This window comes from Hyaena hyaena, unplaced genomic scaffold (assembly GCF_003009895.1).
Source record: "Hyaena hyaena isolate Hyena2069 unplaced genomic scaffold, ASM300989v1 scaffold_512, whole genome shotgun sequence".
NCBI classification, from domain to species: domain Eukaryota; kingdom Metazoa; phylum Chordata; class Mammalia; order Carnivora; family Hyaenidae; genus Hyaena; species Hyaena hyaena.
In genome coordinates, this window is record NW_024081143.1 from 555,165 (window position 1) to 627,253 (window position 72,089).

At 39.6% G+C, this 72,089-nt stretch overlaps 1 pseudogene; it reads left to right on the plus strand.

Moving 5' to 3' along the window:
• Positions 1-13,471: 13,471 nt before the first annotated feature.
• Positions 13,472-42,885, plus strand: LOC120247290 (annotated as a pseudogene).
• Positions 42,886-72,089: the final 29,204 nt, after the last annotated feature.

Consider the following 72,089-nt stretch of genomic DNA (forward strand, 5'->3'; position numbering starts at 1 on the left):
ACGTGGGGCACCTGGGTGGCTCAGTTGGTGAAGCATCCGATTCTTGGTTTCAGCCCAGGCATGATCTCATGGCTTTGTGGGTTTGAGCCCTGTGTCAGGTTCTGTGCTGGCAGAGTGGGGCCTACTTGGGATGGGATTCATTCTCTGTCTCTCTCCCTCTACCTCTCTCTCCCTCTCTCTTCCTTTCTCCTTCTCCCTCTCCCTCTCTTTCTCTTTCCCTCCCTCACCCACCAGTCTCCTCTCTTCTCTCTCTCCTCTCTCTGCTCCTCCCTCCCTCTTGCTATCTCTGTCTCTCTCAAAATATCCTCTAACATACAATACACTTGGAAGTCCTAAGTTCCCTTTTTTATTTAGCACATTCTTCTTGCTGGATATCCCCAGGATGACTTTCTTTGCTATTCTACAAATTCTCCTAGCATTACATAATCAACTCCCAGTATTTGATCTACTTTGGCAGATGACACCAGACTGTATGAACGCCTTCTAGATATCCGCAGGTTATCAACCAGGGGTGGCCAGCACAGGTACCCTTATGAACTATATATTTGAAAAATACAATAGAAGATCACAATATTGTATGCATGTATACCTCACTTAAATGCAATCACAATTATCTAATTTACTTCTGTGTGTGTGTGTGTGTGTGTGTGTGTGTGTGTGCGCGCGCGCGCGCGCACGTGCGTGCACCCCCACTGGACGAAAAGAAAGCGCTGAGCTTTACTTGACAGTAAGATGTTAGTCTGTCACTTGTATCCTCGATCCATCTAGAGAAGGGTAAATGGGCATGCCTTCTCAGGGATCTTACAGTGTCTGAAGTAGAGGTGTTTTTCTCACCTGCTTGGTGGTTGGTGTGGCTATCCAAGTAGTTTCTTCAGCTAAAAACATGGGAACTATTTTAGATTCCTTTCTCCTCTCTACATGCAGTTTCACTCAGACACCAAGACCTGCTGATTCTATCCCTTCAACATATACCTGAGCGCTAGGTTCTTCTCTCCATCCTCTCTGTTTTTGTCCTATTTCAGTGCTTTGAATCTTTCCAATTCGTTCTCCATATGGCCACCATCATGAACTTACTAAAAAGTCTCATATCATTACCGTGAATCAAGTTTTCTATTGAGTACAGAACAAGTTCATCTTTAACTTTGTTTCTTTTTCTTTTTAACATTTATTTTGAGAGTGAGAGAGAGTGAGTACATAAGCAGAGGAGGGGTGAGAGAGAGAGGGAGAGCAAGAATCTCTGGCAGGTCCCATGCTTTCAGTGCAGAGACTAACACAGGGCTTCAACCGATGAACCCTGAGATCAGAACTTGAGCCGAAATCAAGAGTTGGAAGCTTAACTGACTGAGCCACCCAGGCACCCTTTAACTTTGTTTTCAAAGTACATTTGAAATTCAACCTCAGTTTGCTTCAATTTGCCCTATTTTGATATGTATTTTAAGCCATCAACACTCAGATACTTAAATTGGGGTTAAAATCCTTGCTTCATATTATCAACCTGAGATACACTCTCAGTTTTGATACCAAGCCTTTTCAGTCATTGTCCTTTTGCCCAGGGTACCACTTGTTTTCCCCTGGCTACCTCCTATTCATTTGTTCATGACCCATCTTAATGTCAGCACCTCTGAGAAAACTTTCTCCACATTCCAGACTGATAAAATCACTCCCCTCCTTGTGCTCCAAATGATCTTTATTAATAATTCTACCTTAACATTTACCCAACAGAACTCCAATTATCTGATGAGGCATCTTTCTCATTGGCAGGACTGTGAACTACCTTCCCTGAGGGCAGTAACCATGGACTTTAAACTAGTACAGTGTGGGCACAAAGTGGATGCTTAATAATTACTGATGGAATGAATGAGTGAATTAATAGATCAATGTACAGTTGGATTCCAGAAGTTGCACTAGCATTTTTAAATGTCACTTTTCAAAGTCAGTTATGGCTCAAAATTTTATATGTATTTTCTTTTCCTACTGAGACCACACATAACCATGCACACACGCATCTTTGATATCAAGAAATGTGCCTTATCTTTGTATTCTGTGACAACAAACACAGTTGTATTGCTCTCTAAAGAGCGCTTAGGTTGAAAATAACAAAAATGGGGTAGAACTTTAAAAATGTCCAGGAACTGTGTCAGGAGAGCTTAAGGCCCCTCTACACATGGTGCTCTACTGGACGTAGAATTGTTGAGTGGGTATCAGACAGCTCTAAGTCCTTCTGCCATGCAAATATGAAATTCAGGCATCTTCTTGTTACACTCAGTCCCATATACCCTGACTCCCACTCCATGTAAGATTTAGCTTATATAGATTTCCTCTTAATAAACACAGTTCTGTCATATCTTTTAAATGTTGATTGATGATCAGATAGGGTTTATTGGACAAATGATGGCTTGTATTGATAACAGTATTTCTTTTAGCCCAAAATAGAGGAAGCATTTAAGGATGGTGCAGTTTACTTGAGAAATTGCCCCAAGAAATTTGCATCCCTGAAAAATGTTAGAGCCACAGAGGGATTCCAGTCAGTGCGGGGGGTAACCACCGACATTATAGTCATAATCTATCATCGAAATCACTTGTGAAAATTGACAAGTGAAATATACATCGTGATTTTCCTGGGAAGGAATGTAGTGTTCAGTATTTTCCAAGAAATATTTGCTCACAATTGGTCCCTTCCTTTATATAGCTTCTAGAGTATCTGCCATTTAACCAGGAAGAAACTTCCGTTTGGATGGGGTTATAAGAAATGTGTATTTTAAGGTTTTTTTAATGTTTTATTTATTTCTAGAAGAGAGAGAGGGAGAGAGAGAGAGCGAGAGAGAGAGAGCGAGCAGGGGAGGGTCAGAGAGAGAGAGAGAGTCACAAACTCTGAAACAGGCTCCAGGCTCTGAGCTGGCAGTCAGCACAGAGCCCGACGCGGGGCTCAAACCCACGAACCGCGAGATCATGACCTGAGAGAAAGTCGGACGCTTAACCGACTAAGCCACCCGGGCGCCCCAAGAAATGTGTATTTTAAAAATATTTTTTTGAAATTCTGCATATTCAGTTCTTCACATACATTTACAGAGTATTTTCTGTGAACCAGGAAGTGAGTATGTGCTGAGTAATTAGACATGATCATTGCCATTGAGGGACCACATTTTTAGATGTTAACATACTTTTCCATTTGTAATAAATTTATTTTCTACAGAAAATAAACATAAAGAGATTTGATGTTTATGTTCAAGACACCCAAATCCTGCTTCTGTCTTACAGATGCTACTTCTTTTCCCACTTAACCCTGGATTAGAATGATTTCACTTCCATTAAGGAAGTGATTTCCTTCTGGGTCCTGTTAATGACAACTTTTATTCTTTTTAAAGGTGACATAATTGACATGTAACATTGTATAAGTTTATGGTGTGCAACATGTTGATTTGATACACTTGTACGTGTAATATGATTGCTGTTGTAGCATTAGCTAACACATCTTTCACTTCACATAATTATTTTTTTGTGGTGGAAATAATTAAGATCTCTACAGTTTGAGTTCTATAATACAGTATTGCTGTTTATACTGAAATACTGTGCATTAGATCTCTGGGACTTATTTATCTGTGAGTTGCAAGTTTGCAGCCATAAACTACATACTTTCTGTTCCTCTCCCCTTCCCCCAGCTCCTGGGTAACCACTCTTCCACCCCTCTGCTTTTCTAAGTTTGAGTCTATTATACATGTAAGTGATATCATACAATATTTTAATGATGATTATTTAGAAATGTTTTCTTCCACTTGCAATACACATTTTTACTGATTTGATGAAATATATATCTGCACACACACACACACACACACACACACACACACATCTCCTAAATGGACCATCAAAGGACCCCAAAACTCTGTTACACTCTGGTGTTTTCCCTGAAAGTCAACTGCAGAGCCTTAACTCTGCAGTTTCACAAGAGTGATATAGCCCATGCTCTGTCATTCAGTGTGTAATTTACCTCTGACCCTGACTCAATAAGGAAAGTAGCAAGAGTATGAGATACACTGGCATGGATGCTGCAGACTTTCCATACTGCTCCCATGCACAGACTCGGCAAGGCTGGGGCAAACCTAGGCACCAAAGCTGTCTGGATCAGGAGGAACTGTTTGGAGCAGCACTCCTGGCTGGTGTCGTGAGCTGACACCAGGTGGCAGCTACTGCCCTGAGAGTAGAGGAGGCTTTCTCAAAGGAGGTGTAGGTTAAACAGGGGTCCAAGACAAGAGGAGTGCATGTCTATTGAACATTTTGCAAGAATGGGACATGAGCCGACCAACATCAAGAAGAGCCCATGAGATTTAGAGAAGTCAGACCAGTTTTTTTTTTTTTTTTTTTTTTTTTATTCTTGCATCCCTGCACTGGCATGGGTCTCCGCACACAGCTAGTCTTGCGTTTTCACTGGCCATGTGAACAAGTGAAACAGAGCCTGAATGAAAGACAAACCTCATTTTCCAAGATGAGATTGTTTTTGCAATTGTCCCAGCTTGGGATGGGTATGGCTTTGTAGATTTCTGTGGATAATGAGGAAGAATAATAAATGCAGTCAATAGCACACAGTGAGAACTTGAAGTTTATGATGAGTCAATCTGTGATTGCATTTTTCTGTCCGTCTCAGCTAAGATGGACTTGAGGGGCCCAAGAAACCCAACCCCAAGGAGCCACACCTTCAGCAAATCAAGGCCTCCTCATGCTGGTTGGCACCAAATGTGGATCTGGTCCTGAGCTCTCATTCCCAACTCGATTTAGAGTAGAACTTGCCCTACTGACTCATTTCATCTTTTAAATCACATAGTCTCTGAGTACCTTATCTGTATCAACAACTGTGTAAAGTGTAGGGATAAAAATAATAGGGTTATAGGAACTTTGGAACTGGTGGGAAGAGAGACCATGGAGGATTGCCAGAGGATGTGATAAACACTGTAGTGATTCTCTACACTAATCTCCAGGATAGTGTGCTAAAGAAGCTTCATGAAAGCCGTTTCTGGATGTGTGGTTTTCATTGTTTTTGTTGCTGGTTTTAGAGCAAAGGTTCTGTAGAAAACTTCAAGAGAGAGGATGGAAGGGCCTGTAGGCAAATAAGTTTGAGAAACACTATTACAGCCCTCTCTAGTAAATTTGCATAAGAAAGGTATTAGCACACTGCGAGTTCTCAGAAAGCCTACAGTAGAGAAACCTACTTATTTAATTACCCTCATGGATCTGTCATTGGACAATGCTGGTCTGTAGCTTCCAGATGGCTTTTCTTAGTTTTTGTGGGTATGTCACAGACATAATGAGAATAGAAGAGATATTAAATGGATTTTGTAAAGTCAGAACCTCCCCAAGATGGAACCAACCTCAGATGCCATTTTGGCCTGTCTTCTGGCCAACCAACCAGTTAAAGTCTCTGCAGAGTGTCCTTGGCAGATGGCTAACCAGTTCTCCTTGACGGGAACCTTAATTCACCATATATTAAACTCAGATTTATAGGATCTGACTTCTCTCCTGGATGTTCCCTTTTGAAGAAATCTGCCTACACTCACCTCTGGAGGAAATTTGAAAGCATTCATTGAATCTCTTGTTCAGCTCTTCTCAGAACCTTGATTTACTAGACTCTGTGAAGCTGCAGAGTTGAATTTGTCCTCTTCTTAGGTAGATTTTTTTAAAAAATTCACTTTAAATTCATGCATTGATTGGATAATTAGCATGGATTTAATTTGGTCAACACAAAATTATTTATCAAACTTTATATTGACATTTTTCTTTTGGTAAATCTTACTCAATCCAACAGAGATCACAGTGCAATGACAACCTGATCAAGTACTCACCAGGTGCCCAGGAACAGCTGAGGACTTTCTTTCTAGTCCCTCTCTTAGTTAATGTGACTTTGTGTTCTCAATATTATCCTTCAGATGGTATGAAAATTAGTATTAGGAGCCTTATCAGCCCTGTAACTGATGAGCTCTTTCCTCCTTGAACGAAAAAGAATAGCAAGATAATAACAAACAGTTCTGTACTATTTGCTGTGTACCAAACAGTGTTCTAAGTGCTATAAATGATATAGTTCATGTAAGTCTCAGGGTACTCTATTGGAAAAAGAAATTATTATGCCCATTTCATAGAAGAGAAACTGAGATTAAGAGGGTTTAAATAACTTGCCCAGAAGACTCAGATAGCAAGGATTGAAGCCCAGGTTTGAACCCAATCAGTCTTGTTCCGAAGTCCACAATCCTAACAATTATATAATATCACTTATATTAGTTGAATTAGTAAAGATTTGATCCCAGAAAGGCCCGGCACAATTTATTTGGCTATCAAATATTTAAAGAAATGAAGAATCACCTGTGAATGTGAAAAGCAGGGTGAATTCCTGTAGACAGATATTAACACTAGAAAATTTACCTGATAAATGCAAACAATTTAACAAAACCCAGGAGTGATGGCGTGGGGACCTGGGGTGTTTGTTTCCCATTTCACAAAATAGAGCAGCCAAGCTTGGATTTGTCTCAACAAGTAGTTTGTTTAGCTTCTCAGAGGAATAGCAGCAAATGTAAATAAAATCAATAACAACAACTGGATAATCTTAACGGGTGATATATATCAGCTTTTCTCTGTGTGCCTTAGCTTGTCTGTTTTACTTCAAGATACTGCATACATGATTTCTCATTTGGGTTTCTGAGCCATCTAGTGCTTCAACAATACATGCATCAACTATTTTGAAAGTCTTCCCCAAGAGGCAAGGGCCACTTGAATTATACATTGTTGTGCAAAGTAGTGACACTTTATACCTACCTGCCTGATGGTCTTTGAAAAAATTTATCCAAGACCAAAATAATAATAATAATAATAATATAATAATTATATTCTATATATAGAATAATATAATAATTATATTCTATATATAGAATATAATATATTATATTATTATTATTATTATTATTATTTAAGGAGACTTCTGTGTTTGATGATTCAGAAACAAACAAAGAAAAAAATGTTAGCCCTGTGAAATGTCATAGTGGCTGAGTAGGGACCATGCTTTTTCTATTCAGTATCCAGCATGGTCTCTCCCAGTGTTTTGCCTGCTAAACCTGTAAGCATCCCTGGATCTAAACTGTTTTGCAAAATCGGAGTTATTATCCTTGCTGATGTCTAACAATCCTATTTATGGCCCAGCCATGATGGAAGTAATTATTAGTATTCCCAGCCATGTTCTATAAACTCATAATGGTGTGTTTCATTGTTTGTGGTGTTAGCCTTGGGCTGTTAGACATAATTCTGTTTACGGCTGTGAAGTCAGGCTGTCCATCCAGAACATGACAGATTATATATTCTCTACATCTGCTGAATCAGCTGGGTTTGTGCCATGAATACCACATACTCATTTGCAGAACTCATCGGGCTTCTGAGGAAACATCTATAGGCTTTGACTTATAATGTTTAGAACACAATTTATTTCGTTTTCCTCAGTTAAATTTATCCCTTATGGTTTTGTTATCTGAAACTTGTGTTTTGCTTTACAAGCTGAAATTCTTACTTGTTTTTGCCGTGGTATAATACCTATGTGAGAATCCTATTTTTTCACCTTGGGTCAAGAAATCCAAACAACCATCTTATCCACCCACTCAGAGACTGAGATACCACATTTTTCATAATGCTGAATCAAATGTGGTCATGGTCAGCTATCCTCTTTCTTTGTTTTGTTTTGTCTTGTGTTCGGACACAATTGGAGTTCTAGACCCCTATGATAACTGCATGTACTAGTTTTGGTCGTTTCTTGATTTAAGCACAAGATCCCTTCTACCTTTGGCTCTCACACATTCTCAGTGGCTTTCATATCTCTTTGAGTATCAACATCCATTGGCAAATGAGGAGGGGAAAATAAGGAGGATTTGGGGCTAGGTTTGGAGAGGATGCCCATCCCTTCTAATCACATTCCAATGGCCAGAAGTCAGTCATGTGACCCCATTTAGATACAAGATGTTCTGAGAAATGTCCTCTTCAGCTTCGAGGATATTCCGGTAATTCTGTACGTGAAAGAGGAGTATGAATCTTTGGTAGATAGCCCTCTCTACTGTACGGTGTGATATTAGAGAGTCTCTCTGAGCCTCAGTTTCTCATCTTAAAAATGAAAGAGAGGACCTGGGTGGCTCAGTCAGTTAAGCATCTGACTTCGGCTCAGGTCATGATCTTGTGACTTGTGAATTGGAGCCTCACGTCGGGCTCTGTGCTGACAGCTCAGAGCCTGGAGCCTGCTTCGAGTCCTGTGTCTCCCTCTCTCTCTGCTCCTCCCCTGCTCATACTGTCTCTCACACAAAAATAAAATAAGGATTAAATTTTTTTAAAAAAATGAAGGAAATTTAATTACCTTGCAATTATTATCATTAGATGGAATTATATTATATACATAAAAAACATGTGAACTATAAAATGTTACATGGATTTGAAGTATTTTAGTGTTATAATAATAATTATTAATGATATTAGTGTGAAAATGATTTCATTTATCTTACCATAGGCTAGGAAATGAAAAGAGTACTGAGGAACTGGGGCTCCATGATGAGCAAGGTGTTTTTATTTTCAGAATTGTCCTTTTTCTTGCTAGCTTCTATCATGTCCATCTGAGATATGCCAGCCCTGCTTATAGGGTCTAATATTACAGGTAACAAGGAGGGTTCTGAGCAAACCAGGATGATTGGTCACCATATCTACAAACTCATTTTGATTACCTCCTAAAACAGGCTTCTGTAATCATTGCAGTAACTCAAAGGGCAAAGTTACCAAGTAGAGAAAATGCCCAAATTAAGCCTCACACAAAATTGTCTCAAATAATGATGACCCCATATGGAATGAAACCAATGGGAAACATATAAATGGCACCTGCATTCTGTACCTGGGGAATGTATGTAGGAAAGATAATGCACAGAGTAAAAGCATGAGGCTTTGAGGTCTGAAAAACCTAGCTTGAACTTAATTCAATATTAATCAGTTTTATGAAACTCAAGCAAGTTGACTGGTCCTCTGTTTTCTCATTTATTCAACAGAGAGAAGGTTATAAAATCATACAGTTTTTATGAGAGCTGAATGTGAGCATGCTTCTGAAGGGCTGGCTGCAGAGGAGATGCTCTACAGGGTTTTAGCTAGGGCTATTCACATGTCATATCCTTACTCAGCACCGTAATGCAATAGACCTGTCAAATCACACAGTGAGGCGTCAAACTGGAATTTGAACCCAGGACTCTCCGAATCCAAAGTTCTTTCTCATAAACACTACATTTTGTTGTTTTTCTGGGCTTGGAACTCTGCCAGCCCCTTGGTCACTGCTCAGTAAACTATCACAGTAATTACTATTATCTTTCACGTCTGTACCCAGGACAATTTTGCCTAGATCATAGTGTGTATTCCATTTCCCAGTGACCCAGTTTTTATGTAGAAGCAGTCCCCCCACAGTGCTGGTGGAGCCTTGACAGCTCCATACCCGGAAGTCTTGGGCCTTCTGAAACCTTCTCTTCAGTGTCACAAATTCTTAATGGGGGAAGGTCAAGGAAATCTCATTTCATTGATAAGCATAAAAAGTTATGTGCTGTGTCCTTCATCTGAATTACACATTTTCATCTATTTGTAATAGTTTTGTTTTTCTGGTTATGAAGTTTGAATTATGACTTCCCTCCCTTTATAAAACTGGTTATGAGGAAGAATAAAACAGAACAGGTAAGAATATTTTGGAAACAAAGAATGGAGAATAGTATATGCTATACAGATATTCAAAAAGCTAAAAAGTGAAAACAATGTCAAAATAATTTGCAAAAATAAGTAGGTCAAGGAAACAAAATATAAAATCTCAAGTATAAAATATAAAGTAGTATTGAGCTGGTGTTTCTAATCAATGAGGAAAGGTTCCATCACTTGATAAACACCACACATTCAGGTGAAAACCGTAAGCTCTTTTCCCCATCTCACAACATTTGGCAAACATTATTTCAGATGGATTAAACATTTAAATGAATAAAGTAAAACTACAAAAGAAGCAGAATACACAGGTGAATTTTTCTGTGACCTCAGGGAGGGAAAATGGTATTTGCAACAAAAAAGCTTGAAAGGAACTATAAGAGACAAATTGTATGTTTGGGCCCTTAAATGCTAAAAGAAATCTGTACGTCAAAAAACATATAAAGCAAAATTGACAGGCAAACACTAAACTGGGGAAAACATTTGCAACATACCCTTCATTTGCTTTCACAGTAATCCTGGGAGGTTGATATTTTCTCCAGTTATATATGAGGAAGTGGAGACCCCAGCATACTTTAATTTTGAAACTTGCTGAGTCACTCTGCTAATGAGCAGAGGGCTGGAATTTGAACCCTTGAACACTGAACGTTGGGGGCTCTTCACCTCACAGCAGACCTCCCCCAGTAAGAAAATAGCCCTAGAAAATTGCTGTCATGTTTAGTTTTGTTTTGTTTCCCCATATAAAGCAGCCATTTACTTTCAGATGAACTGATGTTTGTGCTTCTGCACAGTATTTCCTAACTAGAATAAGATGAAGTTTAATATTTAGTATAATAAAACAGAATTATGATGCTTAAACAAACAGATGAAATGAAAGTAACAACTTAAACAAACAAACAAAGTGAAAGTAACAATACGCCCTGGGAAGTGCTTTGGGATACCCCATTGCCTGCTGAGTGCCAACAGCTTCTCCTGGCACTTGGTCCTTCTCCGGCATGATGTCCCACAAGCTGACAAGGCCGTCCTCTGGAGGTCCGGTCCTCACCCACATTGGTCTCTTTGAAGCCTCCCTGTCCTTCCCACCTCTACCCCTCCTCTTATCCAGCATGGGATGTATCATTTTTTTTTCTCCCTGGAATACCTTTGGTCATTATAGGTACCTAGAAAACTCACTTTTCAAAACAGTATCAGGATATCTTCTTTGAAGTCTCCCCAAGAATGAAGTAGTCACTCCTTGTAAATGCCTTCTGTACATCTCTTAAAGCAGATCACATCAGGGTGCAATTATCTGTTCACCTATCTGATTACTTTCTTAAGCTGCTCTATTAAGCCTCTGATTCCTCTGGTAGATAACCTTTTTTTTTTTTTTTTTTTTTTTTTAAATCTCTCTGTCCCCTGAATCCAGTACCCAGTCTGGAATGTTGTAAGAGCTGCATAACTATCTAGTGAACTGAGTCAACTGCATGGTAAAACAACAGTGCTCCCTGTTCATTCTTAAATACATTCATCTGAGTCGCATACTCCATAGTCCATCACCTAGCAGCAGAATAGAAGGGGGGGAGGGAGCTTAGACAAATGCCAATCTATAGTCCCCCAGGGGACCAAATGCCAGCAGAGTCAACCTTAGGTCACCATTGTCCTGTGGAAGAGGCATTGATCATTGAAATCAAGAGTTCAGGAAAACCTTGGGAGTGAGGAACTCAAGGCTTTTCCTCTCCCTGGGCCACTTTTCCCAGCAGGGACATCCTAAGGAGGGTCCAGGACCCATTTTCTGGGTTCTCGTTTTTATACAATTAAACACAGGGTATAAAGAACATGAGTCATGGTTCTGGAGGAAAAGAACACAATGAAGAAATAACTCATGGTATAATGAGGACCTTGGAAGAAGGAGCACTCTACTCATGAGCTTCAGGCTTTAGGACAATGAATAGTCCACTGTGTGCATCCAGGACCCGTCTCGAGTCACTGCCAAGCAAGCTTTCTGCCAGGACACCTTGGTCCATCACATGGCTCCCAACTCAGTCAGGGGCATCTGTCCATGCTTGTCCTGCTCTTCTGCCTGGCATAGGAAGTGTGTGAATCTTTTGAGGAGCTAGAAGTGGGACTCTTCTAAGAAAGGACCCTCCCACCCCCACAGCTTTATACCTTCTCTGTATGATCTCACTGTGTTATCTTTATTATCAACAACGAAGTGTTTTTGAGCCCCGACTCTGTTCCAGATATTTTCCAGGTGCCAGGGTACAAAGGTGAACATCATGTACAGGGAATTCTTCACACCCATCTCCAAGGAATTCACAGCCTAACATGTGGGCCAGAAGTGCATTCACATCCACATGCACACAAAGTCATTAAGAGGTTGAATTCCCAATGAGTGACACAAGGATGACACTGGAAAATGAAGTAAGAGAAAGAGTGGAGAACTGGAGCCAGAGGCATCAGGGACCAAGTCTTGGCTGTGTCCCTTTGAAGGCCACAAAGAAAACAGATTAAAACAAACACTTTGGAGTAAGGGAGTGCTGGATTTAAATGCCTGCCCTGCTTCTTGATTCCAAAACAATGGCCACAACCTCATGTAGCATCAGTTTTCTCATCTAAAAATGGGGGGATAATATTTATCATTAGTTTGGGGTAAGAGTTAGTCTTCTCACATAAATGTCCTCCAGGCTTCAGCAGCCTGTGGGTAGAAATGAGGACTTAACCACTCTGTATGCCCAGCATTTTCAACAGCATTGCTTTCACCTTCAGTCTTCAGTCTCTGCATTGTCTGTCCATTTACCTACAGTATCTCGTAGATTGATACAGTCTGCTTGTCTCACTGTAGCCAGGGCTTTATTGCCCCCCCCACAGCCATGGCCAGGGCTGCCACCAAAATGCCCTCCTGGCCCATAGTCCCCTACCATACCCAGAGATTTCTGGGGTCACTGAAGAATCCCAGTCTTCTGCTTTTCTCCTGCCATGACTTTTTCACTTGCTACTGTCCTTAGCTATATCTACCACTACCATGATCAGTCACTTTGGCTTGACTATGAGCCTTTATCATGCAGTGCTCTGGGCCGGAGCCCTGCTGCTCCAGCTGCATGGGTCTCTAATTGCTGCTCTTGCTGCTGCTACTACTTACTACTACTACTACTACTACTACTACTACTACTACCACCACCACCACCACCACCAACAACAACAACAACATTATTGTCACTGTTATCAGACTCTACAGACTGGTAGGATTGGATTGTAAGGAAGGGCAAGTGTATGCATTCAGTCATTTAAAACACCTGTGAAGTGACACTTATGTGCACTGAGCACTGCTTCAGACAGTAAGGATATAATAGTGAGCAAAGCTAACCCAATCCTGTCCTCATCCACAAGATTACAGTCTAGAAATCTCTCTTCTCTCCCACTTCAGGTCTGGAGGAGAGAACACCACAATCTCCCTCTGTCCCATGGTGAGCTCTTTCTCAACACTGCAGCACCCATGACTTTGCTCCTGCCACTGGCACCTCCAACAGCGTCCACTTGATTCTAGGGGGTGGGAGTAACATTCACTTCAAAATAACAAATGTATCCACTCCAGCTCCTGCCAGTCACGACTCTCTGGGGGTGCCATTTTCTTTGGGTCCTTGATCATAGCAAACATTAGTAAAAATTGCTCCCAATTCTCAGAACTCTGTGGTCCCAACCAGATAATTTTTTCAAAGGAGGATAATCTTATTTTCATTGGCTCACTTTCATGGTTGTCAAGATGTGTAATACTGGACAGAAAAGACAAAGGATGGTTTTGGAATGTGATGGAGAAATTACAAAATGGCAAGGTCATTTTTCCCTCACGTTAATGAGGATTTGCTTCTTTTTTCTCTCCAACTAAGTTTAAGGCATCTTCGTCTCCTTTGTGATGCATATTCATTCTAACCTTGCTTCTAGGCGCTCTCCCAATACTTTCCCATTCCCTGGTACCCATACCAGTTTTCTCCCCTTTAAAGCAGGAGTTATAGGCATATCAACCTCACAGTATACATTAAGTACTGAATTTGAAGGAGTATGTTCAGAGTAGGGATCATAGAAACCTATAGAACACAGCCATGGAACACAGTAGAGCGGTTAAAGGCACCAGCTTTGGAGGTTAGGATCCTGGCCCCTCTATTTTCTGTTAGTGACCTTGGGCAGATCAATTAACCTCTCTATGGCTTGTTTTCTATTCAAAAAAAAAGGAATACAATAGCTACTTTAAACGTTATTCTAATAACTTATAAATCATGTCTGTAAAACAGGTGGCACAGAATCTTTTACATAATACATATCACAAATACATGCTAGTGTTTGATTGTATGGTGAATTTTACTAAATCTTCTTCCTTTTGCCTCGGCAGTGCTCGTTATTTGCTGTCTTGATCTTCTTTTTTCTCCTCATGCAGTTCTTTTTTTTTTTCTTGTGTTTTGTTTTTGTTTGCTTTTGTTTTTGTTTTGTTTGTTCAGGGTACGGCTGAGCTCTGAGTATGACACAAAATTAGGAGATAGCACGTGTTTCCTGGATCCATATGTTGAAGGATCATGGCTGAGCACGGGCTATGCTGTGGAGCAGACAGTTCCACAGGAGCACAGAGGCTACACTACCGTGGGCCTGGCAACACTCTGCGGTGTCTGCGTAACCGTGGTGGAGCCCGGCAATGGGAACTGCAGTATGTAGGGCCATTGTTTGCACTGTCTTCATCTTTGAGGACATGGCCATGCTTTGAGCTGCCCTCATCTGTCCTCAGTATCTGAGTCGCCCCCTTCTTCACTTGTCATATGAATTCTTGACTATAGAACTGTCCTATTTTTCATATTACTCTAAGTGTTCCTAAGTTAGGCTTCTGTGTGTGCTCTTGGATTGCTGCCATACATCATTCACCTTCACCACTTCTGTGGCTCATGTATTCTTCCCCCGTAGGATATTTTCCCATTCCCCTGCTCAAATCCCCTCCTCTGTTCTCCTTTAGGTCCCATATTTTCAGCATGGCACCTGTCATACCCAGTAACAGTGATTATGGATTAAACCCTATAGAATTAGGTCGTATAGATTGAACCGTATGAAATTGCTCATATTTGACCATCTGATTATTTCACATGATTCAAACTAGTATTAATCTACCCACTTATTAAAATATTAGTTACATGAGAAAGAACTTCTTTTTCTCTACTTTGACAACACTGGGCGCAATGCTTGGTGCATGGTTGATACATGAATAGTATGTATTGAATAACTGAGTTTGGTATACAAAAGTGCTTTATAGACTCTGAATTCCTATTAAAATGTAAGAGATTGCTGCTATAAAACAGTTGAGCATATTATAGTATATTTGCTTAAAAATACGACTTGTCTTTAGAGCCTGATTTGGAGATGAAGAAACAAGTCGATGTGAGACTTTGCACCATGTTAAGTTAAAATATTTTCCTGAGTCAATTCACGGGCAGCCATGAGGATGAGCAAATAACACTTTGGAGAGTTCCTTTTCCATATATATGTGCATATATGTTCTGTGTGTGTGTGTGTGTGTTAGTGTGTGTGTATATTTCTGCTGCTTATAAGTAATTTGCAAATTGCTGCAATAGAAGTTGTAGAGCCATTGAAAGATTTCAGTCAGGGGAACGTTTGTTGAGACCTGTAGTTTGTGGGAAGTACCCTAGCAGCAAGCATGCATGATAGGATGGAGAGGTTGAGAGTGGAAGCTGAGAGAACAAAGAGGAGAAGATACCCAGTCCTAAACTTAGGCCACAGAGGTGGGAGCTGAGAAGAGGAAATGGACAGGAAAACTGAAAGTGAAATGGAGGGAAAACTGAAAGTGAAATGAAAAGTCTGCACTGATCCCCAGATTGGGGTGATAGAGGACCATGTAGAGAGACAGTAATGGCATTCTCTGGTGCTTTAGGAAGGAAGACTTTGGGCAGAAAGATAATGATACTGACTTTGAGCATATTGAGTGGGAGGTATCACTGTCCAAGTCTAGAATTGACCTTGCAAAGTGAATAGGCTGGCACTGTCTCTTGTTTTGATCTGATTCTGTTTTCCTATTTGGTTGATGTAGAGACAATGGATCAGGGAAGTGGCTTGAATGGCCAGAATAATGGGGGAAACAAAGCAAGAAGAAATAGGGCTGGTCCTGAACTCAGGACTAAGGCATTCTGTAATCTCTTCATTATCTGTCCACCTAGTAGAAAGTTCTGCTGGAATTAATGGATGTCAGCTATTCAGTATGCTTGGCCTCCTTAGGATTAGATGTACTCAGAAATTGACTAGTGAGCACTACTTTTAGGATTTTAATTAATCATTAACTGGTTTGCCCTCCGAGCACTTTTTGCTCCTGCTTTGAATTTTTAGACAGATGGCAGGCAGTAATGTTCTCAGCCTTGTCATCTATTCACATGGCAGCTGAAATATCAAGCACGGACTTGGAGAAGGATCATAATTCATTATAATTAGTCTTCTTTGATCGCTTGTCCTTTGTCCTAAGTACAGTAGCAGCATTTAATTGTGGCTGAAGTATTTGTCAAGAACAACATCCAAACTGCTCACTCTCTCTCCATAAATGCCCAAGGACATGACTGATAGGGAGAAGCCACATTCCCACATCTTTTTGGAAATAGCTCTCAAGTAGTAGAAGGACTGGATTTAGAAACACAGACCTGCATATGGGCATGATCCTGCATTCTGGATCATGCCAGTTGATATTGTTAATTAAGCAATACTGCGAGAATTTAGAGAGAACACAGCTAATAGCAAATGAGGGCCTACTATGTGCTTGAAAATTCATTGACATGACCTCAATTGATCTCCATTCCATTCCATTCCTCCATTCCAAGGCTGGATACATGGGCAAAATCATTTAGCTGCCACATGGCAGAGCCAGGAGGCAAAACCCCTCATCTGCCTGAATCAGAACTCCTACTTGTGTCCTGGTTTCTTTGGCTGTACCCTGTTGGAGTGGATTTTGGGGCAAACCAAGTTAGATGGTAAAATAAAATAGATAGCACCATATCACTGTCTGAATCTTGAAAAGGTTGTCCTGGGGGTGACACTGAGAGGGGAAGTTGCAGGGCAATATATTGCTACAAATTCATTTCCTGTTTGGTTAAGGAAGACTATTGTTATCAAGTAAAGGGATAATGGTTTCTTCTGTCTGTAGTGTGATTTAGACTTTAATATTAAAAAATTACGGTAAAACCTTGAATTGCCGTAGCTCGTTCTGCGAATGTTCTGCAAGACGAGCCGACATTTCTAGTAAATTTTAACTTGATAAAATGAGCGATGTCTTATCATAGGAGTAGTGAGTGGTGCCGAATGTCACCTGATCACAACTAAGCCAGTGTTTCTTCTCTCTTGCTCTCGCTCTCCCTCACTGCAGGATTGTGGGTGATCATTTCCCATGTTTGGCATAAATCAGTGATTTTTCAGAATGTTGGAAGGTGCCCACAACTGGCATTAATGTATTTTTTGTCACTTCAAAGCACCTATGGGCAGTCCTTTGCTTTTCCATACATGAGTAAGCTTAGGAATGCTTTACTTCATTCTAGGTCATTGGATAGGTTCCTGTTAAAGTTTCACTAAAAGAAAAAGATTCTGTTGAGCCAATAGATAGCAGTGATTCCATAAGTGATAGTGCAAGTCATCCTATACAATAACCCCCCTCTCTCTTGTCTCCCTCACATTAGCCAAGAAGATTTTCAAAGGAAAGCACAGGTTACTTAATTTATATTATTTTTACATTTTGTATTTTCTTTATTATTTTGTGTTATATCACAGCATTTTAGTCATTTTTATATGAATATTTTGGGGTTGTGAAATGAATCATCTGAGTTTCCATTATTTCTTATGGGAAAATTCACTTTCATATACAAGTGCTTTGGATTACAAGCATGTTTCTGGAATAAATTGTGCTTGTAAACCAAGGTTTTACCGTAATTATCTGACTTAGTTGTCAAACTTTATCCTCATTCACCTGAGTCTTAAGGGTTAGATGAGAAAAGGGATATTAATAATAAAATATGAGGAAATTGAGGCTTACAGGACGCCACAGCCATTAAGGGTCAGGTAGTGTTCAAATCATCAGACTGTAGAAAAATAAATTCATTTGCTCTCTCCAAAATAAGATCCCAAGCAGAAGCAAACATATATGAAGAATTAGACTCAGAAAAAATTTTCTTAGTGGCTGACATCCACCTCGAAGTCATATGGTTAGGGTTTGCTTCTTTCTACTTTTCAATTTTTGACACTAAGTGATAATTATAGAGCCTGAGAAGCACCCAGTGCATTTGCAAGAGCTAATTGACTCGAAGGAGGGAAGGCTGATTGTGCAGCAGAATCCAAACTACCAATTAAAAGAGAAGGGATCCACATGCACATGATATCCAGGATATTTATATCACAGAGAAGTAGAAGAGCCAGTCTTCCCTGCCACTGTGGAGATAGCCAGTAAGTCAAAGGGCCTGGCCCCAGGGTGGTTAGATTGAGGCCAAGACCATAGTGAGGGCTGAGAAGCCCACTCTTTCGGCAGGCTCCCAGACTTTAATGAGTGTTTCAGAGGCTCCACTCCCAAAGGCTAAAATGGAATCTTGGCAAATGAAAAGATTGGATTCAATGTACAGTGAGAGAGGAAATCAGGCAAACAGGAGCTGTATCAATCAAATAATTGTCAAAGAATCAGCCTCAGAATAGACTAATAATTGGAGTTTATAGTGTTTATGGCCCTTACAACAGCAACCACTTAAGAAGCAAGAGTATTTTTTTTTCTTACAAATAGTTTGTCAAGTTGGTTTCTATATAACACCCAGTGCTCATCCCCACAAGTGCCCTCCTCCATGCCCATCTCCCCCCTCCCCTCCCACACCCATCAGTCCTCAGTTTGTTTCTCAGCATTCAAGAGTCTCTCATGGTTTGCCTCTCTCCCTTTCCCCCACCATTTTCCCCTTCTTCTCCCCCATGGTCCTCAGTTAAGTTCCTCGTAATCCTCCTATATGTGCAAACATGATATTTGTCCTTCTCTGCCTGACTTATTTCGCTCAGCATAACACCCTCAAGGTCCATCCATGTTGCTACACACGGACATTAAAAATATTTTTAAAAATAAATATTTTGTTTGTTGTTTTTGTATTTGTTTATTCTTTTTACTTTCCTTCCTTAGAGTATTATCCCCATTTACAGAGGGAAATGCCTGGTCCTACTGTCCCCTGTCTTTTTTTTTAATATTTTAAAAAATATTTTTATTTATTTCTAGGAGAGAGAGAGAGAGAGAGAGAGAGAGAGAGAGAGCGTGAGCAGGGGAGGGTCAGAGAGAGAGGGAGATACAGACTCTGAAATAGGCTCCAGCTGGCAGTCAGCACAGAGCCCGACGCGGGGCTCGAACCCACGAACCGCGAGATCATGACCTAAGCAAAAGTCAGACGCTTAACCGACTAAGCCACCCAGGCACCCCTATTGTCCCCTGTCTTGGGGCTAGAAGAACCAGGGCATGAATCTAGGTTTTTGACTTCTGTTTGCAGCCCCAGGGGACTGTCCACACTTAATGGGAGCTGGGACTGGTAGGGAGTGTCCTAAGGTTTGGTTTGTGGCTGATTCCCCAGGAAACCTTTAAAAAAAAAAAAAAATCTGTCTTACTGAACTGTTTCTGTACAGTGGCACACAGGCGTGGCTGCAAGGCTAACGATAATGGAGTTGTTAATTGAATAACAGTGCTGGCACAAAGTTATAGCCATGGTGGGGTCTTAATTAGGTTCTGGCTGAAGCAGAGAAGGAACACATTTGTGGGAGGTTCTGGTTGGTTAAATTGGTATCAAGTTAAGAGGTTTCCCTCTAGGATGTCTCAAGTCAGTCACCACGTGGCTCAAAAAATTGTCCAACCTTGGGGTTCTAAGGAGGCCAGTTTCTCAGAAGAAAGGGCTCGCTTCCCCATTGGCTAGCTCCATTGAGTAGATTAGCCTGGAAATTCTTTATATTCCCTGACTGACAGTTTAACTTCAGAGGCTTCTCAACTGTGAGTCCAAATTTTCTGTCCCACTGGCAAGTGCTAAAGGCTGACTGTATATCTGAGTGCCCAGGGCTGAAAAGCAGTTAGCAGTCCCCACTGGGTAGTTTTGCAAAAGAAGTTAAATGTTTCTGGTAAAGAAATTAAGATCAGGGAGGAACCTGAGACTCTGGCCCAGGACCTGGGAGCTGAGGGGCTAGAATACCAGTCTGGAGTAGTGGGGACAGCAGTGAAGTCCCTTGGACTTTATATTAAATGCAACCTCTACTTTCCACTGCTTATGGAGACAGGACCCTCATATTAATATTGCTGAGCCCTTTACAATACCTTTAAAATGTGCATAATCATTTCTACATCTAAGAGCAGTCATGGAGATTAGATGAGGTAGAGTATGTGACACACATAACCATGCACACGGTAAGTGGTCAGGGAACTTGAATTGATTCTGGATCTATCCGGCCTGGGAAGCTTCTTTAAGAGCCGATTCTGTCTATCAGGATGTATCTCACTTGCATAGAGTGATTGCCTAAGCCCACGTGTCCCTGCTTAGACTCCGGTCCCAACCTGCGAGACTTCATTGCTTCTGCCCCATGTGCCACATGCCATTCCCTTGACCTTATCTTTTTTTGCCTTTACTGCCAAGCACCTGCCTCTGGCCTTTCTATTTTATACATGATCAAAGCCCTCTCATTCTCTGACTATTCCTCCAGTGTCTCTCTCTTTCTTAGTTGGTGCAGCATCTCTTACTGCTTCTGGAATAATACCCTTCTACACTCAACTACCATCCTTTGGGATCATGGACTCCAGAAAAAGAGCCTACTAGCCCTTCATCCCTGAAGAGAATATGTGTCATAAGAGGCACTTGGGACGTGCCTGGGTGGCTCAGTCAGTTGAGCATCCGACTCTTGATTTTGGCTCAGGTTGTGATCCCAGGGTCCTGGGATAGAGCCCCACATCAGTCTCCTTGCTGAGTGCGGTGGAGCCTCCTTGAGATTCTCTCTCTCTCTCTCTCTCTCTCTCTCTCTCTCTCTCTGCCCCATTCCCCTACTCCTGCTCTCTCTTGCTCCACCCTCCACCATAAAAAATTAAATTAAAACAGGCACATATTTGGAGATCCCTAAAGCAGTGTCCTGGCCCCTTTCTTTGGCTCCTTGATAGATTCTGTTGGGAAGGAATTACCTCAATATCCACTTTTTATGGGAAGTAGACTCATGAGACTGACCATCTAGACAAGGGCCGAATGAAGCAGAGAACAAGGTCAGCCAGGGCCTAGATTATGGACTTCTTCTAGGTGGAAACAGGTAGGCAGTGGGGGCCAAGAAGCCAGAAGAAGACAGGTAAGTAAGCAGGATTCTGCCTATAGAAAGGTGATGAATGATAAGCCTGTAGGAAGGGAGAGTCAGCAGACCCCAGGCCTGGGGTTCAGTACTGGGCTCTGAAAACAAGGAAACAGCATTAAGGAGCAGGCATGTTCTCTAGAAGTCATAGCAGAGTACTTCTAGGAAGACAGTCAGAGTCTCCTAGACTCGAGTTTCTCAAGGAGGCCTAGGGAGGAACATAGTGTGGCCTCCATCTCAGAAGGAGTTGATATGATCAGGGCATTGATTCCCTGGCTTAGGCACAAGACCCAGAGCCAATTATTAGAGCAACACACAGTATGGAGGTAGAAGCAGGGAAGGGGAAAGGGGTGTCATGCTGGGCTGTAGGACTCTGGGCTTGAGCCCCCTGATTGGGGCAGTTGAACAATGAATGAAGGCAGAGTAAGCCCAGATGGAGAGGCCTGCAAAGAGCTGAAGGGACAGGCAAGCTGGCAAGTTCACAGACTGACTGCAGAACCCCGGTGAACTTATCAAAAAAGTGGCCATTATCACATATTTGCCTACTCTGCAGGAGATAGGGTCACCTGTGATAACACGTGAAAGAGCTCTACAAACAGTAAAGCTCTGCACTTGATTTACAAGTTTATTCTTTGATTATAGAACTGCTGGTATTTTTTGAGCTCATCATAATGTTAACTAAATGTTAGCTGTTCAAATATTTGTAATTATTATTATAGCAGGAGAAACTCTGAGATATTAATTTATATGTATGCATTGTCTCTTTTCCCCATTCAAGAAGGTCATAGGCTCTAGGCTTCCTGACCTACAAGATGCTTTAGTTCCTAATTTTATCTTCTGCAAGCTGCCAAATTCATAATGAAGATTTAAGAGACCGTGTACCTCCGTGGGCAACAAGGAAAAATAGAAGATGTTTCCCTTGATGAAAAAGCAATCTGCAGTTGAGGATGGAAGAAAAAGGATTATGGGTCCCCTAGAAGAGAGAATAGGTGTCCTGTTTTCTGGACATATTCTGGGAAGGTGTCCTGCCTTCAGAGAGGGAAATCTGTGCATCTAGAACAAAGGGTTCCAGGGCCCCAGCTGCTGGTTCTAAAGGAAACAGGAGGGCATGGACAGTAGAACACTAATTAGTAACCCATGGGGATTGGTGCCCTGTGATTGAGCCAGAGCATCAAGGTACCAGGGCGTTCTGGACCTGATACCATTATGAGGTTTGCTGGAGGCTGGAATTTAATCTCAGTCATGAGTATGTTTGATCTTATTTCCTCCTTGGCAAAGAAGGCTATTTGGAGTTAAATTTAAGTTGTTTTCAAGAAAACAAACAGTATGACCTTTCTGCACACATACGCATGTGTGTCTTAAAGGTTCACACATTGTGTATCATTGTTCTGTGACCACATGCCTCCTGTGGGAAATGGAGAACATTTCCCCATCACCTGTTAGATGCTGCCCCTGTTGCCAGCATGTCACTAAGGCCAACATGTTTCATCCTCAGAATAACTTATGAAGTATTAGTGTACCATTTGTGTAGATAAGAAAATTGAATTAATAATGGTGAAATGACATTGCACTGAGATCTGTGGTTCATATCAGAACTGGGCTTTGAACCCAGATTGTGTGATTCCAAGGCCCAGGTTCCCTCTACCACCCTGCACACCGGTCACCCAAGTAGAAGGAGATTCGAGGTAGCAGTGTTCATGCCTCGTGAGGGAAAGACATAATGAAGTGTGATATAAAATAGTTCTCTTGAGTGTATATGGGTGTCAGGTCTTGATAGAGAGCACAGCTGAGGGGCTGGATCTTCGAGGAGGGTGAGGTCACATTTTAAAGACCTTCAATATGACCTAGACCTGTTTCATTTTGGAAAAACAGTTGTCATCCCTCCCCTGCCCCCATAGCATTGAGGAGAGAACTTCTGTGGAGATTTCCTGGCATTGTCCAGGAGACAAGTGATACAAAATCACCTGACAGGTTTCTCCTAGGCAAAGAATTATGTGAGGATGCTACTGAATTACAGCCGGGAATAGAATGGACCGCAGGTGCTGCAGGTACTGGGACATGCCTCACTGAATATCAGCTGGTGCTTTAGATCTATTGCATGTAATTGAATCTTCAGCATGGCTAGCAGAAGTAGCTATTCTGATCACCATATTCCGACGGAACTTCAAGGACATGAGGGAGGGTAAGGGAGAAATTGATGGCAGCGGAAAGAGACAAAGAGAAAATACCTATGTACTTAAATCAATGACAATGGGATGGTGAGAGAAAAAACAAGCAAGTTTCCTGACTTCTTGCTATAGCAGAGCAAAGTTTCCTATAGTTGAGGAAGACAAGCTCCAAGTCAATCAGTCCTCAGTTTCTTTGTGAAATGAGTGAGCATACCTTCAACTTATCATTTCCAACTGTAACTAAGTTTGTAGTTAATAAATAAATAGCTGTATTTATTGCCCTGTGGAGTTCTTTTTCATTTGCTTTTCAAAACTGGTACTTTTGGGGGAAGGAGACGTGTTTCTTCCCTCCCTTCCTTCTTTCCTTCTTTGTGTTTTTTTCCTCCTATTTTCTTCTTCTTTTTCTGCTGCACACATTTATTGAGCACCTGTGTGTAACCAGGCACTGAGATAAGTGCAAACGAGACAGGGGCCATCAGACACAAAGAGCTCATGGTCTAGGCTATAAAGAAACCCAGATCCAACTGAATATGTCAAAGAAAGATCCACAGAGTCAGAAGCATTTAAAACAGATCTTGAAAGATGGGTAGCATTTCCATAGGCATAGGCTGCCGTTTTGGGGGAGGAAGATAGGACACTCTCTGTGAGGAACCTCAGTGACTGCACTGGTAAAGCCCTCAACTTGAGGGCGTGACCATTTCTAGGCCATGGTAGTTAGAATAGGTGTAAGTCAGCGAGACATGTTCCAGGCCCTTGCAAAGGTAGAGGGTGTGGTCTCTGAATGCCCAAGAGTCTGGCTTTCTCCTCTGGGCACCAGATCTTTTTGAAGCTTCCTGAATGGTGAGATGCATGGTCAGCATGGGGACATGTGCTCATGTGTGTCTGAATGAGCATTTGTTCAAGATGTTTACTTACTAGATATTGAAGCTCAAATTAGAAGATGAGAAAAGGCCGTATATCATCATTATTGTTTCCCTCCTAATCACTTTCTTGATATGGTCAAAACAGAGCCAGGAGTGATCATTTTAACTTGTATCTTGAGGTGTGCATACTAAGAAGTTTAGCGTAATGGCAAACTATTGCCTTCATTCCATCCCACCTTGTCAATTGTGTAAAACTGGGTCCTGGTTCTGCCCTTTCAGACTGTCTATGAAGAGGTTCCTGGGGGGCTGTGCGTATTCTCACATTAGGTGATGGCCTAACCTCTGGCTTCTTCAGTAACCCTGCTTCGGAGCTACAGGCCTTAAACTCCATGCTATTAGACATGGCATAAAAGTAGGCCCATTGGTTTCTGACTTCCCTTTAAGCTTTTTCTCCTTAAATATGTCAGGTGACATAGATTATTAATATTTTCAGTAAAGATATTTTCCAACGACACCCAGGTAGCTTGGTGAAAATCATTCAAGCCTTGAAGACAAACAAGAGCTGGTAAAAGTTCTAATTTCACTACTCAGGCCTGGGTAACTGGGTCAGTGGCTGAACCACTCTAGTCTTCCATTTTCTTCTCTCGTGGGAATGCGTTAAAAGGATAATGTGAGATACAGTGTGTTAAAACGTATAATATGTAGTCAATAAAAGAGAAGAGAACTACAGACCCAGAAATAATGGAGAGTTCAGCAGTACTTTGATAAGACTGGAGGTATTTTGCATCCTCAGAGGCCAATGAGCACTGAATAAGTACTGTCCAAAGAAAGCTCATAACCTTAAGGCAGGTACAGACCATGTAGAAGATAGAGCCACAGCCACAGCTGGATAGAGCCACAGCCCCGGGTCACAGTCCCAGGGCTCAGGGCCCTCTAGCCATGGTTACATTCTACCCTTGCCCCAGCCCCATCGGCCACCACTGCTTAGCCTCAGATTCTGCAACTCTCCTTTGCACCACACTTATGTTCCCTGAAATTAAATATCAGCTTTAGTTCCTGGAAACAGTCTTTAGTTGAAGTGAGAGATTTCAGACTCCCTCTTGGGATCCTCCTCTCCTGCTCAGTCCATTAGGGGCATCTCTGTGGATAGCTGGGTTGCATCCCATTCCCAAGACTGATGTCTATACACTCCCAGTCTCCTAATGCCTTGGTTCTGCAGCTTCCTCTCTTCTGTCACGTCCCCAAGCTTCTCTGTGTACGAGCTGGCAAGGACTCTCGGCTCCTTCATGGACCGGAACCCTAAATTTCTCCTTTCTGACCCTTTCTGTTCAGCCCCACTAAAACTCTTCTCCGGTAACCAATTGCTTGTTGGCCACCAAGCCACCTAAACTGTTGAGAGAGCATGAGGCATTCTGAAGATACTTGTAAATGCTATTCTTCTAGCACAATTGAATGACATCTTCTCTACAGGCTACATTATGCACGTGTGCACACGCACACACACACAGACAACATATGTATATATTTGTTACTGATAGGTCTAATCTTTTCCAAAGAAAAGGTGCTAACATAACTTCAGGAGAAATTAAAGGACTTTATTAATAATTGAGGTTTTCATGTTTCTTAAAGTTTGGAGCCAAATTATAATTGACTTTTTCAGGAAATAATCCCTCAGCATCTGGTATGTGAAGGGTTATGTATGTGCCAAGAAGGGTAAATTACTAAGTAAGAGTGGATGGTAGAGATAAAAGTCATAATTGAAACTAAAACTATATTTCCTAGAGCAAACACCATCTCTCACTTCCATGTTACTGTAATCTTTTATATCTTCAAATTACCCTTGATCATATTGTTAATGTGTTTTTGCCACTTATAAAAAAAGAATGGCTAGGTATTTGAAAAACCAAACAGATAATTGGGAGCTGAAACCTGAGGCTTTGAAAACATTTTACTCAAAATATATTTATTATGGATATGTATCTGTCACATATAGATGTATATGTAGCAAGATGGATATAGGACACTGAATGCTCTTAAGATACATTAGTTCAATGATCGGAGATTCACAGTCTGCCAAAAATAGATCCAAAGTATGTAAATGACAATTAGCACTCCAGTTATTTGTTATTTTGAGAGAGAAAGAGATTTTTCTTGCTGACTTGCAGTAAGTATTCTCCCTTAAAAATATCAACTTATGACAGAGGCTATTTAATATAATATTTTCTAATGGGTTATCAAACATCTGCATTTAATGGCAAATCCCCATTGGGTATCCCTATCCAAATAATGTGCAGTTCTTCTTGACTAATTCATTTAAGAGGACAACAGACACCTCAGGGGAGACATTTAACGTCTTTCTTCAGAAGGACTCCTGTGCGTGGTAATGAAACCCAAGTGTGTGTTCCTCTTCTTCTCCTTCTTTTTCCATTATTTCAGATAACAGGAATTAATTAGCATCCTGCAGTCTTTCACTGTAAGCTCTACTTTGAGAGACTCATATGCTTAGTGATTTTTTTTGTTGTTTTTTGTTTTGTTTTTGATTTTTTTCCTTATTCTTGAAAATGCCAGAGCTGCTTCTCAAATCTCTTGAATAAGCTTCAAGTAACAATAGGAACAATGCTTCCCTCTCTTTCTGAGTAAACACCCTCTTTTCACTGAGAGAAGGGGTGGGGTGCAGGCATTGTAGAGAAGTGGTGCTCATTTTCCCTCAGCCTATTCACAGTGCCTGCTGCAATTTCTAAAAACAGTCTGCTAGCACAACAATGTACCCACTACAGGATTTCCAACAAAATCAGAGTAGGCTTTCTGTGAACACACCCAACTGTTGATACACATTCTGAAGTAATGCTGTGATTGTACAGCCAGGGAAAATAGTGATGATATTCACGGTTCTTGATGATGTGATGTCTATACACATAGGCTTGCTTTCCTATAGTGTTCAATTTATAATGAGTGCCTATTCTGAGTCAGGCACTGAACTTTGTGCTGTATAAAGAGAGGACATTTACTGTGTCCTTGAGTTTAAAGGGTGACAGGAGTAATAACATAAGTAGAAGATAAATGTTAGATGACAACATGTAAAAAAAAAAAAAGGCAACATGTAGTCATCATCATAGAGAGACCCATCAAATGTATTAGGGTTGAAAAACTTATTTTTCAATATACAACAGTCAAGAGATAGCATGACATCAGTACTATTTCCCCATGGAGTTAAAAATATATATATATACTGGAAACAGACTAAAATAATTGTATAGGAGCTTTGGAAATCAGTCAAAGATCTACAGTGGCCACATGAACACACAGTCAGGAAAAAACCACATTCAAAACAGTTGGCATTGCTGTGGCATTTTCACTCTCCCTCGCCCTTCCCCCCTTTCAGTGTGGCACAGCGTGGTTTGGAGGAAACCAAATACCCTTTATGAACCATAGAGAACAGAGAAGACTTAATATGCAACATGCTAACCTGTCTATGGACTGCCTGATATTTTGGTCTCTGGGTCACCTACAATGGAGTTCAGACAGCCAGAAGGAGCTAGGATTCCAGGCTTGGGAAGCCATGGGAAGTAGTGGGAATGGCTCATGAAAATTAAAATGAGCTACAGACCTACAGACACCTGAGACTAGAATACTGATTGAAAAATACAATAGAAAGAGAAAGCCCCAAGAAGAAGCAAAAATGAGACTCTTGGAGAAAGCATGACATTTAAATATAGTTGCATATATGGGGGAATTGTAAAGAAGCACATGCACAAGGCACAGGGCTCGGGGATATGTATATCCAGAAAAGTCCAGAAAACCTTACGACTTCATAACCAGGCTGATGTATGAATGTCATCCCCTGGATGGAACCAGTCTGCAAAGATTGGGAAAGGTAACTATTTTTTCAAGTGCCCAATTTTTAATAAAGTATTACAAGGCATACAAAGAAACAAGAATGTATGGCATTTTAAAAGGAAGAAAATAATTGCCAGAAACAGTTCCTGAAGAAACAATAGCTTTGGACTTACTAGATGAAGACCTTAAAACAACTAATTTAAATATGCACCAGGAGCTAAAGGAAAACATGGACAAAAACTAGAAAAAATCAAGGAAATAATATATAAATAGAATGAAAATATCAACAGAAAGACATAAATTATATATTAAAAAACACCAAACAGTATGATGGAGATAAAAACACAGTCACTGAATTGAAAAATTCACTATAGAAGTTCAGTAGCAGAACTGCATAGGCAGAAGCAAGCATCAGCAAACTTGAAGAAAAGTCATTTTAAATGATCAAATATGAGGAGCAGAAAGAGAAAACAATGAAGAAAAGTGAACAGAATCTAAGTAATGTATATGACTCCACCTAAAAGATGAATATATTCCCTATGGAAGCTCCAGAAAAAAAGAGAAAGGGGCAGAGAGCTTATATAAAAAATAATAGCTGGAAACTTCCCATATTTGAGTACATAATTAGATATACAAATACAAGAGGCTCAAAAAGCTTCAAACGGAATCCAAAGAGACCCAAACTGGGATGCATTGCAGTCAAACTGAGAGGTCAAAGACCAAGAGAATCTTGAAAGCAGCAAGAAAAAAGCAACATGTTATATACAAGAGAACCTCTATAAGATTATAAGCTAATTTCCCAGGAGACACATTGCAGACCAAGAGATGGTGGGATCATATATTTGACACACTGAAAAAAAAAAAAAAAACCAAAAAAAACAGAAAACCCATCAACCAAGATTTCAAAAAACAAGCTAACTTTACACGATAAGGAGCTAGATAGTCTTCCTCTGATGGCAAAGATGGATAATAGGTCTAGTGGTATCCCTGAGACAGCATGGGCAGGAGAGCATGAACATGGGTAGTCCTGGAGAATTATATGTTCAGCAAGTTCCACAGAAATAAAGGAGACTGTGTATGGGGCTTTTATATGGATGCCTCAGAGTGCACCTGCAGTGTTGGAGGGAGACCACAAACCCTGGTTGTGGCTTGAGGCCTTGGAACTCCAGATCCATAAAAGGAATTATGGGTGGAAATGTTAAGTAACTTTTTTTTTATTTATTTCTAGGAGAGAGAGAGAGACAGCGTGAGCAGGGGAGGGTCAGAGAGAGAGGGAGTCACAGACTGAAACAGGCTCCAGGCTCTGAGCTGGCAGTCAGCACAGAGCCCGACGCGGGGCTCAAACCCACGAACCGCGAGATCATGACCTAAGCGAAAGTCGGACGCTTAACCGACTAAGCCACCCAGGCGCCCCTTAAGTAACTTCTTAAGCACAGAGATGGGGCATAGTGATCTCCGGGAAAAGAAAACAAAACAAACATGATCAAGGCATTGAGATAAGAAACATTTTTATTGAGCTGCATAATAATAGCAGTAACATCACTATGTGGCACTGTAAGTTGAACATATATTATCATAGGGCCCCATTAACTGAATTTTATTACTTTCTCTTTTTCCTGGGGTAATTTGCCTACTACATGTCAGAGCAAGTATTTGACTCCAACAACTTGAGTCCTTGTCCTTGACCACTTATTCTCTATAAATAGAATTAGCTCAGTATAATACTGAGTATGAAGTTATATAGGTCACATTTTAAAGGGCTGACCTTCAGATGGTGGTGTTTATAGGGCATGGTAGAACCTTGAACATTTTTAGCAGGCAAGAGTTGAGAATAGAAATTGCTCTGGGAAGACAATTTGCAACACAAATATGAAATAAGTTGGTGAAAGGCAAGGCTGAAAAGAGAGAGATGCATTAGGGTGCCAAAAGGAACAAGGTCTAAACTAAGATGGGGGGCAGGAATGAATTATGTGCATGCATTGATTGGAAAAGCTTTGAGAAAGTTGAATCAATTGAATTTCGCTGCAGTTAGCTGAAGGGGTCCAAAGATGCTGGTAGAGTTCACAGTGACTCTGGGACATCTCCAATAACTTGTGGCATAAGGAAGCGTAAGGAAGGGAACTTTTGAATTGGTTCGAATTAATTGCAGAAATACCCATTCACATCTTCTTTGGGATTTAAAGAATACATGTTGAAGATGCATAATTAATCTGAAAGTAATAGCATGAATCCTAAATATTTAGGAACCTCAGTACTACCATGGACTAAGCTCTTTAGGGAATCGTGACCTCTGTTGACTGGGTGAGATTTTAGATGTTTGGCAATCACATGGCTGCTCCAGCCATTTGAGATCAGACCAAGTGCTAGCTTGTATCTCTCCTGAAAATTAAGTTTGATGTTCTTTAGACTTACCCTATTATGCCCTTTTATATGCCATACTAGTGTAAACTTGGAAATAATTAAAAACAATAGACAAGGACCTTCTTATCTTTTTTAGTATTCCTTTATGTAGGGAATAATTGATTGGGCAAAGTGGATTACATTTCAATATTCAGGCAGGCTCCTTTTGTTATTACTTTCGACTTTTTATCTGCTTTTTAAATTGCCTTGCCTATTTCGAAAGCACAGTGCAGTTCTCTTGTGTTTCTTTTTTCTGGTGCAAGACAATGTAGAAAGGCTGAAGGCATAAAGTTGAGGGATATCCACTATCCAATTTAATATCCTTAGGTAATTGACATTTTTAGAGAAATAGTCCTTTGAAATTAATATGAGGTAATGCAATAGCATGGAAGAAAGCATGGATGCTGGAGTCAAACTGACTTGATTTTCACTACTGGTGTGGGCACTTGAAAGCTATGCAACTTTGGGAGTTGGATTAGATCTCTGACCCTCAGTTTCTTTGTCTGAAATCCAAGAATAATAATACGTCTGGCTCAAAGTATATACCCTCATGATAGATACATACTTGACAGATGGTAAAAAATAGCCTGCCATTCAGAAAAAAAAAATGTGTTTCTGTCCTGACCTAAAAAGGAAAGCCTAATGGTTTTTTTTTTAATAGTTTATTGTCAAGTGGTTTCTGAACGCCTAATGTTTTTAAGATTCATCTACTATGGTTAATGAAAGAAACCAGACACAAAACATCACATATTATATGACTCCATTTATATGAAAGGCCAAGAATACACAAATGAACAGTCAAAAGGTAGATTAGGGTCACATAGGAAGAGGAGGTAGGATGCCAAGTGGCTCTTTATGTGTACAATGTTTCTTTTCGGGATGATAAACACATTCTAAGAGTAGATAATGGTGATTTTTTTTCCACCACTCTGTCAGTATAGTAAAATCCATTGAATTATACACTTTCAATGGGTGAATTTTATGATATGTTAAATTGACCTCAATAAAGCCGTTTAAAACTAAAAGTCATTTCTATACGCTGACCTGAATATCCTAAAACAATAATCTGTGCCTGTGGAAAATAGTAAACACTTTTTGTATCAGGGGAGTGGGGACCGGGGAGGAACCTCTTGTGTTTATTTTTCTCTAAATACCTGTCTTTATTTCTGTATTGGTCAAATTTGCTTGGTAATAAATAATCCCCCAGATCACAATGTCTTTTACTGTTTTTCCTACTTGTATTGCATGTGGACATCTGTTCAGATATTTGTTTCATGTCTGCAGTACTCAATTCTGCCAAGCTCTGGTGCATGAGTCTCCTCATTTTCGAAGCAGCTGTGATAATGGTGCATACCGATTCTCATGTCATGGGGAGAGAGAAGACTGAGTCAAGCTATTAGCTTTTTTTAAATGTTTGTTTATTTTTTGAGAGAGAGAGAGAGAGAGAAAGAGAGAGAGAAAGGGAGGGAGAGGGGCAGAGAGAAGAAGGAGAGAGAAATCCCAAACAGACTCTGTGCTGTCAGTGAAGAGCCCAGTGCAGGGCTCAAACTCACAAATCTTGAGATCATGACCTGAGTCAAAACCAAGACATGAGTGCTTAAAAGACTGAGGCACTCAGATGCCCCAAACCTATTAGCTTTTAACTTCTGCTCAGGTATGATATATTACACAACTGTTCACATATCATTGGCCAAAGGAACCCACATGGTCAAACCCAGTGCCGATGGAAGTAAACATGCACTCCTTCCATGGAATGATGTATTATGAATATTTTGAAATAATACTACAATAAGATAATCTACCAGTGCTGGTGGAAGACCTGTCTAGCATCCTTACTAGAGCCGAACCTTCCATCAATGCCTATGATCCCTCCTATCATCTTACCATGTTTGTATTCCCTTTTCCCTTTCCCCACTGGGATCTTTTCTGTGATTTAAATCCAGGGTAAATCTATAAATTTGTAAATTTGTTTCTCCCCTACTATGAAAAAACCTGCTGATATGCCTAGTTACCAACCTGTGCCTTCCATTCTTTGTATTTCTAGACTTCAAAATTCCTACCGATTAAGTGTCACTGCTGTTTTTCTGTCAGAGTTTAACTATTTAGATTCTGGCTTGATCTCTCTGAATCCATTGAAATTTCTCTTTCTTAAGCCTTTGGTGGCCTTCATTGACAAATCTAATGACACTTTCTTCAGCCAGTAATTGTTTTGATGGTGGTAGGATTTGTACTGTAAACTCCTAAAAAGCAGAATTTCTGACCAACTGCCCATACCCCACTGCCTACCAAATTTCACATTCTTCTTCCTTACATTCACTTCCTGTGTGATCTCAGTTAGTCCCAGATCTTTAGTTTTTACTTCTGAGACTGTGACTCCTATATTAACATGTTTGTTTCAGTGTTTTTGAATAAGAACACTCAGGGTCAAAAATGTTTGCTATTTAGGGATACCTGGGTGGCTCATTTGGTTAAGCATCAAACTCTTGATTTTAGTTCAGGTCATGATCTCACAGTCAAGAGATCAGCCCCACATCAAGCTCCACAGTGGGCATGTAGCCTTCCTAAGAGTCATCTCCCTCTGCCTCTCTCTCCCTCTGTCTCTCTTAAGAAACATAATTGCTATTTTAATTAATCACATCCATTTTGCATGTTATTCTTAATGATATTTGCTTAAAGAAAATGGGAATAAAAGCATCTTTTCCTGAAAAAAATTAAAAACAATCTTAGGTTTAGTGTTTCTACTCATAAGTAACCTGCAAGTAGTTTGCAAATTGCACAGTTTAACTCTAGAGTAGAAATGTAACATTTTATTTAGAAGTATAGCTTTGCCATTTGACAAAATACAGCATCCCTTCTTAATAAAGACTCTAGAGAAAGTTGGGATAGAAGGAACCTACTTAAACATCATCAAAGCCATCTATGAGAAGCCTTCAGCTAACATCATCCTCAACGGGGAAAAACTGAGAGCTTTCCCCCTGAGATCAGGAACACGACAGTTTTGTCCACTGTCACCACTGTTGTTTAACACAGTGCTGGAAGTCCTAGCATCAGCCATCAGACAACAAAAGGAAATCAAAGGCATCCGAATTGGCAAAGAGGAAGTCAAACTTTCACTCTTCGCAGATGACATGATACTCTACATAGAAAACCCGACAGACTCCACCAGAAGCCTACTAGAACTGATCCAAGAATTCAGCCAAGTTGCAGGGTACAAAATCAACGTACAGAAATCGGTTGCATTTTTATACACCAATGATGAAGCAACAGAAAGAGAAATCAAGAAACTGATCCCCTTCACAATTGCACAAAAAACCATAAAATACCTCGGAATAAACCTAACCAAGGATACAAGAGATCTGTATGATGAAAACTATAGAAAACTTATGAAGGAAATTGAAGAAGACACAAAGAAATGGAAAAACATTCCATGCTCATGGATAGGAAGAATAAATATAGTTAAGATGTCATTACTACCTAAAGCACTCTACACATTCAATGCAATTCCAATCAAAATTGCACCAGCATACTTCTCAAAACTAGAACAAACTATCCAAAAATTTGTATGGAACCACAAAAGACCCCGAATAGCCAAAGTAATACTGAAAAATAAAACCAAAACGGGAGGTATCACCATCCCAGACTTCAGCCTCTACTACAAAGCTGTCATCCTCAAGACAGTATGGTATTGGCACAAAAACAGACACATAGACCAATGGAACAGAATTGAGAACTCAGAAGTGGACCCAAAAGTATACAGCCAACTGATCTTTGACAAAGCAGGAAAGAATATCCAATGGAAAAAAGACAGCCTTTTTAACAGATGGTGTTGGGAGAACTGGACAGCAACATGCAGAAGAATGAAACTAGATCATTTTCTCACACCATGCACAAAAATCAACTCAAAATGGATAAAGGACCTGAACGTGAGACAGGAAACTATCAACACCCTAGAGGAGAAAGCAGGAAACAACCTCCTTGACCTCCACCGCAGCAACTTCTTACTTGACACATCCCCAAAAGCAAGGGAATCAAGAGCAAAAATAAACTGTTGGGACCTCATCAAGATTAAAAGCTTCTGCACAGCCAAGGAAACAACCCAGAAAATTAATAGGCAACCAACGGAATGGGAAAAGATAGTTGCAAATGACATATCAGATAAAGGGTTAATATCCAGAATCTATAAGGAACTCACCAAACTACACGCCCGAAAAACAAACAACCCAGTGAAGAAATGGGCAGAAGACATGAACAGACACTTCTCCAAAGAGGACATCCAGATGGCCAACAGACACATGAAACGATGCTCAGCATCCCTCCTCATCAGGGAAATACAAATCAAAACCACACTGAGATACCACCTCACGCCAGTCAGAGTGGCTAAAATGAGCAAATCAGAGAACTCTAGATGCTGGCGAGGATGTGGAGAAACGGGCACCCTCCTACACTGTTGGTGGGAATGTAAACTGGTACAGCCCCTCTGGAAAACAGTGTGGAGGTTCCTCAGGAAACTAACAATAGAACTCCCTTATGACCCAGCAATAGCACTGCTAGGAATTTACCCAAGGGATACAGAAATGCTGAGGCATAGGAGCACATGTACCCCAATGTTCATAGCAGCACTCTCCACAATAGCTAAAACATGGAAAGAGCCTAAGTGTCCATCAACAGATGAATGGATCAAGAAGATGTGGTTTATCTATACCATGGAATACTACATGGCAATGAGAAACAATGAAATCTGGCCATGTGTAGCAACATGGATGGACCTTGAGGGTGTTATGCTGAGCGAAATAAGTCAGGCAGAGAAGGACAAATATCATATGTTTGCACGTATAGGAGGATTAGGAGGAACTTGACGGAGGAACAAGGGGGAGAAGAAGGGCGGAAATGGTGGGGGAAAGGGAGAGAGGCAAACCATGAGAGACTCTTGAATGCTGACAAAAACTGAGGACTGATGGATGTGGGGGGGAGGGGGGATGGGCATGGAGGAGGGCACTTGTGGGGATGAGCACTGAGTGTTATGTGGAAACTAATTTGACAATAAACTATTTGTAAAAAAAAAAAAAAAAAAAAAAAAGAAGTATAGCTCTGCTTTATGCCTGTGGATAAGCATTCATGAACCTGGTTTTAAGTTTATAAACAATCAGTGTTTCTGGACACATTTTGAGACATTCACGTATTAATCAAGGGAAGAAGGGAAGAAAATAGGACAGTATTGCTGGGTATTCTTTATTTCACTGCCTGGCCCTGTATAAAACCTTTGTATTTATTCCTTTTAAAAATGCCATGAAGTTACTAGTGTGACCTCCATTTTCTATAAGGAAATAGAGCATTTGAGAACTTAAACAATCGATTTAAAAAAAGTTAAACCAATGTAATTGTCCAAGCTTGTATCTTACCAGGGCTGTGCAACTTACTGCACTATGGTTGGGGGGGGGTGATGGGCGTGCGTTTCTGTCACTGTAGCTGTCTCATTAGCAAGTAGACTTCACATGTAAGAAAAATCCAGTATATATGGAAAATTGCAAAATAACAGCCAATTTGAGCAAATAGGAAAAATCTGTTGGTTGAAATAGGAGTTGGGTGACAAATCATGCAGGTTGGCTAAGAGGAGCACTTGGCATTGGGGTGCCTGTGTGGGTGAATCAGTTAAGTGTCTGACTCTTGATTTCAGCTCAGGTCATGATCTCTCAGTTCATGAGCTCAAACCCTGCATCTGCTCTGTGCTGACAGAGTTGAACCTGCTGGGGATTCTCTGTCCCCCTCTCTCTCCATCCCTTCCCTGCTTGTGCTTCTTCTCTTTCTCTCTCTTCCTCTTTCTCTCTCTCTCTCTCTATCAAAATAAATAAATAAACTTAAAAATTTTTAAACAGATGAGCACTTGGCCTTAGGAACTTGTGGAGCTGAGATGGGGCTCCTTAAATACACTCTGCATGCTTTCTAATAGTAGCCCCTCAACTACCAGGCAGAAGCTGCCAAGATGCACCATTTATATGACCAAGCCAAGAGTGCAGTGATTGGTTAAGGCTTAAGGCAAGGCTTCGACAAGACTGGACACTAACACTGTGTTCTGAGCAATCTGCAGTGGTGATCCCATTTCAGATGAGCAAGGCTTGACAGGTCTGCCCTGCTGTCCCCTCAGTGCCCACTGCCAGTTTCAGCATTGTAGCCTGGCTGCTTCTGGAGGTGGCCTCACCATATAGCAGAGACTTTGTGGTTGTCAGGAGCATGATACAGCCTTCTTATACTATCTTTCTGTCTGTAGGTCTGCCTCTTGAACCCAAGATTCCAGTGAGTGGAGGCAGAGGGTCCTCTTTACTCTTCACTTTCTCAAAGACTCTTTCATGACTTACTTGAGCCCATGTCCCTCCTCCCTGCTTATGTGTTTTTAACCAATGCAATACATTGCTTACTTTTACTATGCCTTATATTTGGAATTGGTGGGGTTTGGTAGTAATGAACTTGGAGTCTGTTGTCAGACAGACTGGGATTAATCCTCTGTTTCACCACTATGAGTTTACCTTTCTTACTGGAAAATAATACTCTTTATCTCATTAGGCTGTTGTAAATACTCAATTCTTTCTGGAAGTATTAGTGCAAAGAATGATTATACTGTTTAACACAAAATGAGTTGTCAACAAATGTTAACTGTTATTATATTTATTATTATTAGGATACCATGCAAGTCCATGTCCCTTCCCCCCTCCCCCAAAGAAAGCTCCTCTTCCTGTGTTTACTCCCATCAATTACATTTTTGCTTAAGGCAGCCTCCTGATTTGGCTTTAAAGTAGATATTTCCCTCTTTTTACCTATCACATCCAATTTTATCAATATTACTCTTAAATATTTTACTTCTGAATGCTTCTTCTGCTCACTGTCACTCTATCTTTTGACGAGTAATTCAACGGTGCTTTTAACCAGGACATACTGTGGCCTCCATGGGATGCGGGGAAGAACAAAATGCATCACAGATTGGAAATGCACTTTGTGAACTTCTAAGTGCTGTTTGGTTAAATGAATGATAACTTTATTTTATAAGATAATATAGACTTAAATGATTGAAAACATTCACTTCCAGAAATACTGTGCACTAATCTTCATTTTCATTTTCCTTTGGCCTATATTGCCAAAACTATTTCTTTCTCCATAGAACCAAAAAAAGAAAAAAAAAAAAAAAAAAAAAACAACAACAAAACCCCTAATCATAATAAGTACATGCAAGCACTCTGGGAAGATTAGTTGTTCAGTATTGATTATTGCTACGACTCCTGGTTGGTTGCTGTGTTCTGTTGCTTACTGAGGTGGGCATCAGAATTTACGCTCTTGGCAGTAATTTTACTGTGGTGTTTCTACTTTTTTTTTTTTTTTATCCCTGAAAACTTTGATGTGAAGATTCCCAGGAGAAGAGCTCAAAAACACAGCAAAGGAAACAATCCATAAAACTAATAGGCAACCAATGGAATGGGAAAAGATTGTTGCAAATGACATATCAGATAAAGGGTTAAATCCAAAATCTATAAGGAACTCACCAAACTCCACACCCAAAAAACAAACAACCCAGGGAAGAAATGGGCAGAAGATATGAACAGAACTTCTCCAAAGAGGACATCTAGGTGGCCAACAGACACATGAAACGATGCTCAGCATCCCTCCTCATCATGGAAATACAAATCAAAACCACACTGAGATACCACCTCACGCCAGTCAGAGTGGCTAAAATGAGCACATCAGAGAACTCTAGATGCTGGCGAGGATGTGGAGAAATGGGCACCCTCCTACACTGTTGGTGGGAGTGTAAACTGGTGCAGCCCCTCTGGAAAACAGTGTGGAGGTTCCTCAAAAAGTTAACAATAGAACTCCCCTATGACCCAGCCATAGCACTGCTGGGAATTTACCCAAGGGATACAGAAATGCTGATGCATAGGGGCACATGGACCCCAATGTTCATAGCAGCACTCTCAACAATAGCCAAAACATGGAAAGAGCCTAAGTGTCCATCAACAGACAAATGGATCAAGAAGATGTGGTTTATCTCTACCATGGAATACTACATGGCAATGAGAAAGAATGAAATCTGGCCATGTGTAGCAACATGGATGGACCTTGAGGGTCTTACGCTGAGTGAAATAAGTCAGGCAGAGAAGGACAAATACCATATGATTGCACATATAGGAGGATTAGGAGGAACTTAACTGAGGATCATGGGGGAGAAGAATGGGGGAAATAGTGGGGGAGAGGGAGAGAGGCAAACCATGAAAGACTCTTGAATGCTGAGAAACAAACTGAGGACTGATGGGTGTGGGAGGGGAGGGGGGAGATGGGCATGGAGGAGGGCACTTGTTGGGATGAGCACCGGGTATTATATGGAAACCAAGTTGACAATAAACTATTTGTAAATAAAAAATAAAATAAAATACAAAAAAAATAGCAAAAGATGAGTAAATGAAATCTGAGTATCTCTTCAATGCAGTGGTTTCTTCTCCATGTTTAAAGTCCAAAACCTATGCATAGAGAATGTTTAAAGGTTGTATGCAAAGAATTAGAAGTACTGTATTAACAAAGAATCCACATATAGAATTCTGCAAAAAGATTGGGAAGATATAAATATATAATACAGTTTTTCTTGAATTACTATTTTCACTTATCATTGAGGCTTTTATGAGCGTAGAGTGTGCTTAATGGAAGACAGCTTCCTCGTGTCCAAACTTCACCTTGAGCCAAGGTGCTTATTCCTGAATAGTCTGATGCTAGGACTTTTCCTGTAGCAGCTCTGAATTTCCTGTGTATGATCAGAAGCTCAGCTGTGTTCTGGTATGGAAAGAAGATGCTCTCCCTCTTTTCCCATTTACATTTAGCTGAAACTGGGAAGAAATCTTGTCTTAAAGTGACAAAAATTTGGAGGCCTGAATTTCTAATCCTGGCACTGGCTTTCAAGCAGGGGGACTTGGGAGAACTGAGATGCTCAGTCAGTCATACAAAGTCTGGTTCTCAGACAGGCAATGTCAATGGCACCAGAGAACGTGGTGGCAAATGCACACTCCTGAGCCCTACCCAGATCTCCTGAATCAGAGTTTCTGAAGGCAGGGTCCAGCTATCTGTGTTTTCATCAATCCTCTTGGTCTTTCATGTGCTTGCTAAAGTTTCAGGAGCACAAGGCTAGTCACTTCTTTATGGGCAGTGAGGTTTGTTTATTTTCCTCAAGTTGTAGTCACAGCAGGGGAATGTGGATATAGAGTGGAAAATGGGACATAACAAAGCACCCAGAGTATTAGGATGTGAGGGCAAATATGAGGGATTCATAAATCCTAGGTCTAGGTTAGCCAGAATAAACCCTGAAGGGAGCAGACCTCACTATAAACAAGAACCTGCTTCACCAGCCAGCCTGGGTCCTAACAGCCACAGATGTACAGGGTCTATTTTTTTTTCTTAAATCAATTAACAAGTAACCTCAATTCAGATCAATTCCAAAATTGAAAATTTCTGCCCAGGAAGAACAGGGAAGAAGAGCTCTGACACATGAAAAGAAAGATGTTGTGGGGGTTTTCTAGGAATCTATTCACTTCTGTGTGAGTGTGCAGGACGTGGGGCAGACAACAGCATGGCCTTTGCTTGAGACCTGGGCTTCAAAGTCGAAAGAAGCTAACAGGAAGACATGCTTGCTGTGAAACACACATGATGAGCTTACAGAGTTGGGTCATAGCAGGCAGTGCAGTGGTGACTAGGTCTCCCAGACATAGGGCAGCCCCTTGTTCTGTTTGTAAAAGATTCAGCAAATTCTGACTTTAAGCTCTCAAGGCTTATGAGTTGGTTGTCTTAGACATCATAAGCCTTCCTAAAAAGGAGCAAATAATTTCTGAAGTCCCTCAGATGAGACTCTTTCTAAGTATTCATGAAGAATATAGCAATGATGACAATGATGCTGATGGTGTAAAGCAGGCATCACCAGACGTAGGTAGGTAGTTCCTGCTTTTTAATGTACAGGAATATCTCGTTTTATTATACTTTATTTTGCTTTGAAAATACCGCGGTTTTATTTGTGGCAATCCTGTGTCAGGTAAATCTGTTGACACCATTTTTCCAACAGCATTTGCTTACTTTGTGTCTCTGTATCACATTTTGGTAATTCTTACAAAATTTTAAATATCTTCACTATTATGATATTTGTTAGTGTGGACTGTAATCAGTGACCTTTGGTGTCACTATTGTAATTGTTTTGTGGAAGCACCAACCGTGCCCACACAGGAGGGCAAGTTTAATTGGTAAATGTTTTGTATGTTCTGACAGTGCCACCAGCTGGTGATTCCCCCATCTCTCTCCCTCTCTTTGGGCCTCCCTATTCCCTGAGACACGACAATATTGAAATGAGGCCAGTTAATAACTCTGCAGTGGCCTCTACATGTCCAAGTGCAAGGAAAAGTCACGGGTCTCTCACTTTAAATCAAAAGCTAGAAGTGATTCAATTAGTGAGAAAGGCATGTTGAAAGCGTAGGTAGACTGAAAGCTAGCCCTCTTGCTAGCTTTTATTCACAAACAGCTAGCCAGGTTGTGAATACAAAGGAAAAGTTCTTGAAGGAAATGAAAAGTGCTACTCTATTAAGACACACGTGATTAAAAAAAAAAAAAAAAAAGTAAAACAGCCGTATTGTTGAACATGTGGAAGAAGTTTTACTGGTCTGGATAGATCAAACCAGCAACGAAGCCCTTAAGCCAAAGCCTAATCCAGAGCAAGGCCCCGACTCTCTTCAATTCTATGAAGACTGGGAGAGATGAGGAAGCTACAGAAGAAATGTTTGAAGCCAACAGAGGTGGGTTCATAAGGTTTAATAGAATAAGTCCTCTCTATAACTAAAAGTGCTGGCGTAGAACTTGGAAGTGCTAGTGTAGATGCTGCAGCAAGTTATCCAGAGGATCTAGCTAAGATAATTAATGAATGTGGCAATACTAAATAACAAATCTCAATGTTGATGAAACATCCTGATATTGAAGGAGACCCCATTTGGGACTTGGATTCCTAGAGAGCAGAAGTCAGTGCCTGGCTTCAAAACTTCAGAGGACAGGCTGACTCTATCGGTGGTACTAATGCAGCTGGTGACTTTAAGTTAAAGCCAATGCTCATTGTTCATTCAGAAAATCCTAGGGCCCTTAAGAATTATGTTAAGTCCACTCTGCCTGTGCTGTATAAGTTGAACAACAAAGCCTGAATGACAACACATCAGTTTACAACATGCCTTACTGAATATTTTAAGCCCACTGTTGAGACTTACTGCTCAGGAAAAACAATTCTTTTCAAAATATTACTGCTCATTGACAAAGCACCTGGTTACCCAAGAGCTCTGATGGAGTTATACAAGATTAATGTCGTTTTCATGTCGCTATCACAACATCCATTCTGCAGCCAATGGATCAAGAAGTCATTGTGAGGGGCACCTGGGTCACTAAGTCGGTTAAGTATCCAGCTCTTGATTTTGACTTATGTCATGATCTCACAGTTTGTGGGTTTGAGCCCCATATTGGACTCTTCCCTGACAGTGTGGAGTCTGCTTGGGATTCTCTGTCTCCCTCTTCCCCTCCTCCCCCTCAAAAATAAATAAATTACCATTAAAAAAGAACTCATTTTGACTTTCAAGTCTTATTATTTAAGAAATAATTTTTGGGATACCTATGGCTCAGTAAGTTGAGCATCTGATTTCGGTTCAGGTCATGATCTCATGGCTTATGAGTTCAAGCCCCACATCAGGCTCTCTGCTGTCAGCACTGAGCCTGTTTTGTATCTGCCCCCGCGTCTTTCTGTCCCTCCCCTTCTGGCTCTCTCTCTCTCTCCGTCTCTCTGTCTCTCTGTCTCTCTCTCTGTCTCTCTCTCTCTCAAAATAAAAAAGAAACAAGAAATACATTTTATAAGGCCATAGCTGCTGTAAATATTGATTCTTCTGATGGATCTGGGCAAATTCAATTGAAAACCTTCTGGAATGGATTCCCCATTCTAGATGCCACTAGGAACATTTGTGATTCATAGGAAGAGGTCAAAATATCAACATTAGTAGAAATATGAAAAATTAATTCCAACCCATTTATGGATGACTTCGAGGAATTAAACTCAGTGGAATTGATAACAACAGATGTGGTGGGAACAGTTAGAGAACTAGAGTTAGAAGTGGATCCTGAAGATGGAACTAAACTGCTGCAACCTTATAATGAGACTTGAACAGATGAGGAGTCGCTTCTCATGGATGAGCAAAGAAGGCGGTTTCTTGTGATGGAATCTATTCCTTGTGAAGATGCTGTAAAGATTGTTGAAATGGCAACAAAGGATTTAGAATAATCCATAGACATAGTTGACAGAGGAGTAGAAGATTCTGAGAAGATTGAGTCTAATTTTGAAAGAAGTTCTACTCTGAGTAAAATGCTATCAAATAGGATCCTTTGATACAGAGAATTTGTTCATGAAAAGAAGATCAGTCAATGCAGCAACTTCATTGTTGTCTTATTTTAAGAAATTGCCTCAATTGCCTTAACCTTGAGCAACCACCACCTTGGTTAGTCAGCAGCCATTAGAATGAAGATAAGACCTTCTACCCACAAAAAGATTGTTTCCCTGAAAGCCCAGATGATGGTTAGCATTTTTTTTTATCAATAAGGTACTTTTTAATTAAGGTGTGGACATTTTTTAAAACATGCTTTGCACACTAAATAGACTACAGTATAATGTAAACATAACTTTTATATGTACTAGGATTCCATAAAATTCATTTGACTTGCTTTATTGCAGTATTTGCTTTATTGCAATGCTCTGGAACTAAGCCTGCAGTATCCTGTCTATGCCTATAGATAGCTTCCCAGAAAATTACAGTGAAGTTGCATTCTACAAAAAATCAGACCCCATTCTCTTCTTTGAATAGGTTTTCTTCCCTCTTACTGATGGAGAGTTTTTATAATAATATCTTGAGTTGAAAAGTATGGACAGAGCCAATTTTTCAAGGCCAGTTTATGGCAAATAATCTCTGGTTACCCCCAGCACCTTGACAGCCTAGTAGGTTTGATTATTGTGTGCACTGCACCCGATGTACCTGTTAGCGTTTAGGCCTAAGCAGTGTTTAGGAATTTAGAGACAGGAGCAAATTCTGCCTTTTAACCACCATGAGCACTTTGAAGAAAATAAAAGAAAATACTGTATGTGTTAGAGTTTAGTTTGCTTTTCATATGTAAAGAATATCTAGAAATGTAATTATACTTTAAACTTTTAATTCCAACATCTAGTAATTTTTACTGTATTTGAATCTGTGAGTATGCATGTTTTTTATAATGGCTTTATGGTTCATGGAAAGCAATGTAGTGATTTGAAACAAGATCACATACTTGCCCATTTACACCTGGATTGACATCTCTGAACTTGGGTACAGTTTAGTGAATGATTTACTTGCCTGTTTTTCCTTCCTGAGTTCCAAGAGCAAGCCATGTAATATTGTGGGTAAGAAGTAGAGCTTCAGAGTCAATCTAAGATGTTTCTGAATCTAGGCACTACCCTCGGGCTTTATGCCCATAGACAAATTGCTTACCCTCATTGAGTATTAGTTTTGTTGTATAGAAATGAGAATTATGATGGCTCTATCCCAGGGTTGTTTTGAATATTAAAAGAGGTGATGCATATTACGAATGTAGCCCAGCATCTGGCTATTATTTTTGTTGTAATTGTAATTATTTTTAAATGCAGCTATTTTACTATAATAATATTTGACTATATAATAATATACTCTACTATAATATACTATTTTATTATATATTTACTATAATATATTTTACTGTAATAATAATTATTATATTTACATAATATATTAATACAATATAATTATACTTATATAATACCTATAATAATAATTAGGTATTGTCATTATTTTTAATTTCATGCACTTTTATTCCTTAAATAAGTCCCCCTTGGTGGTACCATCATTAACCTGTTTCCCAGTTTTCACTTGATCTGATTTTCCTTGCTTCCAATCATTGCAGCCCCTGCTCTGGAAAAGCCAGAACCTTATATGTCAGTGGATTTCTTATGAAATTTCCTTATGCTAAGCCAGAATTTAATATGGAGATCTTCTCATAAGAGCTGCATTGTTAGTGGAACCACGTGTTGGCCAGGGATAGGGCTGGATTAGAAGGCTTTCCAGGTACTTCCAGATTTGGGATTTCCAGAGTCTATAAGCTCTCTGAAGAGAGTGGCAATGTCTTTTCCCGGATTTTGTAACCAGGTATACTATACGTGACTCAGACAGCTTTTCCCAGAGTACTTTCTATTAGTAACTTCAATTTATTTTGGCTTTAATCATCTAAAAATAGAGATAATGTTTACATAATTATAAAATGGAATGATACCTCTGAAAAATTGTTGTATAATAGAAACTAGATAATGTGATTATAGTATCTTTTACAATTCACCTTGGATCTAACAAGCATAGTTAGGTTGTGTTTTAAATGCTTTTGGGGTGATCATGCTTCATGACCCCAGTATAGGGTAGAAGAACTCAATCCATACTTGGGTCCCCACTATATCTCTGCTCCTTCCATATGGCTTTACAAGACTCCGATACTTTAAATTATTTATTTATTTATTTATTTATTTATTTATTTATTTATTTATTTCTGAGAGAGAGAGCAAGCGAGCAGGGAAGGGTCAGAGAGATAGGGAGACACAGAATCTGAAACAGGCTCCAGGCTCTGAGCTGGCTGTCAGCACAGAGCCCGATGCAGGGCTCAAACCCAGGAACCGTGAGATCATGACCTGAGCCAAAGTTGGCGCATAACCGCCTGAGCCACCCAGGCACCCCCAAGCCTCTGATACTTTAAATGAATCCAAAGATGGGCTATTTTTTAGATAAACCTGAAAAAGAGTGTATCTTTAAATGAAATGCCTGTTTATAATTTATAAAACACCCTTATACAAATTGATAACGAGGTATGTTTGAATAATTCAAGAAACAGGATGTCAATAGCTTTTAGCATCAGGTACCAAGAGAGCTTCTGCTTTTGAATATTAATTTGACTAATTTGGGATATTAGGGCATTTAGTATGGTAAGCACATACACAGACTGGTAAGATTCTTGAAGGGTAATCTAATCAGGAACAGGAGCATCTAGCATTTCTTTAAAATGTAACAATTATCTGAAAGTCTCATCAGGAATATTCTTCTACTGATGAAGATCAAGATACCCCAAGTCAAATGTAAATAAACATAAAATGATTTATTAGGAATGATTTTGGAAAGAGTAAGTACCAGTCTACTTTGTTTGTTTTATTTTGTATTTTCCTCCCACTTAATCATATAGCCTTTTTAAAAAAAAAAATACTTTTGTAAGTTCATATAAATGGCAAGAGTTTAATCTTCCTATAAATATGCAAATACACTTAAGGTGAACGTCACCTTACCTCACAAGATGGAGTTGTTAATCCAAAGTTTTCAGTGACTAATTTATGACCATATTGGATGGAGTGTTTGAGTCTTCTATGTGCTTTCCATCATTTGTTTATTTTAATTTTCAAAATTAGTATGGATGATGCTCTCAATATTTCCTTTTTATGGGTAAATAAATGGAGGATCAGAGACAGTAAGTAACTTTCCCAAAGTTGTACAGTGCGTGGAGCTGTTGTGTAAAGCCTGGCCTCTCACACAGTCAATGTTCCGTGTATCACCAGCTGGACAAGCTTTGCAACCTTGAGGAGAAAGATTCATACAGGTTAAAAATAGTTATATGATGAATGCATTCCAAACTCTAGAGTCCAGGTTAGCCATGTCAAGAGGACATGATAATTTGGTTGTTCATGTAAATCCTTGTTTAGAATATGGAGATGTGACTATTTGAGAATGGCCAAGACAGCAATTATTATATCCCGTTAATTACAAAAGTAAAAGGCTTTTGCCTTTATCTTAGTGATTTATCTACCTGTGCTAATTGTAAGAGAGAACACATAAAATATAGAGCAAAGCAATGGCATTTTCTTTCACATTCCTCTGGGTGTCTCTTGAAAATTTTGTACACTGAATCTTAGAGTCTAATTTGTGGAGCCCAAAATGACATTTCAGTATATTATAGGTTGTGATCAATATATTGATTGCAGCCTCCTTATGCTCACAATAATTAAGGACTATCACATGGATACAGTGTTTGTTTAGCAGATAATTCTCAAGACTTTGTGTACGATTATAAAGCCCTAACTATTATATGTGGATCAAATCTGTTTGAGTCTACTGAAAATAATGAAACTTAATTAAAATAGTGTTAATTTATTTAAATTTATATGAGGAGAATCAGTGACATAATTATCAGGCCTCTCTCTCTCTCTCTCTTTCTCTCTCTCTCTCTTCCCCTCTCTCGTTTTGTTTTGTTTTGTTTTTACACAATGATGCTAGCCATTTGATAATTGCAAACCCAAGGTAGATAAGGGTTAGTTAGAAGTTATCAAAGTGTGAGAAAGCATAAATCATACTGGATAAAGAGAGCTTCCAATGCTTGAACATAAGCCTGATGTATTGTACATACAATTTCATTTCATTTTTATAACCATCCTCTAACAGAAATATCATTATTTCCAAATGTGGGAACCAAGACCTGTAGAGGACATGTAACTTGCTAAAGGCTATACAGATAGTAGCAGGAATGAGCTTAGAATGAAGCCTCCCAAACTCCAAATAAAAATTAAATAAGGACAAAATAAATTACTTTGATTGGATATGAAAAATATTAGGGAAATCCTTATTCTTTTTTATCATAGAGGTCACATAAAATTATTTTTTTCTTTTGCTTTAAATTATATTATGTATAATATGGTAGTTCTAACTTCAGTTTGAATAGACACAGAGATTTCTTTTCAAAAACAGTGTCTCATGAAAGCAGGGATGAATTGCATGATTATAGGTAGAAGTGACCTGCAAAGGAAAGCCTCCCACCTAGGGTGAGATTTTCACTCTAACTCTAGGGCTATAAAACCATCACCAGGGACAGCATGACCAGCTGTATCTTGAGTGGATAATTACATAAAACCTCATGAATTGATGACTTTTTGCCATATTCTGTCTCAATTTAGTTGTTTCTTTTATTAAATGCTTCATACTACAAGATATCCAACATTTGGAAACATGATTGGATTGTTACCTCTTGAGCCATTACTCTTATCTTAAATTGTGTATTTTTCAACAAGATTTTAGTGTGTAACTTCTCTTTATCCAGGTACCTAATATGTAAGTAGGGCTAAGCAATAATAAATGTGACTATTATTTATTCATATCAGGTGCTTTCCTAAGAGGTGTTGCTTAAATTATCTCATTTTACACTCACAGAGATCATGAGATAAGTTTTGTAAACTCCATTTACAGATGATATAGCCGATATTTAGAAAAGTTCATTCACCTGCCCAAGTTCATCTAACTAGTGTGATTCAAATTGGATTTGAAGTCAGATGTAGTTGACTCAGAAACTGGTGTTTTAGCTGCTCTGTTTAGCCATTACACTTTTCCACGTGATGTAATTTTTATGTTTTTAGAGATTTGAAAATCTATTTAAGAAAATGGTCTAAAAAAATTATACCAGAAGATGTTTGGTGTCTCTCTGAGTTAGTTCTACTTGATATTTTTGTAGGTAGTTTTCTAAAATAATCTTCCCTTTGCTTGGCCTTGCTTTAGCAGCAGACTCAACTGTTTGGTTGGAGCTCAAGGAAGTCAGAGCATGGGTAAAGTGTAGGTGGGCAGAGGTTAGGGGACTAAAATTATTGTTAGGAGTGAAGCAATAATATAAGTCAAATAAATAGTTACAGGAGAGCCACAAGCCAAGGTATCATTACGAATGGACAGTAGACCATCTTCTTCAATCAAAGAGTAAGGATGAAGTTAATCGTGCAGAAGATGCTTATTAAAATAATTTGAATCTTGATGTGAGACATGATAGAGCATAAAGCAAACAAGAAAAGCAAATCACACTTATTGTATCTGATATATACCAGATACTATTCTGGCCAATTTATTTGCACAAAGTTTACCAAATCCCAGTGGAACAGACATTATTATCTCATTTCAAGATGAAGATGCTAAGGACCCAAAACGTTTCTTGCCCAAGGTCAAATAGCTTCTAAGAAATCTAAAATATAAATCTTAATCTCTCTGAATCATTCCACGATCCAGTGCTTTCTCTTTAGAAAGCCAATTTGAACCTCATATGTCGTAAGATATAGTAACTGAAATTCAAGAAGTTGAATAACTTGTTTGAAGAGGTCAAAAAAATTAAGGCTGCCATGTCCTCCTGTTGAGTGAACTTTCTTCATTTGGCTCCTACCATCATACACACTCTTTATTTTACTCATACCTGACTCTTTACCTATTTTCACCTAAGCCTTTATTGATGTGGGAACATCTCAATCCTTGATGTTCTTATCGCTCTATCTCTCCTCATGACTTGGCAAATGTAATGCAGTACCATGGCTTTATATACCACTTGCATTTTGACAACGTCCAAAATTATAGCTTCAGCCCAGTCCATTCCAAACTCAAGACTTGAATTTCCAAATTTCTACTTTATATTTCTACTTGAATGTCTAAGAGGTATATCAAACTCAACATTTCCAATATTTAATTTCTGTTCTCCTTGGGGTGCCTTGGTGGCTGAGTCTCTGACTTCGGCTCAGGTCATGATCTCATGGTTTGTGGGTTTGAGCCCCATGTCAAGATCTGTGCTGTCAGCTCAGAGCCTGGAGCCTGCTTTGAATTCTGTGTCTCCCTCTCTTTCTCTCTGCCCCTCCCCTGTTCATGCGCTCACTCGCTCTTGCTCTCTCTCTCTCAAAAAGAAATAAACATTAAAAAATTTAAAAAAAATTCCTCTTCTCCGCAAAACCTAATTCACTATCTTTCCTGTTTCAATATCTGCCTATTTCCCATTAATGTCACTGCTGTTACACTGATCAAAATCAGTAGTATTTCTTGCCTGGATAATTTATAGGAAATAATAAAATGAAGATTTAAACAAGGTTCCCTACTTCAGACTTTGTTTATCTATAGTCTGTTTTCAACACAGCAATCAAAGTGACCAAAACATAAGTCTGATCATGTCATTACTCTGCAGGAAATCCAGCTCACCATTTCACTCAGAGAAAAAGTTGAAGCATTTCCAGTTGTCTACCTCTGGTCCCCTTTCTCCTCTTCCTGTGCTTTTCCTACTATAGTCTCATGACCACAGTCCAGCTATAAGTTCTAGATGTTCCCTCTGACCCATTGCTCTTTCCCCAGATATCAGCTTTACTAACTACCTCATCCCTTTTAAGTCATTGCTCATATTTTGCACTCTCAGTGATCCCTACTCTGAACAGTCCATTTAACTCTGTAAGCAACCTGCCGCCTTACTTATTCGTCCTGATCCTGCTGTCCTATTTTATATTCTTAAAAAAAATATGTCACAGGATGTATTATCGTCTAACACACTGGAAAATGTATTTATTTTAGCAGGGTTGTTGTTTATTGTCTGACCTTTTCCTCTGGCATGTCAGTTCCACAAGGACATACGTTTGGGCCTTTCCCACTGGTATATTCTAAGCACCTAGAACAGTGTCTGAGATTTAGTACATCCTCAGAAAATGCTTTTTGAATGAGGGAATGAAAGAAAGTATATAGTACAACGTTTTAAGCTGATTACCTTTGCAGAAACTTACTATTCTCTAAAGTATCTAAGGTGCAATCATTTTTCCCTATTGTTTACAGGTGGATGTAATCTTGCTTTCTAGCATCTTATTTCCTCGTTACTAGTCATACATGTATGCAGATATATTTCAGCCTGCATGTAAATCACCAGTGGTATTGATCTTTGTTGCCATTTAATGGGGCTGGTCAAGCATCAGCTCCAGGCAAGGCCCTGAATGAATCTGCTCTAGCTTGTGTGCCTTCTGTCTTATAAATAAATGGAAGAATTCCCCATGACTTTGCTTCTGCAAGCTCAAGAACCTTCTTCCTCCTCTTAAATGTCGTCAGATGTCTATCTATGCTCTCTTTGCTTTGGTTAAGAAAGTAAAGGAAATTTAAAATCACGGGATATCAGGAAGAATCAGAGTCATTCAGTATTTTCTTCAAATTTACTCTCGTTCCCATGAGATTAATCTTATTATGAAAGCAAAGCCTAGCCCTTCCAAGATTTTTGGAACACCACGTGTCGATGATTCGATCTTCATGGGCAGTGAATCTGTCTGTCACAGTCAGTTGTACTTTCACTCTTTGAAATGACTGGCATTTACCCGTATCAAACTCCATTTGTCCGTCACTTCTAAAAGTCCTGATAATTTCCAGTTGCTCATGAAGCGGAGTTTTAAGGTTGACATGGATCATCCATTCTTTCCAGAATGACAAATAGCTTTACATGGCGATCCTCACATTTTATCTTAATTTCTTGGCAAACGTTAACTTAATTTTCTGCTAAATGGTTTCAATCTCATGCAGAACCAAAGTGAACTAAGTAAGTATCTCAGGAATATTCTCTGTCTTGTCAGGATAATTCTTTCTTCCCATTTAAGTGAAAATGTAGTAACATTCAATGGTGATTTTAAGAAATCATCAACATAGTGGGGCGCCTGGGTGGCTTAGTCGGTTAAGCGTCCAACTTTCGCTTAGGTCATGATCTCGCGGTCCGTGGGTTCGAGCCCCGCGTCGGGCTCTGTGCTGACTGCCAGCTCAGAGCCTGGAGCCTGTTTCAGTCTGTGACTCCCTCTCTCTCTGCCTCCCCTGTTCACGCTGTCTCTCTCTCTCTCCTAGAAATAAAAATATTAAAAAAAAAAAAGAAATCATCAACATAGTTACTAATGTCATTGTGAACCTCTGAGAAACTTTAAGTTTGAATTTCCCACTGGGCTAAGAGTAGTTATTTAAATTTATTTCTTCAGTACAGACTGGATATAAAGCTCATAGAAACTAAGAACATCTTGGAGCTAGAAATCATCTTATACATTATCAAACTTCATCATGACAGAGTTTGCAAATAGAGGAATTGAGGCTGAGAGAGAGAAGATGAATATGTAAATTCACATTCTGTCACATTGGACAGAGGAACTATAAACCTTGGTGTTTTGATTTAGTCCAGTAAATCTCTTAAATTACATGAAAAGTATTGATGATCATTTATAGAAGGACATTTGTTTGAGGACAGTGTCTATTGCAGTCTTTTTTAAAAGTCAGTAATCTCCCAAAAGTTAAATATCAAATTCTATCTTGCTATTTCACAGATATAATTGGTCCCTTTTCACATTTGATACCAGGACCAGGTGAAAGCTATATTGAAATTTGTATTCAGTTTCAGACAATAGTAACTTCTTCTCCCACCAAAAAGCATTTGAGGGTTAGTTAGATGTCAACCCAGAGCATTGATTTACTATGACTTCAGCATCCTCTGAACTCTATTGCAGGCCTTGGAATAAAATGCTAAATGTATTTCCAGGTGACTGTGTGGGGATCAGAGAAAGCATCTGAAATTTGTAGTTCTTGTAGAAAGGAGAATTAGTTTTATGTCTTCTATCAACTTTAACCTCCTTTGCACAAGTTGCAGGTAGTGAAATGAGAAGAAAGATGCACATGAGTAAGAAAGTACAAATTCAGTATCTTTTCAAAACTTTTATCATGGGGTTTTGAAATAATAGGAGATGTGATAAAGTAAGTTTTCTTCCACTGCAATGTGTGCATATGTATGCACACGTATGGCAAAGTCAGATACCATTAAAATACTTATTTTCTCCTTAACATACCAGAAAACTAATTTTTCCTTAAATAAGGTACCATCCAATATGCGAAGATGTGCATGTATGGAAATATATAAAAAGCATTGATATCCTTGCTTTGCCACTAAGTTCATCATCCAAGACATGGCAGTTCTTTCTGAGCTCCATTTTCCATGTGTAAATGAAGGAATTGAACTAGCTTGTTAAGGCCCTTTGTTAATAATCAGTGTCTCTGTGATAATTTGCTATTAAAGCCAAACTGCAAGTTCCCTTCACCATTTTCTGAAATGGAAATTTTATGAGTTGTTTTTTGTATGATCCAAAATAACACACTCATCTAAGATCTTGGCAATGAAGAATTGGCGATTGTAAGCATATCAGACACAAAAAAGGGCCAACATCCTTACTTAAGCTGAGTTTTGAACAATGATAATCCCAAAGCCATTCCTCCTATGGTCCCAAAAGTCACCCTCTTGGAGTCATAATAAATCACAAGGGTTCAGATTTTCTGTTGGGAAAAGACTAAAACTTGATTTTAATCTCAGTTCTTTAGGGTCAACAAAGAGCATTTTGTCATACTTGACCCCTTTCTGTCTCACTTCCCTTTCCCTCCATTTCTTGTCTGTTCTTCTCTCCCCTATATTCTCCACTTCCATGTGCCCAACTAAGTCTTACATCTCAAAAGCAAGTGTCAGAAGAAACAGAGATCAGGGTTGTTCTCCAAGTGCCACTAAGAACAATATGGGAAAGTTGTCCCTGTCCAATCGTCAATCTAAATTTTACAGGAGGTGCATCTTCTGTCACTTAAGGGGTCTCTACAAAATTACAAACTCAAAACATATAAAGGGTCTTCAGTGGAACCCCAAGTAAGTAGGGGGTCCCATGGTGAAGTTTCATCAACTTGCTGGTCAATCTATGTAGAGCCACCTCTGGCTAACTGTATCTACCCTTGTCTGTTTCTCTGTATCAGCCCAGAAGAGACGATGCAAAGTGCTGGGGTTCTGGCATTTCCTCTTAGAGAGATATGAGAATAAAAACATTCTTCAGTGGGTCCTTGCCAAAAGAAAGCAAGACTATTTTGAAGGTTCCAGAAGATAATTAATGAGACTTTACTTCCCTTGCTCATTAGAATTGGCCTTAATTTAATTTCATAAAGGAGTTGAGAGCTGCCTAGAATACAGACTCAGATGTGGTCTTTCTGATAAGATGCCCTCATGGGCAAAATATCGGCATTAGCATTATCTGTACAATTCTTGTAATATATTCAGAACTACTCTAAGACAAAAGAAGAAAATGTTACTTTAAGAAGGAGACACATTTGATCAAATAATTTTAGGCTTACAAAGTGAGAGTAAGGGATAAAACTTGGAGAAGAATTAAACGTGAGAGAAAAAGTAATTGGCCTCCAGTAAACACAACTCAATGTCAGTACAGGCGAAGAGACAAGGTCAGCATTCATATTTCATAAACCTGGTAATAACACCACTGCACAGCTGCTTTGGATGTGAGATGATATTCTATTTCAGAAGGAGTCACCTTTTTTTTTTTTTATTTTAATATAAGATATCCTTCCCTTCTCATTTAAAAGTATTTCTATTTATTTTGAAAACGAAGAAAGAAAAAAAGAATTACAAAACAATTGTCCATTTCCCAGCATTCTCTATTGGTGTGATTGCTTATTTTCTCTCAGTCTTTATCTTTAGAGCTACTTATTTAACATATTTGAGAGTGTGCTGTCCATATATTTTCCTCATGTTTTATTTTCTTCACATATCCCCATGCTACCATCACCTCATTGTAAATAACATTTTTTGCAGATGTTTACATTCTGCAAAATACCAAATGACAAAGTTTACTTAGCCTTCCCTCCAATTATTGGATATTTAGATTAATTCCAAATTTTTCCCATGAAACATACACTGCAATGAGTATTTTGTGTATAAGCTGTTTTTCTATTTCAGATTATGTTCTTAGGATAAATTCCCAAAAGCAGAATTAGAGACTCCTACAGTTTGAATCTTTTTGTTGTTCCTTTTTGTTTTTAAACCTTTTTCGTATGTGGTGCCAAATCGCATACCAAATGGGATACATTGATTTTCCCATTTAAAATCTAAACTTATGAAAGATTCTGCTAAATTTAACTTTGTAATTTTTTTTTCTCAGACTCTAGCTAAAGATTGCTGTCTCTCTGTTACAAGACTAGCTATCTGATTGAATTAACTACCAGTCACCCCAAACCACTAGTATTTTTTTTTCTATTTCTGTTGAATGATTATAATATATATTATATTGCCTGGGACAGTTAATAAATGTAAAATGCTGGCTGGAGGTCCCCTTCCTGCTCTCAGATTTTGTATGTCATTTTGAGGTTATCTTGTTTTTTGTTCCCAAATCTTTAAAGGCAAAATAAATACATAAATAAAAACAAAAGCCAAGATAATGACATTTTATTGGAGCTTACTCTTTCACTACAATTGCCATTTTGATGTGGTGCACACACTTGAACAGAATACATTTTAAATATCCTATTATTAATGTAAAATAAATAAGAGTGATTCTTTTTCTCACTTTGTGTTGATTTTCCTCTTAGTACCAGAATCTTTGTGCAGCACTAATGAGACTTGAGAAAAAAAGACAGAAAACATCTTTCACTACACTTTTGGTGTGAACCATCAGCAGGAATAGTATGTGAAAGTTAAAAAGGCATGTTTTAGCTCAAAATAAAGAAATACCATCTTGTAACCATCACTGTGTGTCTTCATCAGAAGCCAAATGGCCACTTGGGAGGGATATTGTAGTGAGGATTTACCATTGATGGGTGGATAGCTTCTTTGACTTTAAAGGTGTCCTTCTTTGCAATTTAGTGATTCTCTCATAGCTGGAAGGCTGACTTATCTGGATTGACAAATAGCTAAGACAAAAATGGTGTAGGGGTTAAGAGGAGAGCAGAGTCACACATACAGGTTTGGCTCAGAACCAAGTTTTTATTCTCACTGAAGCGTAATCATTTAGAGAATTGCTTGCTGCCTGTCACTCAGAGTCGTGTCAGCCCAGGTATCCATGAGGCACTGTGTGGACTCTTCAGAAAGGATGTAAGCAAAAGCTTAAAGAACAATGTTCAGTTAAACCTTTTAAGACATTAAGGTGCAAGAGATTCATGGTACGTTATACCTACCAAAACATGGAGGTAGTCCATTCCATAGACCACAGCTCAGTTTGGACGTAAGGACTCCAGAAGAGGCCCTAAGACATGAACAAGAATGCATGATGGAAGCACTTCATTAACCAACAGAGATGGGAACATGGTGGTCAGCAGGAACAAAGGCCCACTTGAAATGGAAGAGGCAGTAGATATTAGTGATTCTCCTCGAGGAAACAAAGATATTCTGAGAAGACGGACCTGACCCAATGATGATTAAGTGAAATAACAGATTAATATGTTCCTCACACAGTAGTCCTGCAGCAAGAGTATCAAATTCAACTGGAAAAATAATTCTTTTCTTGGGCAAATCCCATACCACTTGAGGCAAAGAGCCAACATTATGAACACCCTACCATGCTGAGCCATAACTCAGTTTGATTTTGTTTTTACAAACAGTTAAAAAGAGGCTTGGCTGCTACTTTCAAAGGGGAAATTGAGACAATGAACAATTCTAGAGAAGGAATATTGCATTTTTCAGGTTCATTTGCTCTGACTGCCTACTAAAGCAATTACAGACAAACCTTCCTTTCTTTCCTAGAAGATAATAAAAATGATAATTAGCAATCTGCTCCTTCATTTCTTCACATGTTCTTGACCTTGCCTTGCTATTTAAGGCTTAACATTTTACAGATGATTTTTAGAAAGAATAAGATTTGATTTCTTTGTAATAGCATCATTTTCTAAAATATAAATGTTTTCTCCAATGTTCTTTAAACACAAAATAGGAGAATTGAGAAAATCCCTATTCCTTCCTTTCCCTTACATTCCAGAGTTTGTTAATTGAATACTTGAAATATTTCTTGGACAGTTACAAGTAATAAATGCATCCATGAGAGTTTAATTAAATTTATTTTACCTTTAAGATTATGTACAGGGCAAAAACACAGGTTTTGGCTGTCCTACAAATCTGTAAGTAAAGTCTTACTCAATGATGTACCCATAGAGACTCAGCTTTCCTAGCTGGGAATGTATGCTACTCTAACGAAGAGTTCTTGTGAGGATTAAATAGTATGAAGGATAGAAAACATCTTGCAGGAAGCTCTCAGATCTCAAGAAGTATACATGATGTGTATAAGGCTGAAACAAATAGCCTTGAAAATGATGTGTAAGTAAGGACCCAAGTCTCAGTACAGGTTCTAAGTGCTGGAGAATGATAAGAGAATGGCAACTTCTAGAGCAGTGGGGGAAGGTTAGAGAAAGAGGGGAACAAACTGGAGGAGAGGGTTGTGTGGTAGGTTATCTCTTACCCCAAACTTAAGACCTGAAGTCTCTACCTAATGCTTTAGAATGACCACCACTCTGAAGTCTTGCAAATAAACTCCCACTTTCCTCCTAGGGTACATTTTATGGTCTCTGGCCCCAGTAAGAACTGGAATAATCTGAGAATTCAGTGAGCCATACTAAGCATATAAACCTAAAAACCAAAAATCACCTTTAAGTCTCTTTCTCAACATCCCCATTTCATCCCCTTCTCCAATCCACCTGAACCTATTTCTTTAATACTCATTGAATCTATCCATTTCTCTCCATGTTAGCTTTCCCTGCTTGTATTTAATTCTAGCTTTTTTTTTTTTTGAGCTTGAATTATTTCAGCATTTTCAGTTGTTGCCCTTGATCCACTATAGTGCATTATTCATACAGACAGAAGATAACACCTTCTAATTTGCATCTATTCTGCTAAAATCCTTTCAGTGGGTCTTTAGAACACATGTCCCTTGACAATAAGGAAGAAAGAGTAGAGCAAGCATGTGTCTGTTCCAAATGATGACTATGGTAGGAATAATTGGATCTTTGATGGGCCTAGGCTGAACTTTTGTATCTGTATGTCTAAGTGAATCCATCCTACCTATGAATAGTTGTTAATGATCCTATGTATGTACCTCTGGAGAAACAAGAGGATGTCCTGAACTGAGGCAACAGCAATAGAATAGAATATTAGGATGGTAACAGGTTTGAGGTGTAGGCAAGTGGCTATTTGTTGAGGAGTAAGAATAGAGTATGATTTAGATTCATTAACTGAGATGAGAAATAAAGACTTCTCAACTTAACTAAGGTGAGAAGTTAATGAGTTTAATGTCAACATACTGCGGTTTGGAGGTAGCTATAGGGCATCCAGAAAGAGGGACTTGGTTCTAGGCCATTGTCAAATATATGGAGCTAATGAGAGGGGTCCAAGTTAGGGACAGATTTGGAAGTGATCAGGATACTGATGACGTGCAAAGGAACAAATCAGAATGGGTGGGACCATTCAAGCACAGCCAATGGAGAGAAAGAAGCAGAGCAGGGATAAAGCCATCATCTCTTCTCTGGACTGTGCATGTACCCCCTGCCATGGCCTTGGCTACCTCTCCCTTTGCTTTGTTTAACATATTATTGGGGTACCTGCATGGCTCAGTTGGTTAAGCGTCCAACTCTTGATTTCGGCTGAGGTCATGATCTTGTCGTTCATGAGTTCAAGTCCAGATTTGGACTCTGCACTGATAGTGCAGAGCCTTCTTGGGATTTCTCTCTCCTTCTCTCTGTCTCTCTCAAAATAAATAAATGAACTAAAAACTTTAAAAAAAGAGTCTCATGAACAAAAAGAAACCTCCAGGGACTCCCCATGTTACTGAAGTTAAAAGCCAATGTCTTTTCAAGGAATCCATCAAGCCCTTGAGACCTACTGTGCTCTCCCTCTCACCCCCCTCCATGTGCTTTCTCTCCTCATATATTCACCCTGTTTCACTCCATTCCAGAACTTTGACTGCCTTACTCTCCCTTCAGCATGCCAGGGATGCTCTTGCCCAAGAGTCTTTACAGAGGCTATGTCTTCTACTTAGAGTATTGTTTTCCTGGAGAGGAGCACCTCTTCCTCTATTTCCTCTTTCATATCCATTCTCAAATGTTGACCTTCGACAAAAAATTTCTTGACCACGTTTTAAGAAGTATCAATTCCCCAACAACGAAAATGGGACTCCCTAGTTCTATTTCCTGCTTTATTGCCATTATTCCTTTTTATCCTGTGCACTTAATCATTATTGGTGTATTGTGTGTGTTTTCCCATCAGACTGTACACTGATGAGGTCAGGGATTGTATCTCTTTTCTTCACTGCTATATGCCTAACATCCCAAAGAGCACCTGGTACATAATAGAGAATCACTAAATGATTGCTGAAGAACTGAATAAAGAAATGAATGTATAAAATCTGAAGAGATCCAGTGTCTTAAATGACAGGCAGAGGAGAGATATTCCATTTGAATGATGGCGGGGGGGACAATATATGTCAAAAAATACCTTAGCAGAAGTTGACATAGATTTGATTGCTTTTCTCCATTTTATTTTTCCCCTTCTGTCAGTAATCTCAGAGTCTTGGTTGTGAGCTTACTGTGTTCTGGAATCCTGTTTCTTATGGACTGAGTGTTGGTGCCTGGCTGACAGGCTTGCATGAACCTGTTTGAGCCAATAGCATCCTTCACTTGCTCTGATAATTCCAGATTCATGAAAAAATCAAGTTAGTGACACAACTTTCCAGGTTCTCTTGGTGTTTGTGTTATTTTTAGCCAAATTGTTAAAGAATTAGTGGCATACACAAAATACTTTCCCTCTTTTTGTACCCTCCGGTGCTAGACACATTAATAAAGAAAGAATGGCTAACATGCATTGGTTTAAATAATAAATGTTTCTAAGAAGATGTGGTTTATCTATACCATGGAATACTACATGGCAATGAGAAAGAATGAAATCTGGCCATGTGTAGCAACATGGATGGACCTTGAGGGTGTTATGCTGAGCGAAATAAGTCAGGCAGAGAAGGACAAATATCATATGTTTCCACGTATAGGAGGATTAGGAGGAACTTGACGGAGGAACAAGGGGGAGAAGAAGGGTGGAAATGGTGGGGGAAAGGGAGAGAGGCAAACCATGAGAGACTCTTGAATGCTGACAAAAACTGAGGACTGATGGATGTGGGGGGGAGGGGGGATGGGCATGGAGGAGGGCACTTGTGGGGATGAGCACTGAGTGTCATGTGGAAACTAATTTGACAATAAACTATTTGTAAAAATAAATAAATAAAGTATTAAAGAGCAAAAAGAAATAATAAATGTTTCTTGTGATATTTCAAGGAAAACTTTGTAATGAAAGGTAATTATATATATGTTTTGTCAAGAACACTAGAGTCAAAATCAGAAACCTGACTGCTAGGAATTTACCCAAGGGATACAGGAGTGCTGATGCATAGGAGCACATGTACCCCAATGTTCATAGCAGCACTCTCAACAATAACCAAAACATGGAAAGAGCCTAAGTGTCCATCAACAGACGAATGGATCAAGAAGATGTGCTTTATCTATATGATGGAATACTACATGGCAATGAGAAAAAATGAAATCTGGCCATGTGTAGCAACATGGATGGACCTTGAGGGTGTTATCCTGAGCAAAATAAGTCAGGCAGAGAAAGACAAATACCATACGATTGCACGTGTAGGAGAATTAGGAGGAACTTAATGGAGGACCAAGGGGGAGAAGAATGGGGGAAATAGTGGGGGACAGGGAGAGAGGCAAACCATGAAAGACACTTGAATGCTGAGAAAAAACTGAGGACTGATGGGTGTGGGGGGGAGGGAGGAGATGTGCATGGAGGAGGGCACTTGTGGGGATGAGCACTGGGTGTTATATGGAAACCAAGCTGACAATAAACTATTTGTAAAAAATTAAAATAAATAAATTAATTAATTAAAAAAAAAACGACTTTAAATCTCCAGTCAGCTACCTTTTAAGAGTGTGAACATGTTTCTTTGTGCCTCAGTTTCCTCACGTATTCAATGTGACAATTATATCAGTCCTGTCTTACTTCACATAAATAAATAGTGTGACATTTAATGAGGCAATTTTAGAGTGACTTCGTAATGTGTAAAACTTCATGAATTGCATTTATTGTATAACTGTCTACAAAGACACAGCTTTCCTCTGGGATTTCTTTTTGGATCCCTCTCAATCTGACAGTTCTCAGCTTAGTCTGTGAAATAGACATATTTTAAATATCCAAGCTATCTAAAATGTAATTCTGTTCCTGGATTTACTTTGTCTTGTCTTCCAATTCGATTTTCCTGATATGTTGTGAAGAATATCTGTTGTGAAGAATATGTTGTGAAGGGTATATCTGGAGTCATTAAAAAGTGCTACTTATCTCAATGGAAATAATCATTTTATTTTGTAACTTATCCATTTCTACTAGAAGAAAGCCTAGGAATGAAGTGGGGTGTATCTGTATTCTGTACCTCCTGATAGATTTTGAAAATGATGTTCTTCGTTCTACCCAAGTGAAACAGAAGAGATTATTTAAATGTGTGAACTGTGTAAATGGTCCTTCGTGTAAAGAGAGTTGTGAACTTACACACAAGATGAGCAGAAGTGCATTTCAGAGTCATGACCAACAGGGCTAATGAAGGAGTAAGGCCTTCAGACCCACATGAGCTCAGTCTTTAGCTTGGAGCACTTAGGAAAGTCTAGTCAATAGACTCTTTTGAGAAGAGGGAGTTTGTAGTGTAAGGGAGTATGCTTTTGAGAGAGAGTTGATTAATCTACTGATCTTAAGAAGATCTATGAGTATTTTAATAAAGAAGCCTAGAGATGAGACTAAGCGTTCCGACTGCTATTATTGTCTGTATTTTCTCACACAACCATCAACTACTTCTCTTTCCCTGAAGGTTCTATAAAATTTCTAGTAAGTTTTGCTTCTTACTTCCTGGATACATTCCATTTCTTCTCAGAATGAGCCAAATTCTGCTTATAGATTCTGTCACAGTAAAGCCATTATAGGAACACTGTTGATCTCTCAAAATATGATATCATAGTGGGTCACTACATTTCTGGGTCTGGGTCTTTGCCTTAGAGGTCCACTGGTTTCCTCATGTGACTCCACTCTAATTCTAGGGAACTAGCCTTGCAGTCTTTAAATGCAGAAGGGGCAAGTGAATGTCTAAGATGGCAGTGCTGATCTTTGGTTGAGAAATGAAATTGCCAAGGAGAGAAGACGTTTATGGCAGCTGATATACACACTTTGCCTCTGCGGAAAACCTAGATTGGCCATCTAAAAATAACAAAGTGCTTCTTTGGGCAACTTGGATTAAGAACCAAACAATTAAGAAGGAGAAGCCAGTTCTAGGAAGCAAGCCTCCACCTGCACTGTTGGAGATGCATTCATTTGCCGAAGGTATTCATATCAGCATGTCAGTTTCCCTTTGCCATAGGCTGAGTTGGGGATTGACTATTCATTCAATATATATATTTGTTGAGTGCCATATGCTGAATAAAGGATTTCATGAGGACTTCAGTCAACTCAGAAAGGCAATTTCTAGACAAATACTTTTAATAGTGTTGAGTACATAGCAGAAGACTATGGGATTAGTCATAGGATTGGCCATTAAGGGTACCTAACTCTGGTTTGAGGGCTCAGGAAAGATGCTGTACCCAAACCCAGTACTTAAAACTCAAGATTTAAATTTCCAGGATTGGTGCAATCTCACTCTGTGTACCCCAGATACAGCAGTACTACTTATGAGAACAGTGCTTTCATTAGCATGTGGCCAGGCTTTAGTATGTTATCAGATACTTCTTGCTTTTGAGCTAATGTAGTGAGACATAGAGGAGCAAGATAGCATGGCTGACAGCTGTGTATAATGTAATCTCTGAATGTCCTCCATTCAGTGGTGAAAATGTCATACTACTCCCCAATTTGCTGTAAGTATGGCCTGAAATACCATTTATAAAACACGGGGCTGTCACTTATTAATGATCATTCTGATGTCCTGAGCCCTTTACTGAGACACTGTTGTAAGTTCTTGTCTGTGGATTTCCTGGGTTCACTTTTCCTGGAAGGTTAATCTCCACCCCTCTGTGCCCTTCATAAATGACTGGTGAGATGACTTCTAATGAGGCTCTTACTGTTCTGTTTTGCGTTCTCAGACTGAATGCTCTTGTCTTGCAAAGAGCCATTCCATAGCCTTCTAGATAGAGCAATGGATGCATTGTGATGTATCACACTGATATCAGCACATCTGTCAATGGTACTTTCCCCCAGCATGACACTTTTTCCTGGGTTTATGGATGAGTTCCTCCTGCTGTGGTGTGGCCAAAGCTGTCCTATTAATGAGAGGGACAGCCCTTAGGATGGCAAGACATGATAGTGCAATTCTGAACAGGATTCTTAATGTATGAAAGATAAAAAAGGTGACCCTGAGGGCAAATTGATAATTGTGGCAAGCTTAGTTCTTCCCACTAATGTAACAGAGATAGGTTAATTTATATTTCCCCACAGGTGTTTGTCTGATAGACTGATGATGTTAAGCAGAATAACAAAATCTGCATTTAAATGATTGTATTATAACATAGAAAAGTAGAGCTGGAATACAAAGTAAGTACCATCATGTTTGGGAAGATAACAAAGTACAGTATCTCAGAATCCTCTGAGAAAACTCTTGCCTATGATTTATGGTCTTCTTGGTGAGTGGTTCTTAGACACTTTCCTGGAGCCTGGCTAATGAGTAAAAGAGAATTCTGCCCCACCATACATCACATTTCTTTTTCGTCATCTTCTTCTTCTCTTGTTTTCTTCTTAACTATAGCATAAACACACATTCCCAGTAGATTAATGTTTCTAATAAATTGGGAATAATGCTAAGTAAAAAAGGACACCAAAATGGAAAATTCAGTAGGGCACAGACTTTGTGGGCCAAGAGGTAAATTACTTTTATTAGTGTTTTTTTTTCCTTTAAGACTATCGTGAAATTATGACCTAGCTACTTTTATTTCAAATATTGCACAACTTTGGCATCTAAAGTGGACCCCATTATTTAAAGGCCTTGCTATCTTCTTTCCTAAGACTTAAACAGAAACAGTGGTGAAATTCAAAATATTTTGGTATGAAACTGATTGCAACTGATCAGACAGGATGCCAGCCATCATTCAGTGGCAGAATCCTAGTTCCCTGTAATACCAGGCAATACCTATAAATAGGCAAATATTGCAGGCAATACCTACAAATCTTTTGTACTTGAATCATGGGGAGGTCTGAGGACTTAAGGAGAGTGTCAGATGGCCAGAGTGGTGCTTATGTGGCATCCAGAGAGCCTTTGTCAACTGATTGGGCAGCATTTCAGTATTTTGAGAACTGGTATTACTGTAATGTGCACATCCCCTGAACATCAACCCTGGATAGAAAAATCATTGAGTCTTATTTTCCTCTCAAATTGGAGAACAGGAAGTTTCAGGCAAGTGATCATATTAAATAGCTTAACATAAGTCCTGCCAAGATCCAGTCTGTGCTCTGCTACTGACTAGATGTTAATTTTGTGTAAGTCCATTATTCTCCCTGGCTCTCTATTTCCTTAGCAATGACATTAGGATACTACTACTAATTAGTAAGGCTGATGGAATGGTAAGATCAGGTAGTTGCATGGGTCACTACAATGTAAAGCCTGAACCATGGTGCAGTGCTGGTCCAAAGCATGGTGATTGTGAAGGGCACTGCCTGGTTTTGCTGTCTCTCGGATTCTTTACCCACTCTCACTTTGGAGCACCGCTGGGAGCACTGAGTGTCTTTTAGGTTCTACAGTCTGTGACTACGTTGTGGGTAGGAAACCCAAGATGGGACAAACTCCTTTCAGATTTATTCTTTTTGTTTTTTAATTCTTTTTTTTTAATGTTTTTTATTTATTTCTGAGAGAGAGAGAGAGAAAGAGCAAGCAGGGAAGGGTCAGGGAGAAAGGGAGACACAGAATCTGAAGCAGGCTCCAGGATCTGAGCTAGCTGTCAGCACAGAGCACGACACGGGGCTGGAACCCACACACAAGCCGTGAGATCATGACCTGAGCCAAAGTCGGACGCTTAACTGACTGAGCCACCCAGGCACCCCTCAGATTTATTCTGAAGAATACCACAGAGGCCCTTGGGCGTCTCAGTCATTTAAATGTCTGACTCTGGACTTTGACTCAGGTCACAATCTCATGGTTCACAGGTTCAAGCCCTGCTGATAGTACAGAGCCTACTTGGAATTCTCTCCCCCCTTTCTGTCTCTGCTTCTCCCCTGCTCGCGCTTGCTCTCGCTCTCTTTCTCTCTCTCTCTCTCTCTCTCTCTCTCTCCTTCTCTCTTTCTCTCCCTCAAAATAAATAAATAAAACTGAAAAAAAAAGAATAGTGCAAGGGTATTCAGTGCTTGAAGTTCATGTATCTGGTAGACAGGAGAACCACTGAGATACTGTGTGAGAAATTTTACAACCAATATCTCAGTGCTGCCTTGATGTCTCTTTTCGGAGATAAGAGACTCCAGTATTTTCTATCCCTCTTTCCAAGCAGTTCTTTCCAACAAGTTCCCTTTTTGCTTAGATTTACCAGAACAGGTTTTGTTGCCTACAATCACAGAACCTTAACTGACACTTTAATTGATTGCTGTTTTTTTCAAAGAAGTGACCCTTTGGTTTTCCGAGAAGTACAAATGTTTCTACATAGGATTTTCCTGTGTCTGATTAAAATTTATTTTCTTTCATTGCCTTCCTCCCTCCTTCCCTTCTCTTGTCTCCTATCTTTCTGTTTTATACCATGATGCCAGTCAATTTTGCATCTTCTAAACACATCAACTCTGGAGTACCACACCCTCTCTCCACCCGTTTCATGGAATTTACATGTTTTGGGGGACAGATTTGAGGAAGAAGTGATCTGTAATGATTTTGTATATGTTACTCTCTAAACCAGGAAATGTACCCAGAATAAACAAGTTACTCACATCAATAAACTCAGGTAAAGCTCACATTCTATGTGATAATTTACCTGACTGAATAATGTCTGCTCTCAGTGAGGTGATTTTCTTGATTCAAGCTGCGATCCTGTCCCAGGGCTTTCACCCAGCATCTCAGGTGGTGCCGTCTCTTGACCAATTTTAGTGCCTTTGTGGGATTATCAGTAAAGTTACACACAGCAGTACAGGTAAGATATGCCGTTAGGACTGCTGTTCGTGTCAAAATGTAATCGTGAGGTAGAAATTGTGTGCTGAACAATGCTGTCTCAATCCTATTAAGGAGAAAAGAGAATAAAAGGGAACAATATGCTGTCATAAAACCTTGTATAATGATTTCAAGGCATGCTGGGCCCTGACAGTTGATGGGAGAACAGGGATTAAGTTGGTCCCACCCTTCCTAGACTTGTATGGCTAATTCCAGTAATAAGGATATTACTTCTCCTGTGATGGGGTTAATAGAACAAAATGGCAGGTCTGAGGGAGTTGGTACAATCTGGTCATGGGTTAATTTAGAGCAGAACAAAACAGGAGAGAAGGGGTGTGGGGAAAGGAGACTGTGGCCACATTTGGCCTTGAACAGCAGGTTTTAGAAATCGAAATGTCCTTCTGAGAAGGAGGAAAGGAGTATCATATCCTGGTCAGACAAATTAGTGCAGGTTCAGCCTCCAGTTCTGGAGGGAACGTGTGTGGGATGCCAGTACATTAGCTACAAAGCCACCTGTAAACATGAGTTGCAAAACCTGTAGCTGGCAATGGTCTGTGAATGTTGCATCTTACTCTGCTAAGCCATCAGATACTTTGGTAAGCCAGAGATTGGGGAACCACTGGCTTTTGTAGCTAGGTCCTTTCCCTGGGAAGCTCTGTGCCTGCAGATTACCACTGGGCTAGGCTAGCACATGTAGTGACCTCAGGTGCAATATTTGGGACAAGGCTTCTTAATGTTCCTCTGTGTTCTTCTCTGTGCAGAAAAAAACTCCCTGATGAATGGAAGGAAGGCACATACAGCAGTGGTGATTTTTTTGAGAGCACTTCTCTGCCCATCTGCTGATGGAAAGAAAAATAAAATATAAGGTCTGATAAGGGCAACTCAGATTGTGATAAAGGAATTTACAAGAGAAAACATTGGGAAGTTGTAGTACTTTGCCTATCCACTAACATTGCTCTAATGGAATATTTCCTCAACAAGGTTATTTTGCAAACCAGTTAAACAGAAGGCTTTGTAATTAAGTGTTCTATGGTTTAAATTGGGTTCCTATGGGGTTTCTTGTACATTTAGTAGTTTGAGTATTTTCCCACAAGAAATCAATATTTCTCTAAAACCTATGGGAATGTACTATTCATTCAAACAGAGTCAATTAAAATGTTAACATGGTACCAACTGCAAACTCAGTATGGGATACATTATTTTCATACATATCATGAAGATGAAAATCTCAGATTGGCTGTTAGTTATAAATCTGTCGTATCTGATCTACTTTACATCCCCATAACTCTGCCCTGATGAACTTAATATTAACTGTTGACACCAGAACCATCAGGGACCTCAACTTAAAAGGGAAGGGTAATAAAGAAACATAATGATGGAGGCTAACACAGCAGTACCCCAGAAGAGCTGTAGTAAAATCAAAACACTGAAAATACACATCACAAATGAAGCACCAACCATCCAAATAGTCTTGATGACCACAAAAAGTTAATTGGTATCTAAGATAATTAAAGCCTACTGAAAATGAGTCCCAAGGAAAGTGTTTGAGATTCATGACAAGGAATACTTCTAACGGAGATGAGAAGTGTGGGATCTTCAAAGGTTGGTGGGCTGGAGGATGCCTGGGTGGCTCAGTCAGTGGAGCATCCTACTCTTGATCTCAGCTTGGGTCATGATCCCAGAGTCATGGGATTGACCCTCACATTGGGCTCCTCACTGAGAGCATGGAGCCTGCTTAAGATTCTCTCTCTCTCTCTCTCTCTCTCTCTCTCTCTCAAATAAAACAAGAACATCAACAACAAACAAAGCAGGTTGGTAAGCTGGAAGGTTCACACAGACCTGCATTTAGTACTCTTGACCATTCTCTCCTCAGATTTTCTATTCATTGAAATTCAAGACATAGATTTTATTGTTCAGATTGAACACTTTCATCTAGGTCAAGTGCTGAACCAGTAAGGATGCAGGAACAGCAAGCATAAACCAGAGCTATTCCAGGCAAACCAGGACAATGGTCACCCTAATGATGACCCATTCCAGGGTGCTGTCCTCATGACTGTTTCTTCTCAGTCTTCTTTCCCATGAGTTTCTCTTTTGACCACATTTTAAATGAAGAGTTTTTCATGTGTTCCATTATTCTTTATTTTCTCAAATGACCTGGTTTTCCTGGTGATCTCATATGCTCACAAGTTATCTCTCTACCTTGTTTTTGATGACATCTAAAGGCACATCTATATTTAAAGACACATCTCTGTCTTCTCTCTCTTAAGCTCTGGGCACATAGGTTTTCTTGTTCCCCTTACAGAGTTTCTCATAAGTAGCCCTGGATCAACATTCCTAAACCGAAGCTCACTATTCTTATTCCCCAAACTCCTCTTGTTCTTTTGTCTCCTAAAATGCCCCCCTGTCTTTGTCACACTTTGGCTTACCCTCACCTTCTAACTAGTTTCTCTCTTCTAATCACATTTCCACCAAACAATAAATGACAAGAAAATCAGACCTTTTCACCTGTGAAGAGTGACAGCTTCTTAGACTATTTTGGAATAATTATGAGACAAAAAGCATATAGGTCCATATTTTCTGTTGTGAGTTACCTTGCAAGAGGGCCCTCCTTCAGTAATCCCAGTTTGCCATAATTTTCTCCTAGAAGAGGAGCCATATAAAAATATCTTACGAGGGTGAGGCACGGGCACATGCCAATCAAAAAGGATGCCACAACATATTATAACAGAGGCTGGCCATGAACAATCAGTAAGCCCTTCTGGTGGCACAACAGCTAACTGTTATCCTTGAAGTTGGTGAGGTCTTTGGGCTCGTTTGAGGTACTAAGGGAGAGGAAAGTTGCCCAGATGCTACTCTGATAACCAGGCTAACTGAACCTTTAATCTCTGCCACTGATTTGCATATTTTTTAAGTTTATTTATTTATTTTCAGAGAGAGAGAGAGAAAGAGAAAGCACAAGAGGGTCAGAGAGAGAAAGAGAGAGAGAGAGAGAATCTCAAGCAGGCTCTGCACTGCCAGCCCAGAGTGCAGTGCAGGGTTCGAACTCATGAACCGTGAGAGCATGACCTGAACCATAATCAAGAGTTGGATGCTTAACTGACCGAGCCACCCAGGCACCCCAACCACTGATTTCCATTTTAAAATGCATGTTGAATGATTTAATTCCTTACTGAATAATCCTTACAAGTTTTTATGGGACCAAGAGAATTAAAATTTTCAACTTGACTTCTAGAATGTTTCACAGTCAGGCCCTTGTTGCTTCCTCACGTTGTATCCTTGCATGCTTCATAATCTTTGTTCTGGCTATTCCCTGCTGTGCTTTTGCTTTTCCTCTGACAGGCCCCATTTCTCCAGGTCTCCTTGCTCTTGTTACCTTGCAGACCTGGTTTCTCTACTCCTTGTAGTGCCATCCCTACCCTCCTCACCAAGAACTGGGATCTACCTGCCCCTTGTTTGTGTAGTGAATTCCAACTCACTATTCACAAGCCTCAGTGCATATATACCATTTTCAGTTAAATCTTCCTTTACACTAGTGCTATTCTCATTTGAGCAGGGTCTGTCCCTTACTTCCATCATTCTCTGTACCTAGCTCTCAGACCACTCATTAAATGGTATTCTAGTTATATCTGTGTCTCACTCCGTCACCAGACTGAACAGCCAAAACAGACCAGTTTCATCATTTTCTCCATTATGCATCTAGTTAATAGGTATCTGTTCTATAAATTCCAGATTCTCAAGAGCTTGATACTGAGAGCCCAGTGCCTGTGGGCTGACATTGAGGCAGGGCCCTGTGAAGTGGAACATGGATGATCTCTGCTCTGACATGCACCCAAAATACTATTCACACCGCTCCTCTCTCAATGGTGGCTTCAGTCCAGGTTTTGACAAGTAACATGATATTCTCAAACAGGGCTTTCAAGGAGGCTTTCTCATGAGGATTATTTACCCAAGTATGGGCATAGTTTAAGAAATGCAACAAGAGATAGAACTGCTGTAGGGTAGAAGGGGCAAGAGGCAGAAAGGGTAGTACCCAGGGTCCACTTGAGAGTGTGAGTCAAATGAAATTGAGCCAGGCTCTCCCATTCTCCTCTCCCTTATCTTCCTGTCTTTTCACCCTCCTCTCTTTCTATGCCACCTGCCATTTACCAGATGCAACCAAAAACCAGAGTGCTAGGAAACCCCGCAGTGGACCCCACGAAGGTCAGCTTCGTGGGCAAACAATAGGGCAGAAAAGAAAAGAGGAAAAATATAGACAAACAGAAAAGGGGAAAAAAAAAAAACTAACACAGAGGCTGACTCTCCAGTTTATTCAGAATGTTTTGATAAAGGTCTTCAACTTGTAAGGGTTGATAGGGCTTTCCCACTGTATGAGACAATTTTCACTCCTTAGTCATCCCAGCACAGCCTCTATGTGGAGGGTAAGTTCAGCTGCTAGAGCAAAATTTGAGGCCCTTTGAATGAAGGGGACTAGTTCACCTAATGCCTAGAACTGGACTGGGACCCATAGAAAAGAAATATTTATTACATGATGAGTGATATAAGTAAGTGCCTTGACCCTCACTTATTCCAATGACTTCTTTATTCTCACAATCTCTGCCCATTAGCCTGTTACAAAACCCGAACTCTGCTGCCAAAATGTAACACTGGATATTTGGCTCTCTAGTGGCCAGAAGAAGATTGACCTAAATTCTGAATGCAAGGCAAAGCATTTTCTGCAATCCAGATCATCTGGAAACCTATAACAGTCAAACTTATATCCTGTTATGAAAAAATAAAACAAAATAAGCAAAATCAACAAGAATAACAACAACAAATCCCAGAGAGTAAAACTAATGCTTTGTATCCCTAACTTGTGCACAATTTTCTGTGGTGGCTCATCTGTATCCCAGCTTATTACCTAAAATCAATGACCTATTTTCTTACTGTTGCCTCCATAGTCTTTGTATGAAAAGTGTAACTCACAGGAATGCTATCAAAAGCAGCCTCTCCACTTGACTCTCCGCATCCCCGCTGGGCACCTTCTGGGAAATGAAGGTCCAATTGAAGCAGCCACGGGGCTGGTGAACAAGTCCAGCAGAGATGTGATGCGGAGGGTGGAACCCAAATGGCACAGAACCTGGTCATTTTATTTCTCTTCCAAAGTGCAGGAAATGATAGTCAACAAGAGGCAGGAAAGAGCCAAGGGATTTGTTCACAAACACCAGAGTAGTGGAAAGAAAGGACAGAATAGCTATTTCCCGTGGCTTTGGCTGTCCTTGTTCTGCCCTGTAGTAAACAAAGGGAGAGAGGAGTGTGGTGAATAAAGCCTGTCAGGATTCTGTCAAGCACCTAAAGTCTTCTCATGTCTAAACTAAACCCCCAGTTTAGGGGAAAAAATTTTTTTCCACTGACTAGCAGCCACATTCATATTGTAGGAGGAAGTGGCTCCAGGAACTATATTCCTGATGTTCTTCCTTTTCTTTTTTAAGTTTGTTTATTTATTTGTGTGTGAGAGAGAGAAAGTTAGAGAGAAAGAGAGAGAGAGAGAGAGAGAGAGAGCAGAGAATCCCTAGCAGGCTCTGAAATGAGCATAGAGCCAGTTGCCGGGCTCAAACTCATGAACTGTGAGATCATGAACTGGGCTGAAATCAAGAGTTAGGTGCTTAACCGATTGAGCCACTCATACACCCCTATTTTATTATTTTTAACTAATTAATTAATTTATATTTGAGAGACAGAGACAGAGCATAAGTAGGGGAGGGACTGGGAGATGGAGACAGAATCTGAAGCAGGCTCCAGTCTCTGAGCTCTTAGCACAGAGCCCAACAAGTGCTCAAAAGTCACAAACCATGCATGAGATCATGACCTAGCTGAGGTTGGATGCTTTACCCGACTGAGCCACCCAGGCGCCCCCCTATATTACATATAATTGACACATATCTTTGTGGAAGTTTAAGGTATACAGTGTGGTTATTTGATGCATTTATATATTGCAGTGTGATTACTACCATAGCAGAAGTTCACTCCTCTATCACATCGTATAATTCTCTATTTCTTTTTGTGATGAGAACATTTAAGATCTAATCTCTTAGCAGCTCTGAAGTATATAATACAGTATTAATGACTGTAATTATTGTGAAGTGCATTAGATCTTTAGAACGTATTCATCTTCTAGTTGCAGGTTGGTGCACTTCAACATCTCCCTAATTCTTTCATTTTTAAGATCAGAAAAAGCACATCTCTTAGATTTGTGCACTTACATTCTCCAGAGAATATTTAAGATAATTTGTTGGTAACATTACTAAGAAATAAAAATTAAAATATGAAAGTAAGTATTGTTATATACATGCTAAGCTCAAATTAACTTGTTTTTTTTACTTTCTTTTTGTATATTTGAGATTATTATAAGATATATGAAACATTCAAGTGAATACATGCCATATATGTATAGTTTAAAGGAGAATACTAAAATCAGCAAATATCCAAAGTCTGCTTTAGAAGGACAGTTCCTATCAATTACAGTTCTTGTATGCCTCTGCTTCATTGCATCTTTCTGTCACCAGCTCCAGCTTGAATTTTTGATATTTTTGTTACTTATCTGTTTAGCTTTTCTATCTATCTATCTGTCTATCTATCTATCTATCTAGATACAGATATAGGTCAGTAGAATAACTATATAATTTTGACTTTATGACTTTTTTATTAGTGAAATTGGAGTGTATTCCTTTTTACCTTGTCTTTTCAATTTAATATAATTTATTTTTTTAATTTAATGTTTATTTTTGAGAGAGGGGGAGAGAGAGAGAGAGAGAGAAAGAAAGAGTGAGCAGGGGAGGGGCAGAGAAAGAGAGACAAAGAATCCAAAACAGGCTC